The 72,089-nt window shown below is 43.7% G+C and overlaps 2 protein-coding genes and 1 long non-coding RNA gene across 7 annotated transcripts; 1 reads left to right on the forward strand and 2 right to left on the reverse strand.

Moving 5' to 3' along the window:
* Positions 1–10,979: 10,979 nt before the first annotated feature.
* On the reverse strand, positions 10,980–23,977 carry LOC133889530 (probable leucine-rich repeat receptor-like protein kinase At5g63930). Its single transcript, XM_062330018.1, is given in 5 exon segments — positions 10,980–11,620; positions 11,623–12,427; positions 18,525–18,901; positions 19,959–22,943; positions 23,576–23,977. Coding segments are annotated over 4 exon segments (4,620 nt in total). The 5' UTR covers positions 22,870–22,943; positions 23,576–23,977; the 3' UTR covers positions 10,980–11,093.
* Positions 23,978–53,831: 29,854 nt separating this feature from the next.
* Positions 53,832–59,226, reverse strand: LOC133889680 (uncharacterized). 5 transcript variants are annotated; one of them, XM_062330134.1, is made up of 12 exons: positions 58,909–59,226; positions 58,730–58,806; positions 58,258–58,417; positions 57,960–57,984; positions 57,400–57,489; positions 57,120–57,291; positions 56,564–56,637; positions 56,334–56,403; positions 55,506–55,577; positions 54,967–55,100; positions 54,671–54,744; positions 53,832–53,973 (listed from the first exon to the last, which is right to left on the reverse strand). In XM_062330134.1, exons 1-12 carry the CDS (start codon positions 59,078–59,080, stop codon positions 53,891–53,893), a joined length of 1,203 nt encoding a protein of 400 aa, XP_062186118.1. In that variant the 5' UTR covers positions 59,081–59,226; the 3' UTR covers positions 53,832–53,890. The 5 variants fall into 5 exon arrangements, with proteins under 5 accessions (XP_062186118.1, XP_062186117.1, XP_062186120.1 ...); XM_062330133.1 differs by having other exon boundaries at positions 57,400–57,531; XM_062330136.1 differs by having other exon boundaries at positions 57,400–57,531; positions 58,953–58,998.
* LOC133889682 (uncharacterized) lies at positions 53,844–57,068 on the forward strand. Its single transcript, XR_009903919.1, has 3 exons — positions 53,844–53,981; positions 56,551–56,697; positions 56,848–57,068. It is a non-coding gene; the product is annotated as an uncharacterized LOC133889682 (long non-coding RNA).
* Positions 59,227–72,089: the final 12,863 nt, after the last annotated feature.

The following is a 72,089-nucleotide window of genomic DNA, read 5'->3' on the forward strand; positions in this document are numbered from 1 at the left end:
GTGCCCGGGAGCCCGTTACGACACCGAATACCACAGCCTACCATGTCGGACGTAAGTCAGCGGCGACTGCTCGTATGTATACCGATTGGGATTCTTTTATCAACGGGAAAAAATGAGAGAGCGAACTTTTTCTCGCACAACCGAGCACCTCACCAGACAGATTAAACATAGGGGATCCAGAGGAATAATTTGCCATATTGATTGCTTATTAAAATACTAAATGTACGATATTTACAAGGTTGGGTGACAGCGATTTACCACACGGGGCGAAGCCTCCAGACTGCTCGGGCGGGGAGAAGCCCCCGGCCTTATCAACCTGAACCGCGAGCTTGACCGTCTACGGGTAGAAGCGTCGAAGATGCTCGATGTTCCACGGATTCGGGAGTGGCTGCCCTTCCTCCGTCGCCAACCTGAAAGAACCTGCCCGGGGGACTGCAATTACGGTGAAAGGACCTTCCCACACAGGGGACAACTTATTCATTCCTTCGCGCGACTGGATGCGCCGGAGAACTAGGTCCCCCACCTCGAGAGACCGGGCCCGGACGTGACGCAGATGATAACGGCGCAGACTCTGCTGGTACCGAGCCGCCCGGACAGCAGAACGCCGCCGGCGCTCTTCCAGGTAGTCTACGTCGTCGCGCCTTTGATGCTCCTGCTCGCCCTCAGAGTATGCGTGCACTCGAGGGGAGCCTAGAGTAAGCTCGGAGGGGAGGACCGCCTCGGCGCCGTAGACGAGGAAGAAAGGAGTTTCCCCGGTAGCGCGGCTTGGCGTAGTCCGGTTGGCCCATAGCACGGCTGGCAGCTCATCCACCCATCCCTTCCCGTGCTTAGCGAGCACGTCATAGGTCCGGGTCTTGAGGCCCTTTAGTATCTCTGCGTTGGCACGCTCGACCTGCCCGTTACTCCGAGGATGAGCGATGGAAGCGAAGCAAAGTTTGATGCCAAGATCCTCGCAATAGTCCCCGAACAAGGCACTAGTGAACTGGGTGCCGTTGTCGGTGATGATCCGATTGGGGACACCAAAGCGGCTAGTGATACCGCGGACAAACTGGAGCGCCGTGCTTTTGGTTATCTTGATGACTGGGACTGCCTCCGGCCACTTGGTGAATTTGTCGATAGCGACATATAGGTATGCATAGCCCCCGACTGCTCGGGGGAATGGACCCAAAATGTCCAAACCCCAGACCGCGAAAGGCCATGACAGGGGAATGGTATGGAGAGCCTGAGCGGGCTGGTGAATCTGCTTTGCATGGAACTGGCATGCCCTGCAGCGCCGAACCAGCTCGGAAGCATCCTGGAGAGCTGTGGGCCAGTAGAAACCTTGCCGGAAGGCTTTCCCGACCAGCGCGCGGAACGATGAATGGCCACCGCACTCGCCCTCGTGGATCTCAGCGAGAAGATCGCCGCCTTCTACCCGAGAGATGCATTTTAGGAGGACACCTCCTGCGCTACGTCGGTAGAGATCCCCGTCTACTATGGCATAGCGTTTGGACTGCCGAGCAACCCTTTCGGCAGTCGCCTCATCCTCGGGTAGGAACCTTTCTTTCAAGTACCCTCGGATGTCAGACATCCACGAGGCATCTTGAGAACATTCGGTGAGCACAGCGCACTCGCCGGACGGCGGCGCCCTGACGGGGTTTCCCACTGAGGGCACCGCCGGGGTCCCCTGAATTGAGTTCGAGGTTTCCCCTTCATCCTGTTCGGCAGGCAGGACGGAAGGCCGTGCGAGTCTTTCTTCAAAGACTCCGGCAGGGACGTGCGCACGTGATGAGGCCAGGCGAGAGAGCTCGTCGGCCGGAGCGTTGTCGCGGCGAGGGATATGCCGTAATTCGAGGCCATCGAAGCGTTTCTCGAGCTTCCTGACTGCGGCCACGTACGCCGCCATTTGAGGATCCGTGCACTGGTACTCCTTGGAGACCTGGTTGACGACCAGCTGGGAGTCCCCCTTGACCAGGAGGCGACGAATCCCGAGCCCCACCGCAGCCCGGAGGCCGGCGATGAGACCTTCATACTCCGCCATGTTGTTGGATGCGCGGAAATGCAACTGTACGACGTACCGGAGCTCTTCACCCGTTGGGGAGGTGAGAACCACTCCGGCCCCTGCGCCTTTCAGCGAGAGGGAGCCGTCGAAGTGCATGACCCAGTACCCGGGCGCGTCGCGCCCGGGATAGGCAGAAAACTCTTCTGGGTCGACGCAGGGGACGGGCGTCCACTCTGCCAAGAAGTCGGAGAGCGCCTGGCTTTTAATTGCCTGGCGACTAACGAAGTGTAGATCGAACTCCGCCAGCTCTACTGCCCATTTGACAACGCGCCCGGTGCCCTCCCGGTTTCGGAGAATGGGTCCCAGTGGATAAGTGGTAACCACTGAGATTTTGTGCGCCTGGAAGTAGTGGCGCAGCTTCCGGGAGGCGACGAGCACGGCATAGAGCAGCTTCTGAGCCTGAGGATACCTTGTCTTGGCTTCCCGGAGGACCTCGCTGACGAAGTACACCGGTCGCTGTGCCCGGCGGGCCCGGACGGTGGCCCCACCCGGGGGGCTGCTACAGCTCCCAGGGTCGGCGGTATGGTCGGGGTTGGCCGGGCATTCGAGCTCGATTCCTTGGCTAGGAAGAGCAGTGTGCTCGGGCTCGACTCCTCGCTCCGGGGGAGCCACGAGGACAGGTGAGTGATCGGGGGCCTCTGGGAGCTGGGACCCAGCACCCGGCCCTGAACACTCGTCTCGCTCCACCACCAATACTACGCTCACAACCTGAGGAGTGGCCGAAACGTAAAGCAGCAGGGGCTCACCTTGAGAAGGAGCCACCAAAACGGGTGGCGAGGTAAGGTATTTCTTTAAGTCGCGGAAGGCCTGCTCAGCCTCCGGCGTCCAGTCGAAACGACCGGATTTCTTCAGAAGCTTGAAGAGGGGGAGCCCCCGCTCCCCGAGCTTAGAGATGAAGCGCCCGAGGGCGGCCATGCAGCCGGCGAGGCGCTGGACCTCCTTGAGTCGAACCGGGGGTCGCATTTGCTCGATGGCCCGGATCTTCTCCGGATTGACCTCGATTCCTCGGCCAGAGACCAAGAAACCAAGGAGCTTGCCCGCCGGGACCCCGAAGACACATTTCTCCGGGTTGAGCTTGAGGCGGGTAGAGCGGAGACTGTTGAAAGTCTCGGCAAGGTCCTCGAGCAGGGTGGCGCGGTCTCGGGTTTTGACCACGAGATCGTCGATGTAAGCCTCGACGTTGCGGCCAACCTGCGAGTTAAGTGTGATACGAATGGCGCGCTGGAAGGATGATCCAGCGTTGCGCAGGCCGAAAGGCATTGACATGTAGCAATAAGTCCCCACCGGGGTAGTAAAAGCAGTTTTTTCCTCGTCCCCTACGGCCATGCGAATCTGGTGATACCCAGAATTTGCATCTAGGAAGCATAAAAGATCACATCCCGCAGTTGAATCTATGATTTGATCAATGCGAGGTAAGGGGAAAGGATCTTTAGGACAAGCCTTGTTAAGGTCGGTGTAGTCCACGCACATGCGAAGCTTGCCGTTGGCCTTCGGGACGATGACTGGATTTGCTAGCCAGTCGGGGTGGAGAACTTCTCGGATAAATCCGGCGTCGAGGAGCTTGCGGACTTGCTCGCGGATAAACTCCTGGCGTTCTGGCGCCTGCCGCCGGACCTTCTGCTTCACTGGGCGGGCGTCCGGACGCACGGCCAAGTGATGCTCGATCACCTCCCTAGGGATCCCGGGCATATCGGACGGTTGCCAGGCAAACACGTCTACGTTAGCCCGGAGGAAGGCGACGAGCGCGCTTTCCTATTTGCTGCCCAGGTCGCTGCCGATACGGACAACCTGGGTAGCGTCTTCGCCCACCTTGACCTCCTTCGTTGGAACAGTCGTGTCGGCGGCGAGTCGGGGTCTGGATGAAGAGGGTCCCGGGCCCCCTGAAGAGCCATCAGCCTCGGCTTGCGCTGAGACTAGGGCCATGTAGGTTTGTTCGGCGCAGGAGACAGCGCCACCGGAGTCAGCGATCACGGAGATAGAGCCTGCGGGGCCGGGCATCTTAACCGTAAGGTATGCATAATGCACGGCCATCATGAATTTGGCGAGCGCCGGACGCCCGAGGATGGCGTTGTAGGGGAGAGGGAGCTCCGCGACATCGAAGAGGACGCACTCCGTACGAAAGTTGTCCCGGCTCCCGAACGTGACAGGCAACTCAACCTGCCCGAGGGGCAGGGAGTGCCCGGGCGTTACTCCACAGAAGGGGAGCGACGGCTTTAGGCGTCGGGAAGGTACTTGCAGCTTCTCAAAAACCTCTTTGGAAAGGAGGTTGAGGCCGGCACCACCGTCGATCAGCACTCTGCCGACTTTGACATTGCAGACAGTGGGAGATACGACCAGAGGTAGCCGCCCCACAGCTGCAGTACTGACGGGGTGGTCGGCCATGCTGAACGTGATCGGAGCATCCGACCACCTCAGGGGTCTTGCGGCCTCCTCGCTCGGGGTTGCCGAGCATACTTCGCGCCGCATGACCTTGATGCCACGGCGCGAGCAGGGTGTGTAGGCGCCTCCGTCGATGAAGGCAACCGCATGCTCGGGCTCCTGGAAGCCGAGCTCGGCATTGTTGGGAATGACCTCGGTATTGCCTCCCCCGCGAGACTCGTCGCGCTCCCTCTGGCGCTGCTCCACGAGTCCCTTGACCGTACGACACTCTGTGAGGTCGTGCCATCTGGTCAGGTGTATGGGACACCATTTACCTGGCTCGGGCCCCGCGGGAGCGGGGACCCTCGCGGGAATAGGAGCCCGGCCAGGGGCCGGGGCTCTTGCTGGAGCTGACGCCCTAGCCGGCGCTGGGGCCCTCGCGGGCGCAGAGGCCCGAGAAGGAGCCCGAGCAGGGGCCCTGACGGGGCGCCGATCGGCATCCGGCCGACGCTCTTGCCGGCGATCGGGCTCTTGTGGCTCCCCGTGAGCGGGGATTTGGGCTAGCTCAACGGGAGCAGCCTCGCGCTTCCTCCTCTTTTTCTTTTCCCGCTTATCAGAGCGGGAAGAACTTGGTCGATCGGAAGCGGGGCGAGGAGCATGCCATGCCCTGGCCTCCGCAGCTTTGGCGCACTTATCGGCCAGTGCGAAAAGTTCCGCAGGGGTCTCGATCTCGTGCGTACCTAGCTTCTCGAGCATCCGCTCATCACGTACGCCCTGCCGAAAAGCAACAATAACAGCATGGGGGGCCACTCGCGGAATAGTGTTGCGAACCTGGCTGAAACGCTGTATGAATCGACGCAGCGTCTCCCCTTCCTGCTGTTGGACGGCGTGGAGGTCGCACTCCAGCCCGGGACGTGCGAACGTACCCTGAAAGTTGGCCACAAATTGGTGGCACAAGTCGTCCCAGGAGCTGATAGATCCCGGGGGTAAGTTCATAAGCCAGGAGCGGGCGGAACCCCTCAAGGCAACATGAAAATAATTTACCATCACCTTTTCGCTGCCTCCGGCCGCTTGGACGGCCGTCGTGTAGATCTGGAGGAACTCGACGGGGTCGATGGACCCGTCGTACTTCTCCGGCAGCTCGGGGCGGAACTTGGAAGGCCACCTCACCCGACGGAGCTCGGTGGTGAAGGCACGGCAACCGGTGCCGTACCCCGCAGCACGAGCGGGGGTTCTTGGTGGAGAGGAACGGCGAGCCGGGGATCCCCGGTGGTCGTGGACCGGGAGAGAGGAAGCTTGGTCCTCTGCCCCAACCCCCTGCCGGGTCTCCCGCTGGCGCTCGAGAGTGACCCGGGCATCCTCGTGGCCCCTTCGCTCGTCGAGACGCAAACGGAGGTCCCGGGCCTCGGATACGTCCTGGGGGATGGCGCTCCGCCTGGAGGCCCCTCCGCCCGTGCGGGTGTTGCCCGCTGAGGAGCCGACTCTGGCGGCACCGCGCTGAAAAGTGGCGCGAGGGCTCTCGACCTGCACCTGGCGACGAGCGGTGCCGACCAAAGCGGCGATATCTTGCATCCACCGGCCTTCCGGAGTGTTTGGCGTGGCCCGAATGGGAGGGTGCCTGAGGAGGGCTTGCGCTGCAAGCAAGGCGCTCCCTGGGCTGGCCTCACTAAAAGCTAGCCTGCGCCGGGGCGGCGCTCGACGTGATCCAGAGGCGGACCTAGCGGCCGGGGCCCCGACCATCTGCTGGGGGTCGGAGAGCACGCCGGCAGCGGCGGCGCTGATGGGCCCAGCGCCCTGATCCCCTTGGGCGGGAAAAACCTCTTGATCGTGGGGCGGCGTTCCGTTACTGGAAGTGGAGCCGGAACGCTGGAGACGGTGCCCACCGGCCATCTTTTCCTGTGGAGAAAAAAGGGAAACAAACAATCTAGGGATATTCCCCCCTACCTGGCGCGCCAGCTGTCGGAGAGTGAACTCCTGTCGCAGGGATCCCGAGAGACCCCTCTTTAGAGATTCGGCCGGGGGGATGATCCTAGAAAAGCTTGTACGGGAAAAAAGCGGGAACGGAAGTAAATGCGCTGGCTTGCGGGTACACCGGGTTTTTGAACAGGTTCGGGCCGCGCGGGAGCGTAACACCCTACTCCTGTATGAGTGTTATATCTATCCTTGAAGGGGATCCTTCAAGGATATATCTGGTTCTCCAAGGAGAGCTGTTTACAAAGAGCTGGAGGCTCTTATGTTCTAGCTAGCTGGTCTCTTGATCGTCTTGCGATCGGGGGCTGTTGTTTTCTTGTTCTTCGACTGACTCTCCTCTCCTTTTTTTTTTCGGTGTCCTCCATCCTTTCCTTTTATAGATGCGCCGACCTCGACATATCCTGAATGGGAAAGAGGGGACGCGAATGCCCAGGTGCCACGGAGAAAGGCGTAATCATTTCATTTTGGCGAAGTGACAGGGGCGGTGGAGGAAGGCGGCGTGCATTCGACCACCAGCCGCTGCGGAAGCTTCGGGGTGCTCTGAAAAGGGCCCACCGGACAGCCTCAGAGGTGCCCGGTGCGCCCACCCTGTCTTGTTCTCCTGCCAGGGCAGGGTGGCAGGCCGAGCGCTTCGATTCTGGAGACGTTATCCCGAGGCGCGCAGGCGAAAACGGGACGGGACCCGTGCATTTAATGGACCCACGCCCCCCTGCCATTGCATGGCAGGGTCTGACACTGGGGCGTGGGCAGCCGAGAATGTCAGGATGTCAGAATGTCAGGCCACGCGCGCCTATTAAATGCGGCATCGGGCCCTTGACTGGATGACACCCTGACGACGGGGCCCTTCGAGTCTTTGAACGAGCTTGCGCGAACCTTCGGGGGACCGAGCACTCTCTCCCGAGCACTCTGTTTCTACCTATCTTGCAGGGTGGTGATATGTGGTGGACGGCCGGTCTGGCCTCGGGACTTAGGGACCCCTGGTTCTAAATACACCGACAAAGACAAACCGCACTAATTACCAACATTATAAATGGGATTATTTAAACACTATTGTGGACTTGCTACTTATTGAGTTCAATGGTCGCTTTAGTGAAACAAATTCTAATTTGCTTGCTTACATGGCTGCTTTCAATCCTAAGAATTCTTTTGGTGACTTTAAATTGGAGAACTTAATGGGATTAGCTAAGCTTTATCCTGATGATTTTAGTTCAGTTCAATTGAAGGACCTTGCTCATGAGCTTCAGATATACATTAACAATGTACAAGCTGATGAAAGATTTTTGAACTTGAACATCATTACTGAACTTGAAAAATTGATGGTGGATACAAAGAAATACCTTGCTTTTCCTTTAGTCTGGCTTTTAAAGCTTGTACTTGTTTTGCATGTTGCCACCGCATCATTTGAGAGACGCTTTTCAGCAATGTCAATTGTGAAGACGATACTATGAAATAGTATTCATAACAAGTTTATGAATGATTGCATCATTTGTTTTGTCGAGGTAGCCTTTCTAGCTACAATCCCAAACAATGTTATTACAGATTGCTTTCAAAATATGGAATATCGTAAATGTAAAATACTTCTATAAGAGATAAGCACCACTCCACCAGTGCAAAGAATATTTTTACATCTACTTAGTACTACTATTAAATATAAATTATCATGACATGTTGCATTTATGTGTTTTCAGGTTATTCCACATTTCACTTTTGATGTTGCCTTTTGAGCTTTTGAATTATAGTTATATGAGTATCTCTACATTGGTTAACTACATATGCATTGCTTAATGACTGGATGTCTGTATTACTACGCGGGTTCATCTAAATCGGTTGGTCTCTTTAACTTTATTGCTTACCGTTATTAATTTTTTTCTTTTCATATGTATTATTAGTTTATTAGAAGTCATAATTGTTGCTGAGAGTCGATGGTGACAACATTAATCTAAAATTCTGAATCCGCCCTGAGGAGGGCAAAGGTGTGGCGGAAAGTCGATTTCAGCCACGCATCGGAAGAGACGGAGGATACGGGAAAATGACAAAATATTAGTAGAAGAATTACCGCTAAGATGACTAGTTTGTTGAGAAGAAAGAAGAAGTCACACATTGATGCTGCACCGTCACCAAATAAACGTGAGCAGGTTAAACGTCTAGCCACGAAACGTACGAAACCCTTTATGGCTTGCAAGCTGCATGCTGTACAGCAAACGCGAGGCATGGCCCGTCGCGCGCCGTGCGTATGCTCGTACGTCGGAATCCTTGTACCCATACAGCTACAGACCTACAGCATGATACGGTCAAAGCATCAAACGCCGGGTCGGGCTCCCTTGACGGGTTCCACAACGTACGTGTAGCCAGCCAGCCGTACAGACGCGGATCCCGGAATCCGTCCATCGCTATCGCTGCCCGTACTACCACTGGAGATATAATAGAAGGTACGCGTGACTTCATCGCTGATGCGTGAAGCCACTGATGCATAATATCTCAACGACTATGTTACCGAGCCGTGCAATTATACGGAGGAACCGCGTCCACCACCACCACCACGCATACGCATGGTCTTCGAACAGCCGGGCCCGATGAATTCCAAGCAAAGCCACCGGTCAGCGCCGCGCCGCGCCGCACGAAAGCTGAGGCGGGTGAACGGGGCTTCATCTGCTGCGGATGGGACGGAACGAGTGGACTGGATGGCCGAACGGCGCGAGCCGCGGACAGCGTGGAACGTTGCGCGCTTTCATGCGTTTTGTCGTCGTCGGACGAGAGGCCCGTGCAAGACGGATGAGAGTGCGGAATAGTGGCCGCCGACCCGGGGCGGACGGGCGCCTCACATCTACCTGCTGGAGCTGATTCTGGGCACAAACTGCGCCAGGCTGCGACGAATTTGTGAAAACATCGAAGTGTTGTGCTTGCTCCTCCGTCTTTTCCACAGCATCGTCGCTGTTCTGTCCAGCAACTGGGGTCGATACCTGGAAGCTGGAACCTCTTGGATAAGTCACTGTTGCTCTTGGGGTGGCTTTCAGAATCTTCTGAAAACTTGGCTGCAAGCCCCAACATGGACAAATAATAAGTTGCCCAGGAACAAGCCTTTTCCTCTCTTACCTCTACCGCTGAGACAAATTAAGATGTACAAATACTATTCAGTGAATTCCGATCTATTCAGTTTTCTTCCATTTCGGAGAAGATGCCTTGTTCGATCTGGTTTGCAGTTAACTACGCACTCCTTTCCTCCACGCTGCAGCTTTACCGAAAAGAAGAGCTTCTGGTCGTTCAAAGCAAAAAGCAAAGGGAAAGAAGAACTTCTCCATTCTCATACGCAGACTGGTACCAAAAGAATGGCAAAAGCAATGGTACAATAGGACAGAGATGTTGCTTGTTAATTGCTCCAAGACTGCCACTGAAAAGGAGTCGTCCGGTCCGGATAAGAAAAGGTGGCGGTCCTTGGTTTGCTTTCAGCAGAATACTCCACATCAGCTTATCCCGTCAAGGGACAACTAACGCTACACTCGAGCAATCATTCACTTGTAAACTAATAAGACCTCACTGCCTCTGATCCGGCCAATATGAAAGATCTCGCCAGGCGACGAAACCAAACTAGTAATATAGTCTGTGTGTTGCCTGACTTTGTTTTGTCAGTAATACGGTCTTTTGGGGCATGGAACGTGATAAGCTGCAGGCCTGCACTACCATAGATTTGTACATGTCGACTGTAGCCATGTCACGTAGTGCCTCATCAATTACCCCAGCGCATCAATCCGGTCACCGAATCGGAATTTGGAAGGAGCTTGCCGATGCTGCTTTTTCGGCAGTGCCAGGCTGGCAGCTAGCCTTGAAAGGTACCGTCAGGCATCAGCATGTCCCGCTCGAATCTCGATGACGGCATGCTTCTTTCCTTTCGAAGGAAACTAGGAATTCGTCAGGCTCAAGCGTCTCAAAAAAAGAAAAGGCTGGTCGGAGAAAACTGAGTGGTGAATCTAGCACTGTTTATCCAGCTGCCATAGGGCATCTTCTTAAATTCTCTCGGTACACTTTTTAAAAGTTTCATTTTTAATTTTCCACACCTTATAATACTCAGAGTTATCTCTTATTTTTTTCTCATTCGAAAACTAACTCTATAAAATTGCTTTCATATCAATTCTATTTTCATTCCATCCACTTCTCTCTTTTATCTATGTATGACATAATAATAAAAACTAACTGTTATTTATAACTATTAAAGCTGCCCCCTCAACGGAGGGCGTAACCCCGAAGCATCAACCACAGCTAGCTAGCTTAAAAAAACCTGCAGCTAGCTACACGGTCGTTCTGATTGCTTTTTTATTTGGAAAATATCAAGTTACCAGTGGGCTCCATTTCCAAATTTTTGGAATGGAAATTACAAAAATATTATACATTTTCAAAAAATTGCAAAATAATATATGTCAGCACATCAATTGTCAATAGGTCACCTGTACTATTGATTTGGCGACAGGTGGCTTAACGGTCATTGATTTGCTAACATGTACTACTTTCGAATTTTTAAAAAATAAATAATATTTTTGTAATTTTTATTAAATTAATATTACTTTTTAGAAAGCTCTATTTTTTTATGGTGACCTCGTCTTTTTTAGAATCTCTCACCGGCGTCACGAATTCCCTTCAGACTAGACATGTGTATCCCAGGAACAACAATTTCTACGGCTTCCAATCATTTGAACCCAATATTATGCAACATATACACACGGCTGACACGTTACAAAACTGGCTGTTGGTTTCTCACCGCACCAATCTCAAAGTGGGCATCTCGGCGCATCGACGTCTCAACGCATCTCAGGAACCCCTCCAAGCCCTCCGCCGCCGACCCGCCGCGCGGCTCCAACGCGGCCGCCATCGCGCGCGCGATCGCCCCCGCCTTCCCCCTCATCTCCTCGCCCTTCGCCGTCCCCCCCCCCCCCATCACCGTCAGCACGGCCTCGGCCACCGTTTCCCTAGCCACCGCCGAGCTCTCCAGGTTCCCGCGCGCCACCTCCACGCAGACGCCCCACTCGGCCACCAGCTTCGCGGTGAAGAACTGCTCGGCCCCCAGCGGCCACCCGATCAGCGGCACGCCGTGGGAGAGGCTCTCGAGGATGGAGTTCCACCCGCAGTGGGTCAGGAACGCGCTGGTGGACGGGTGCGCCAGGATCCGCAACTGCGGCGCCCACCCGCGCACCAGCATCCCCGTCTTGGCCCGAGCCGTCCGCTCCTCGAAGCCGGCCGGGAGCCACTCGGGCTTGAACCGCCCTTCGCGTCGGATCCCAGAGGCGTCCGGACGGCCCAGAGGAAGGGGCGACCGCTAGTCTCCAGCCCCGGCGCCAGCTCCGTCACCTGGTCCGCGCTGATGTTATTCTGCGAGCCGAAGGATATGTAGATGACCGAGTGCGGCGGGTGCGCGTCGATCCACTGGATGATGCCGGTGTCATCCGTCGAGTCCGACGGAGTCGGCTCTGCGACGATTGACCCGATCGGCCATGGCTGGACGCCGAATCTTCTTTTGAGCATGTCAAAGCCAGCGGGTTCAAGTTCCTGGACGGTGTTAACGAGAAGCGCGTCGGTCTTGCGGCAGAAGGAGATCACCCGCCGGAAGAAGGCCGTCCAGGGGTCCGCCCCGGTCGCGGCGAGCATGTACCTCGGGATATGCGTGCGGTGGAGGACGACGTCGGGGAAGTCGGGCAGCGGGAACTCATCGTCCGCCGTGACGGCATGCGGGAGGTGCTCCCACACGGAGCAGAACACGGCGTGGGACGCGCCCCGCGCGCGCGCGACGTCGGCGGTCCAGCCGAAGAAGGCGTCGGCGATGACGCAGACCGGGGACCGGATGCCGGAGAGGAACTCGTCGAACGCGTGGCGGAGCGACTCGGAGGCGTTGAAGATAATGATGAACTGGTGGACGTGGAGGTCGCAGAGGGACTCGGCGCCGGTGAGCAGGCCGTTGTCCGCGGACGAGAAGGGGAGGGCGTGGAGGCGGCTGAGAGGCGAGGCGGGAGGCTGAGGGGGAGGGACGCCAGGGGGCGCGGCGTGGAGACGAGTGTCACACCCGATTTTACATAGGAAAAGTCAAAATATGATGCAAATTATATACATATATATATTAAGATAAATTTTATCATACATGTAGTAATATTATTAATGATGATAATAATATATCATATAAAAATAATTTTATTAAAATAAATATCAGATTTTTAAACAACAGTGGAAGAATTAAAAAAAACTCTAACAAAAACTTTAAGACATGCTATAAGAAATTGACTAGGTGCAACGCAACTTATGACGCTTTGTCTCTATTGTAGTTTTCAGCTTATTTGATCTTTGTGTAATTCTTCAAGTGAGCAATATTTATTATTAGAAATAGAAAATATGAGTATATATCGTACTCAGTAAGTGTGAAAAAAGTATGACATAAGGGCTTAAGGTAAGAAAGTTTTGACTCAAGTTTACTGTATCTATATCACACTAATATATGATTAAAAAAAGGTACATCACCCTATTTACTATGTATGACACTAAGACTTTACAAGAAATAGATCATCATATTCCATCCGATTACCAATATCACCAGATATTTCATATCCAGCTACTAACTCATCGGATCACCACCACCTGACTACCATAATCAATCATCCAAGATCTCCAACTAATCATGAAAAAAATCTAAGGACGCTCTTGACAGTGAGCATGGCTGGTATATCAGTTTTACACTCTGCAGAGGTTGCACACTTTACTCACGAGTCATGATTTTCGTGTTGCTTCACACTTCCGAGGTGTAGAGTCGGGGTCAATACAAGCCCTTTACAAAGCTCCTCCTAGTCTATATTCGCCCACTAAAGTTTCAACGCTAATAGAGATTACATCCACTGCAGAGACCCCCTCTGGTGCCACTCAACAGCCAATTGGTGCACACAAAATAAGAATGATGTCTAATTAACTAGTCAGATCGTACCCATATAAACCTCATGATTGTGTTATTATGCTGGGTTAGATGCTCCACAAACTGGTCCTTAGATTCCAAAGAGGTACTACCACCAACCCACAATGCATACCACGCACCATCATCATATCACCTCCTGCCAAAGAATCCCTATATTCTATGTTGCTAAAAAGATTACCAGACCGGTTCATATTACATAGACCATTAGACATATTAACATTTAAATCACTCAACTTGATAGTACAACTAAGAAATTCTATCCACGATACACAAGTACAGCACAAGCGATAAGGATAATCATAAAAGAATCTAGTAAACCTTAGTCATAGGATTCATATTAACAAGCATGCAATAAAAATAAAAAGACGCATTTTCGTACAATTGGGTTAGTGTGATAATAACTCTTGCCTTCTCTGAAATGCTGCTTAAAGTCAGTGAAGTTATGATCCTGAATATTCTTGAACGGCTCCAGAACATAATCGTCTATACACGGAGAGAACAACACACTAAGAACAAGCATAAAATAAAGCTAACACAACCAACAAACACTAAAGCTAGCTAGGTTACGATTTTAGAATGATTTAGGCATAAGAATCGTCCAAATCGAAGCTATGATATGAAAGATACGCTAAATAATTTTTTAAACAGCTAAAAACGATAAAAAATATTTTTCTAGAATTAATTTTTAAAAGGCCTAAAACATTTATTTAAAAATTTTCATAATTATTTTTCATCAGAAAACTAAATAATGTTTTTAAGAATTTATTTACATTTTTCTAGAATTAAAAATAATTTTATAAGCAACAAAACATATTAAAAGTATTTATTTTCCTAAAGAAAATAGATAAAACATTATTAGAATTATTCTAGATTTTTAAACTATTTTCCAAAATAAAAATGTTTATTCTAACATTAAAACTATTTTAGAATTAAAACAAAATTTAAAACCTATTACAAACATTTATTTAAATCATACAGTTTCTAGAATTTTTCTATTAAAAGAAAACCTATTTTTGGAATATTCTATTTTGATGAATTATTTTCTAAAGGAAACCCTATTTACTGCACAACGATGACGTCATCGCTGACCGGGATGCTCGCGGCAAGAAAATGCTGACTGGACCGCCACATCGCACAAAATGATGACGTGACGCTTGCTTGGCGCTGACATGGGCTACATAATCTGTCTGGGATTATGAGCCTACATTGCGGTTTCTTATTGGTTCGCAGAGGGGTATCTTGGCACTAATCAACGCCGCACATATAAGATCGGGTTGTTGAGGGAGGGCTCACTGGGCTCCGGCGGATCGAGGCGGCGGCGTGGCTGGCGTGCAGTGGCGTAGAAGCTGGAGATGAGCGGTATGACGCCACGGTGGCCGAGGAGCTCTAACGAGCGGCAGAGAGCTTTTCTGAGGGATATGGATTCCATTTGGGGCACATGTGGGCGGCAGGGCGGCTTGCAGAGGCGTGGCGACAACATCGACGGCGAGAGGTCAGCGAAGGAAAGGTTTCGACGATGGGGAAATGGAGCTGGGGGTCAGGGAAGCCTCGTAGCGCGCCCGCGGTGTTGTAGATGCCGACGGTAAGGCTGGAGCGAAGTCGAGGGTGATGGGCAATGACAGGACGCTTGACTGCCGGAGAGGATGAAGATGACGGCGACAACGAAGCTTCAACTTGGAGGGATGGCGAGACGGGATGTGGAACAGAAGGGTGGGCTCGGACACTGCTTAAATAGAAGGGAGAGGAGGTGGCGACGTGGATATTGTGCGGTGGTGGTTGCAGGCGATGGGGATGACAGACGGGGATCGTGGAGGTGGTGGCGTGGAGAGAAGTTGTCACAACGAGCATGACTGTAAGGCCCGAGAGGAGCGTGCGGAGGAGATTGGCTAGGTGGAGGAAGGCGGGGACATGACCACGTGCGAGGGGAAGGGGTAGAGGACGATGTGCGGTCTCTCCCCTGCTTCCGCCGTCATGGTGATGGCAGGTTGGGTGGGTGGAGACGTGGAGCACGCTCAAATGCGGAGGCAGGCGAGTGATGCAGCAGCTGTTTCTGTCACTGTGAGTCAGACGATGGCTGATGCTGATGCGCTGGTTAGTTGGAGAGGCGCCGTCCATTGGCGCGCAGGACCGGCTCGTTTCCCTACTTCTCTGTGCCCACTAGCACTCCAGCAGCAACGAAAAGGAGCTTCATGCTCTACTGGTCGTCAAGCTCAACAGAATGCCTCGTAGAGGCTCGTTCGTCACAGTTGAAGATGGCATAGATCCATCCATGTCTGCATATGCATTGTCCTGTGACTAAACGGCAAGCAACTTGTGAATTTGTGACTCTTGTTATGGGCGCTGATAACACCGGACAATACTGTTACAATACATCTAACATTGCAAATAAAACATGCGAAGGATGCAGAAACTAGGAATTTTTTTAATAATATTTTTTACAGAATTTTAAAAAATATTGCACAAATTCAAAAAATTACAAAAGTAACCCACTGTCACGAGATGGTTTAGCGAAATCTAATTTTTCGCACAATAAACTAGCGAAAATATGATTTTCGCTATTTCAATGCACAAAAACTAGATTTTTCGCTCATTGAAATATAGAAAATATTTTTGCGAGATTGTACTGCAAAAATGGGTCATATAAACAGTACCCACTAGGAATATAATTTTCTACTTTTTCTTTCTCCATTTGGATAGTGAGGTTGCTGTACTCTAAAATTCAAAAAAAAATCTATATGTCCTATAATTCATGATGAATACATTTTAAAAGGATTAACCGCAATACCCCGTGCAGTTTTCAAAATAAAAAACTTCAAAGATGGCTACCTTTAGAACTTCTAGCAATATTAGGGTCTCAAAGAAATTCCTAAAAATCTGAAGAAAAAAAATCACTAATATTCCTCTCATATGGCGTAATAATTTCTTAAATTATTTCTAACCCTAATTTGCTTGGTAAAAAAGTGAGTTCCTTTGCAATGCTCTATTTATATGTGTATTTATCATTTCATGTGATATTATCTTTTTAATTCAATTTGAATTCAAACATGCATAAATTCATCCAAACTCTTATGAAATACATATAAATATGAATATAGACAATTTGGGGGTGTGATATCAAATAAAAAAATAAAATGTCGATAATCGGAGAAGTACCTACACAAAATTACATCGAATGAAAATATCGGCAATCGGACATCCTTTCTCAATTAAGCAGCAATGCCATCATCATCGCATTATCACGTAGCATTATCACATGGCAAATGATAAAATACTCCAAGAGTTAGTGATGCCAAATTAGTCCGCACAGTATTAAGCAGCAATCTAATCACTCTTCTCTCGAGGCATCTAGAAAGTCACTTGCTACTATATATAGATATAGGCCCATGTATGTATCTATCCTTGGAACACAAGAACCAATCGAGAATGAAGCTTGATCAGGCACAGGTAGCTAGCTACAGCAATTGCCGGGTAGTACAAGACCTTCACGACACCCGTTGTCATGGCTCTTCTCCTCCTGCACCTGCCAATGATGCTCCCCACCATTGCGTCAGCGGCGCGCCTACCAGTCGGAACTATTATCGATCGCCTCCCCTCAGATCCCATAATCATCTATCCCCCGCACCAACAATTGAGAGGGAAGCACCTCCTCCTCTGCCCCAACCCAAGTAGCTGATTTTTTATCTGTTATAGTCAAAGATAAAAAAAAAAGATTGACTTAGGATAAACCTAAATGAACTTATACATGAATCATGTGAAACAAATGATTTCGTCGTAAGCCTGTTCACGAGACCTCCATGCTAATATATAGACATGCTACAGGGAGTTTAAACCGGATACAACTATATCTCTCAATTCTATCTATACAGGAGTTTGTGTTTCATTGGAGATAAGTCGTACTTGGTTAGAGATAAGAAAGCATAATACAAATCAAACTCTTAAACATCCTCCCTCAATCTGGACAGGACAGCGCCATGTTTAGATTGCTCCTTAACCCGTTGAATAGAGGTGTAGGCAGCGACTTCGTAAAAACATTTGCAAGTTGATCACTTGAAGCTATAAACTTGGCCTCCAACTTTTTGTATGTAACCCTTTTCGTTCGATGTAATTTTGTGCAAGTACTTGTTCGATTACCGACATTTCATTTTTTATTTGATGTCACACTCCAAATTGTGCACATTCATATTTATATAAATTCCATAAGAGTTTGGATGAATTTGTACATGTTTAAATTCAAATTGAATTAAAAAATATATCACACAAAATGATAAAAATACATATAAATAGAGCATTGCAAAGAAACTCACTTTTTCACCAAATAACCTAGGGTTGAAAATAATTTTAAAAATTATTATACGAAAAATATTAGTGAATTTTCTAACATTGAGAATTTCTTTGAGCCTTAAAAATATCTAGAAGCTCTAAAAGTAGTTTTTTTTTTGGAGTTTTTTTATTTTGAAAACTGCATGGGGTATTGAGATGAATCCTTTTAAAATGGATTCTTCATGAATTATAAGACCTATAGAAAAAAAATTGTGAATTTTAAAGTATAGTAACCGTCCTGTCCAAATAGACAATGAGGGAAGAAAAAAAAAATGAAATCCTAACTAGTACCATTCATCCTATGGTTGTGCCAAAACACTATTTTTGCACCACGGTACCATAAAAATATTTTATATATTTTAATGAGCAAAAAATCTAGTTTCACGTATTGAAATAACAAAAATCATATTTAACTAGTTCATTGTGCAAAAACTAGATTTCGCTAAACTATCTCACATCAGTGGGTTATTTTTATAATTTTTCGAATTTGTGCAATTTTTTTGAAATTTCCGTACAAAAAGATAATATTAAAAAATTCGCAGAAACTAGCTGAAACACCAGAGACCTAGTGCGATTAGTCGATGAGTGTTTCAGAATTGAACAATGAACATCTCCAGGGTAAGATGAAAAATGTAAAACTCAGAAACAGGCTGAAGTAAAGAGGCAGCTACTGCACCAGGAAGAGCTCTGGTTCAAATGCTCTCTGTTACTCTGAAGGTACTACCTTTGCAACAGAAACCAACATACAAGATGACACTGTATGAACTGTAATTTTATCTCACTAGAAAAATACTGACATAAAAGAATGAATGCAGATTGCTAAAATCCTACTATCAGTAAAAAGGAGAAAAGGGTATCGCCTTGACTAATTGAACACGTATAAATACATCATGAGTTATCCTTCTTCGAAGAATGATCAGAAGCAGGTGAGGATGCAGAACTCACCCTTGCCCTATCTTTAGACTCGCTTAGCATAACTACAACATGCCGCATCGCTGGTCTCTCGGATGGAGACAAACTAGTACATAGCAAGGCGATTTTCATAACCTCGATCATGTGATCGACAACGCTCTGATCTTGTAAATCCAAATTTTTATCAAGGATCCCAGGACCCAAAGAATTGTCCCTGATGTAATTCTTTACCCACGTTACCAGATCACCTCCCAATTCTAATGGTTGCACAGGCGCACGCCCAGTTAGCAGCTCCAACAGCACGACGCCATAGCTATATATGTCACATTTTTCAGTAACCTTCATGGTGTATGCATATTCTGATCAAAAGAGAAGAACTTGGTTAGTACTTCATACTAAACATCTGCAAGTAGTTACTTGCACAAAATGAAAAGGATTTAACCAGTATATGGATGCTTGGCACAAGGGTGAAACAGCAAGTAGAAACGAATAGCACTCAGCTAACAATTCAGGATCTTGAGATAACATTGAAAATCACCAAAACATGGAAACCCTTCTGCACAAGCACACGCACTAAGATTTGAGGAAGCATTGCCTAGTCTATAACATATATTATCCCTCCAAGATTTGGAGCGCTCTCACTTGTTTGGACACGGTATCTACTGTAGCAGTGGACCCTACATATGTATAGATATACAGATACAGATACGTATACATACACGTATATGTACATGTATACGTATATGTATGTACGTATATATGTGTATACATATACATATATTTACACATATAATATAATTTTATTTTCGGAAAATTCCAAAAAAATATCAACAGGAATATTAGTTATATTAATAAATTGACTGAAATAATCTAAAATACAAAGAAAAATATATAAAACTCAAAAAATATGAAACAAAATTTGTTAGTTTCGTATTACTGTTGTCTACATGTTAAAATTATGTGTATACATGAAAGTACTACTGTTTTCCCTATAATTAAGTGAATGTGTTAAATATTGATAAATTCATAAGTAAATATTGAGATATTTTCTTTTGTCATGTTCTGTGAAAAAAAAGGGCGCAGCGTAAGCGCGCCAATCCGCCTAGTTGATTTTATAATTATAAATCTAAATGACAGCATAAGCTCACAAGATTCTTCATCAACCATTTTGGTGGTAAAATCAACATAATAAGATTTGTTAAGTAACTCCCAGTTAATAACCACTCCAACAAACCAAATTCTAGCATACATTTTGAACGTTGGTCCTGAGTAAACTATATATATGGATACACCACATCTAGTAGCCTTAAGTTTGACTGGCAACAGCTTCGAGTAAAGTAGATAAAAGAGATAAAGCAGCAGTAGTCATGGAACAGTAGTTCATAGAACCCGATGTCATTTAAACCTGAGACTTACCAGGGGCTATATAGCCATAAGAACCTGCAATTGCAGACATTGACTTTGAGTATGGCATGTCGATCACCTTTGCCAACCCAAAGTCACCAACATGAGCTTCAAAGTTCTCATCAAGTAATATGTTATTGGATTTGATATCACGGTGGATGATGCGAGGTTTGCAATCGTGATGCAAGTATGAGAGACCTTCAGCAGCCCCAAGTGCTATCATGAAGCGTATCTCCCAATCAAGTGAAGAAGATGATTGCCCATGAAGTAGCTCACCAAGACTGCCTCTTGACATATACTCGTACAGTAGAAGGTTGGAACCCTGGTGATAGATGAAACCATACAGCTTCACAATATTGCGGTGTCTTATCTTTCCAAGAGTCAGGATCTCTGCACGAAAACTGTTGTCCGTGTTGCTCCCTTCCCTATTAGAAGCAAGCTTCTTTACTGCAATTGTCTGTCCAGGCTTCAGGATGGCTCTGTACACTGTTCCACAAGCACCCCTTCCAATAACACAATTCTCATCAAAATTATTTGTAGCAGAAACCAATTCCTGAAATGTATATGCATCCTTAGCAGAAACATGCATGTTAGACCCAGCTGAAAAAAATTGCTTGTCTTGCAAGGGAGCTACTGTCTCTGGTGGTTTTTGCATATGGTACACAATAATAGCAATAAGAATTAGTGAAATCCCTCCAATAACAGCAGCCACAATTGCAATGATCCTGCCCATAGGGGGACTGACAGAATTGGATGACTGGGAAGTAGAAGATGACTGGGATCCACATTTACCAAGTTGTCCACCACATAGTCCTCTATTTCCAATAAAGGAGGTCAAAGACATATTATCAAAAAGCGGTATTGAGGGGAGAGCACCAGTGAGATCATTGTAGGAAACATTGAGCTCAAGCAAACTGGACAGATTTACAAATGTAGCTGGGATTTCACCTGTCAATTTGTTGTTGTTGAGAAACAAATTTTCCAACAATGCAAGGTTACCAAGCTCTGATGGTATGTTGCCAGAGAGGTTATTATAGCTCAAATTCATGGCAATCTGCAAGCTCGAGAGCAAGCCCAGCTCCTTTGGTATTCCACCGGAGAAATGATTGCCACCAATCTGAAGTGCTGTCAAATGTGAAAGTTTACCAAGAATAGGCGGTATCTGTCCAGATAACCTATTATCAGCAAAGGATAGCAGCTCCAGCTGTGGCAGTCCACCAACTTCTTTTGGTAATGAACCTTCAAAGATATTCTGGCTGAGATCAAGGCGTTGCAGCGTTGTACAATTGAAAATTTCCAATGGTATGTTTCCTCCTAGTCTATTAGATGAGATATTGAAGACAACGAGCTTTGACAAATTACCTATTTCTTGGGGCAACTCTGACGTAAAATAATTATTTGTAAGGTCGAGCCTTTGCAGAGATTTGCAATTGCCTATCTGAGGAGGAATAGGGCCACTAAACTTGTTCCGACCCAGCTCAATTGTTGTCAGATTTACTAGATTGCAGATATCAGTGGGGAAGCTTCCTGTTAGACTGTTGTCACCAAGACGAAGCTGCACCAAGGGTTTACAGTTGGTGATCCCATGTGGAATGTTCCCAGTAAGCATGTTAGACCCCAGATTCAGCAAAATAAGGTTTGACTGCCTGCAGAGATCTTTAGGTATCTGCCCTGTAATATTGTTATTTGAGAAATCCACCACCCAGAGTCGGCTATAGATGCCAAACCTTGGAGGTATGTTGCCTGATAGCATATTGTTGAAGAGTTGCAATTGGATTAGTTTTCTCATGTACTGAAATCCAGCTGGAATTGGGCCAGTGAGTGAATTGATCGAGAGATCAAGTTTACTCAAGTTCCTCAATCCACACAACTCTGTAGGAATAGAGCCTGTAAGCTGGTTCTGGAAGAGGTAGAGTAAATACAAGCCTGGTATGTTGCTTAACTCTTTTGGTATCCCTCCAGTTAAGGAATTCTCTGAAAAGTCAATCTCTTGCGCAAGAGAAAGATTTCCAATTTCAGATGGAATTGTACCATTTAATGAGTTCCTGTAAAGGTATAGCTTCTCAAGATACCTGATGTACCCGATTGTTGCAGGTATAGCACCAACTAGATTATTATCGTAGAGGGCAATTGTCTCGAGATTTGTACAATTTCCAATCTCTGGAGGAATAACACCAGAAAGCTGATTCCCCCATAGGATCAAGTCTGTCATGAAACTCAACTTCCCAATCTCTTTCGGCAAAGGACCTCCTAACTTGTTTTGTGCAAGACCAAACACGGTAATGTTTAGGCATTCACCTATCTCAACTGGAATGTTGCCTGATATAAGATTCTGACCCAACCGAACAGTCCTCAGGTTCTTCAGCTTGCCAATAGAACGAGGTATAGAACCAGAGAGATTATTACTGTACCCTACCAAATCCTCAAGTGACGCCATATTGCCAATCTCATCAGGTATTGGGCCATGGAGCTTGTTATTGCACAGATTAAACGTGACCAGCTTAGCTAGGCTCCCGAGCTCAGGGGGGATTGTACCAATGAAATTGTTGTTGTACAAGTTAAGAACCTCCAGCTTCGAGCAATTCCCAATCTCTGAAGGGATGTTACCATAGAACCCATTGAGGGATAGATCAAGATACGTAAGCTCAGACAAACCGCCAATGCTAGGCGCGACATTGCCCGACAGATTCATGCCTTTGAGGTCGAGAGACACCACCGCTGGGCTGGACGTCGACGAGCAGTTCACGCCCTTCCATGCGCACGGCGATGGAGCCCTCTGGTCCCAGCTATCAAGGTGGTGGAGGGTGTCAATCATCTGGCTCTTAAGCGCCAGGAGAAGCCAGCCTTCATGGTTCACCCCCTGTGAGCCAGCGGCCAGTAGAAAGGCCAGCAGCACGCCGAGCTGCAAAGCCCGGTACTCCATCCTTCCTTGAGAAATCAAGACAAGACCTTGCTATAACCTTCTGGACTCCCACATCTCCGTGACTCGTCAACTCCCTGAACAGGGCGCAAAGAACTGTAAGAACATGGCACAAGATAAATGCTTCCGAATTTTAAAGACCCCAGTGGGCAACAGGCAGAACTATCTGAAAGCAAAGGAAGTAGCTTTGCATTGCCATTTCTCAGACAAACTGACACTGACAAGCAACCAAATCAAGTCAAGACAGAGGAGCCACGCCAAAGAATTAAAAACCGGTAGCAAACTAAGGACTAATCAGCTCCTCAAATCAAGAATCTCACACTGCAGAGAAGCACTCAGACTAGCTAGAATCCGGATTCCCCACCAGAAATGCATCTGACGAACGAAACAGGAGCACTCACCAATCGGCAATCGCAACGCTCCAGGAGAAAAGAGGAAACAGGCAGGGCAGGGAACCAACCAAAAGGAAAACGATGAGGGACCGAGACAAGGAAAAGAAAAACAAAACTCCCCTCAAATCACGGGAACTCCCGGGACCCAGTAGCACACCACCGCGCACCTCCTCGAAGCAGATCTGCGAAAGGCGCGCGAGCTTTTCATTCCCCCGAGCTCGCTCCGCGCAGTGCGAGCACCCGATACTTTAACAGCGCAGAGCACCAGGGGGCAAAGTAATAATGCGGACGCGACCGGACAGGCAGACTCAACTCACCGCGATTTCTACTCTCCCGCCACCTCCTCGCGCCGCCGCTCCCGCCGCAGCCGCCGGGTCGGACCCCCGGGCCCGGACGCATCCACAGGCAGGAGGAATGGGCGAGGACGAAGTGCACAGACGGATGCGCGTGGTCGTGGAGGGGAGCGAAGACGACGAGGAGGAAGGAAGGGAAGGAGGCGGAAGGGGAGGGGATGGAAGAGGAAGAAGAAAAGGAGAAGGATTTCGAAAAGGAATTGGAAGCTGGAAATGGCAGGCAAGCACGCTTTCAAGCTCGTTGCGGAAGAGGCCGTAGCAATCGCGGATTCGCGGGCGGTCTCTCTCCCTCTCTTTCTCTCTCACCTCTTTTGCTTTTCCGGGCCTTTGCTTTTCGTCCTAATCCGCCCGGCCCCACTCGGCACTTTTGAGTTCCATGAGGGTTCAAAAAACCGACCGTTACCGACCTCCGCGGTAAACGAAAAACCGCGATAACCGTGGTTGCCGATCAAAAATTCAAAAAAATTCGGAGAAAATTTATTCGGTAAAATTTGAATTTTTGCGAAAAAATCGTGTTTTTGCCCTCTCGGTAACCGCTCGGTTTTGGTCGGTTACCGAGCGGTTTTGCGTCGGTTACCGAGCGATTTTCTCGCATTTTTGATTTTATCGGTTACCGAGCGGTTTGGATCGATAACCGTTCGGTTTTCTCGATTTATCGAGCGGTTTTATCGAATTTCAGCGCAGTTCAACAAAAAACCTAAAAAAGGGCTCAATCTTGTAAAATCAATAACTAATTCATCTGAGCTTCAAATCAAGTGAAACAAATTTTGTTGGCTTCCTTGTAACATGATCTACATGATAAAAATATTTATACTCATAAAAAAGTTCAAAATTTTCTGTGAGAAATTTTATTTGTTAAACCAAGTTAAATGCATAGTTTACTCTTTGCTAATCCAAAAATCATGAAACTAATTTTGTTAGTCTTATTACATGATCTTATATCTTTTAAAAATACATGAACTCATGAATTAGTTATTGTAACATGCATGATTGTGTAAATGTGTTGTGACTAGATTAATTCATAACTGACCCATCACACCTCAAAAATTAGTGAAACCACTTTCATTAGCTTATTTATACTATTATTTACATAGAAAAAATAATAGTAGACATAAAAAAGTTAATTATAATATTGTTTATTAACATATTCACTTTATGCTTCCATGCCCTTCAACTTCCCTCCTCTCTCTACACAGCTCCACTCTCTTTGTGGTCTTTATTTTCTCTCGTTTTTTCTGTACTTAATAGTCTCTGGTTGCGTTCGGATTTTAGCGGGGCAAGTTGGCAGGCAGCAGCACAGTGGTTCGCTGCACTGACGGGGATGAAGGTTCCGGATTCGTTTGAACGTGAGTTCTCCAGTCCCCATCCGATCGATTTGGATGGGCGTTCCGCTGGATGATTGCGAACTGCTAGCAGTGGGCGGCAGCAGTACAACGTGACTGACTGACTGCCTGCCCGGGTTCCCGCCTCGAGAAAGGGGAGGCGCCGGGGAACGGAACGCGTGGCGGCCGGCGGGTTTCGATGGCTTCAGAATTTGACTGTATCGTATACCGAACCGATGGAAACGAGCTGAAACCAATCTCGGCTCAGATTGGTGACTGAGCTAAAATATTTGCTTAGCTCGGATTTATTGATGGCTCGGTTTGGCTAATGAGCTAAGTTTGCTTCACATAGAGGCTGTGTGTTTGCGTGCTCTGGGCTGGACAGCCTGTCGCATTCTCCATAGCTTTCTACATATCAGTTAAATGGACATGAACACGTCTGGCACCATGCTGATGGTCACAATGTGAGCATGAACCATCTTCCTAGGGTTCTTGGCAGCGGAGGACGAGCCCACCTCGTGGCACCTCGCAAGTGCGACCGCCAGGACCATGTTGTCTGGGAGGATACCTTCCGCGAGCATGTCCCTAAACACGGTGAGCGCCTGAGCCGCCTGCCTGGACGTCTTATGCGTCACGCCATGGCCGTGCACGCGACAAGGCTCGCGTCAGGCATTTCGTCGAACAGGTCCCGTGAGTGCCATAGGCGACCAAGTGTGGCGTACACGAAGAGCAGCGCCGTGGGAGGTGGGTGCCTGTGTGGAGGAGGCTCGCCTTGAAGAGGAAGCGATGGATCGCCGAGGCCATTAGGTGGGCCCCGCCCACCGCTGGCGAGAGCGACTTGATGAGATGGAGTGCGGTGGAGGAGAGTGTGAGCAGGTGCATGGGTGATGTCGACGGCTGTAGTGATGCTCTCTCTCAGAAGAGGAACTCTTCAAATCAAACGACAGAATCAATTCAGGATTCCTCTTACATAGGCTTACAGCTGGCCCATCTATGATCTAGGTTGTCTGCGTGTCTACGTGCTCTTGGTTGGGTCGGCTATCGAGCCGCTCACGAGCCAGCTCGAGCGCGTCTGGTTTGGCCACCGAGCTAGGAAGGTATCGAATTTGCTACTTTGGGGATGTCCATGGAAAGTTTATCGAATATGCTCTTTTAAGCTAGTCGTGTGATGGATTTTTTAGGGTCGCGGACAAGGGAAGCCATATGCATATTTGGAGGTGGCGGTGAGTTGAAAACGAGGAGTCGACCATCGCAACCGCGTGGACTGGAGAGGTGGCACTGTGGTAGTACTAAGTAGCGAAAGCTGCTAATCTGAGCTCGCGGGCAGCTGCGATCCACCCAGAAACAACCACGGCCTCGTTTCATCGTGCTCGTGCATGCGGCGGCGCAGTCGCTCGTACGTACCCGACCTCGGGGTGCGCGGACGAGTGGTAGCGGGAGGTACAGAAATCACGCACAAAGATGCCCGCCTCTTACGCGCGTGCGGGTGTGTTCGATGCAGCAATTCTCTGGGGAAGCACCCAAGGACGGTGTGCCGTGTGCCGCCTGGTACTCACGCCGTCACACGGATGGGTGACTTCTTGTCTTCTACTTTACTCAGCTGTGCTTTTCCCTGACCAATGCGAAGGAGTACGCGTGGGTGCAGGGGGGTTCTACCGCCCGGGCTGGACTCCGGAGACGCACACGCACCGCGGGAATCCATGGCCGTTCGCGCGGGGTTGGAGTTTTACGTGCAGTCGTGCACTGGGCCGGCCGGTCGGGGGATCATTGGCCACGCCAAGCTAGCGGTCCCTCAGAGAAGCTTCTGTTCTCTCTGCGCCGCCGTCTGCATGGTCCCGGACTCCAGAGGTAACACAGGTGGAGGACTGGAAGTGGAGAATTTTATCGTATATTTACACTTGTGTACTTACACATATATATTAAAAAAAAAGAAAAAAGGTCTTGGCCGGTCCTTTTGCCTTTTACCTGGTCCGGATCCCTTCTCTTCTCTTCTGGCCAGATCGGACCGGCCCATCTCTCCGACCTCCTTCCTCTCCCCCTCGCCCTTATCCACTCGCGTTCGCCATGTTCTTCTTCTGGCGTGCGCCGCTACCCGCTCCCACACGTCCGCGCCATCCACGCGTGCCCCCCCCCCCCCCTCTTCTCCTCCGCACCAAGCCGGTCTGGCCCAAGCGGCCCACCTCCTTATCCCTATCCGCCCGTCGCTCGGCCGTGCTTGTCCCCTCCCTAAATCCAAACTTCCGATTTGCTCTCTCCGCGAGGGAGCCATAGCTGCCGCTATAAAAGGCCGGGAGGGGGTGCCTGCGGAGAGGGGGGCACACGGAGAGAAAGAGGCCGGATCCGAGAGAAGAGAGAGATCTACCGCCGCCTTAATACACTCTCTATCGTCGCCGTTCTTGCTCGCTTGGAGCACCATGGCCGCCGTCTCTCTTGCTGGTGGGTCACCACAGTAGCCCCTCTCCCATTCCCCTCCTTTTTTGGGCTACAGGGCACCGACCGATGCCTTGCGCCGCGCCATGCTAACAGGTGGTGTCGACCGGCCTTGCAACGCGCTGTGCGGGCAGGTGGTGCCGAACAGCCTTCGCGCTGTGTCCATGCAAACATGTGTTTGTTCCAGTTGTGGCTGCCATGAGGTGTTTGTTGGATTTTTGGTCAGTGGCTCTTTTTCTTTGTGGTGGCGGCGGCCAGCACTTTGTTCCCGGTATTCGTGCAAGTAGGTTGAGTGCTGGCTGGCGTTTTATGGCCGTGTCCGTGCAAGCAGGTTGAGTGCTGGCCGGTGCTTTGTGCCCGTGTACGTGTGATGAGCATGTGCTGGCTGGCCTTCGTGCCACGTCCGTGCAAGCATGTGCTTTGTTCTGTGATCCGACCGGCCCTCGTGTCGTGATCGTGGAGATGGATTTAGTATTTTTGGTTTTGTTTGTGCTTTGGTTGCTTTTTTGCTGTGGAAGGTGGGATGGCCATCGTCGGTCAGGTGAGCAGTGCCATCGATCGGCTGGGTGGGTTGTGCCGTCGGCGTGATGCCTCCTGACTCCTGTCGCCTCTGTGCCGGTGCACCTTGCTTGTGCTCGGCCCGGGTTCTGATGTGTCTTTGTGTCGTGGCTGCTGTGAGGTGCTGTGCTTTAGTTTTGATAGCCCGCTGCTCTTTTGTGATGTGGTGATCCGGCCGGCCTTCGTTGCCATGGTGTTGTGCTTTGATCTTGGTGGCTGGCTGCTCTTTTGTGTTGTGGTGATCCGGTCAGCGCTTTGCGCCATGGCTGTGTGCGCCCGTGTTCGTGGTTGATGATCAGTTTGAGGCCCAACTTTTGTTGTTGTTTCTATCTTATTACTGAGAATATGACCGGCTGGTATCGCTTATCTGGTGGTGCCACTTGTTTACTGGTTAATGATGATGCCGACAGCTAGGCCGTTGTGCTTTTTGCTCTTTTGCCGGCACTTGAATGCTATGACCTTTTGCTATTCCTCCCAAGTGCTTATGGTAATGTGTGATGTACGAAGAGCCGATGTGCTATTGCCGGCTCTTGTTATCGTTCTAGTAGCTAGAAGCCATTACGGTTTGTCTCTATGGTGATGCTTGCTGGCTAGGTGGTGACCATGGCTTCATTTTTTTTTTTTGTGTCGGTTTGGGCATGTTTGGCTGCTGTATGTATGCCATTGCCGCCCTGATGTCCTGATGTTGATTAGTTTGATCATTCCTAGTCACTGTATTTTTGGGCTCCTTTGTGTTGGCCATGGCTTGTATGGTGGATATCTGGTGCTCAAGTCTCTATGGTGGCTTATGTGGGTTTCAGGCTATTAGTGTTTGGGTGATAGCTTTATAGTCATGTTACCCCTTCTTACTGTCATGTGGTTTGTTTCCTCTTGTGCTGATGGGGTAATGTAGAGGCTTGATGCATATTAGGGATGGTGATAGCAATATGTCGCTAAGAAAGATGGTATTGTTGCACTAAGGCCTTTAGATACTCAGTACTTAGCTGTTCTGTTATGATCATAATGGGATGCCTATTGATATATATAGTGCTATTGGCTAGATGTGGCTTTGTTGCTATGAGCCCTTCTATTGCTCATTTATTTACCTGATGTATGTATGGCCATAATGTCTTGGTGTCCTTTTGCCCTGGTGGCCTTTTAACTTTTGCCTTGGTGGCTCTCAGTTGCTGGCTGACATGCTGGTGATTACCCTTTGCCTTTGTGGTATTTTTTTGCCTGTGTGACTGTTGCCTTTGTGGCAGTGTTCGTTGTCTTTCGGATTCGGCCGATGACTTTGTGGAGGACTAAGAGGGGTTGCTTGTGGGATATGTTGAGGTTAGAGGTCTTAGATATGAGTTTAGAAACACTGCAGTTTACCGGGCTCCTATAAGGTTGTAGCTGGTGAACTGGCGTGTAGCTAGACTCTCTCTCTATTTCCTTGTAGTATCTGCCGAGGCCGATGATGAGGGACTACAGATCATGAGGCCTACATGGTCGATGATGATCCGAGATATATAAATAGTACATAAAGCTCACGCTAGACTGTTTGTCTCGCATTTTTCTTTTATTTATTGCCTAACGCTCACTCTACTTTATCTTTGATGCGTGTATCTATAGCTTTGCAGACTCAGAGATGACATAACGACGATCAGCAAAAGCTTAATCGGAGGTTGTTCAGAAAGCCGGACGTAATTAATCGGAGGTCTTGCAAGACCACGAGAACCGGAATCAGCAATCGACAGAAGAAAATTAGTCGGTAGCGTGTGTGTATGTATGTATGTATGAGACATTGTATGAATAAAATTGTACTTTATGATTTTAATAATAAATAAATAAAGTTACGCGCTTTAATTACATTTTATCTCCTGATCTTTCATATATATTGATATACTGACACGTTCACAATACATATATAGTTATATAGTACAGTAGTTTGAATATATAAAATAGCAAATTTCGAATCCACGAAATATGAAGTTCCATAATCATTCCTGGTAAACAATGGAGTACACTCGCAAGGCACTTTCGTCAACTTTACCACGAAAACGAAAGCTCCCTTGCAGCTCTCCGGTGGCCGCATGCGTTCGCGAGAAGGACCAACGGGCCCTCCGGACCGCTTGCTCGTTCAGGAAACTGGGGCAGTTTCTTCTCTCCCTCTATTTACTGATGCTTATTGGCACTTTGACTATTTTATTTGCTTATAAATACCTGTGATACTCGAACTCGAAAAATTCTCTCCAAAAACTACCCCTATAAACATCACCTATTACCTGTTACCATCCACTTAGTACTGGGTGCGGATCCAGACCTTTGGTTGCCTGGGTTATAGCCATATGAAAATCCAATTACAAATTCGGTGCAATCCAATTAGGTAGAGGCTCTAGCCCAAAACAAATCAATCGGGATATATCAAAATTTGCATGTATACCAAAACATCAATTATTTCTGACCGGGTGAAACACAGTTTGCAACATGTCGGAATGTGGCGCGTGAGAATATAATTGATCTAAATATATTTGAATTCTATCTTTTTTTTAAGTGATGTAAAGCATGGTATATCATACATATTCAAATTTGACTTCCGCGAATCGAATACTAATCGGTTGCTACAGTTTAAAGCATACCCGGCCCAACTTCAGCTCTTTTAAAAGTTTAGTCTGCAATCAGGATCAAATATACCAGATTTAATCATGCCCTGCGCTGAATATATTAACACAATATTTTATCTTGGACGATGTTGTTTAAGTCAGCAGATACCACGAACACTATAAATTTCTTTTCTGATCAAGGATTAAGATGTTATGTCAGCAACTCTGACAGGGTTCTCACAAGATCCCAATCTTGAAGCTCTATATATTCTGCAGAAATATTCTTCTCCTTTTTCCACAGAAAATGCAGCGCAGACAGGGGCGGAGCTACGGCTTGTCGCTAGGGTCAGCTGACCCTGACGATTTTGAAAAATTCAATGGAAAATCACTACATATAGTTGTTAATAGCTCTTAATGACCTCGTCCAATACCTCGGTGATCTTCTGGCCTGGCTCCGCTCCTGAGCGCAGAGGAATCAAAACATAGGACTGCACTACCCATCACCGATAACTTCAGCACTTGGTTTTTCCCCCTTCTAGGAAAGGAAGCCGCCTGAACGACGAAAGCACTAGTTCTGAGATAACAAACTTTACTGATCTCGTACACACGATATATGCTTCTTTACTGATCTCGTACACACGATATATGCTTATCCTAAGGGCCTATTTGGATCAGTTTTTCTAAGATTTTGTTTCTCAAAAGCAAGAAGTTAAACCAAACAATCTAGCTCTGAGCTGTGTTTTAGAAAGCTGAAAAATTATCATATCAAGAAATAAACTAAAAAGCTGATAAACTAATTGAGAGAAAATTTTCTAATTTTTAGTGTGCTGAGGAACTAAAAATTTATTAAAAAAACCAATAACAAAAAGGCACAGTCAAAAAACAGAAAAACCAAAAGCTAAAAGGCTTAATCCAAACAAACAGGTCCTAAATTGAGATTAGACAAAAAAACACTTTTCGCCATCTGAATTTTGTAAGGTGAGAAAGTGAGAACGCCTAGACGAGATAATTACTCCGTATTAAGCATCCGTTCCGGCCGGACGGTTTCGATTGATTCCGTTCGTGCGAGAACGTGAGAGCGAGCGGCGCAGAGAAATGACTAGAGGGATAGAGAAAGAGACGGATCAGAGCAATATTCAACTACGGGGAAAGTGGCGGGATGGTGGCGACCGAGCGGGTTGCAGTGGGAAACAGAGCAGGAGGGCAAGGAAATAAAAATGCCGGTATTAGAGTATCTCTAAGAGGTGTTCAATATGACCTTTTATAGCTATTTTTTAGAGATTTTGGTAATAAAATACATCTCTAATAGCCCCCTTATCGTGTTCCAATTTTTAGCAATATCAAAAACTCCCTTCCATCCTAACTATTTTTGGTGAAACAGCTCTCATTCCATATCGCTTGCAAGGCAAGGGAAAAAAGCGTGATCGAATCCGCCGGCGACTACCGGTGCACGTCAACGTCAACTCTGTAAGCTAGATAAAAGCGGTTTCGTTCTCATCTCCTGTGCCATACTGCCATCCTCGAGAACACCGTCTCTGGCAGAGAGTAAGCAAACTGTCTCGATCTCCAGCCCAAATCGAATCCGCTTGCCATGGCTGTCGGGTGGAAAGGGGAGGCGGTGAGGCTACTGCCGATTTCTCTTGTATTCAGGCACCGAAGAAATGGGCGACGATGATCAGAGACCTAGCCGTGAGTAAACTATTAGGTCTGACGACCTGCCTTGCAGTGTTCTGGGAGGACTTAGCGGTAATCGAGAAGACGACGACCATGGCCACGGATCTCACGCCCCAGTTGTTCAGATCAGGGACGCGGCCCACTACCTCCATGACATCCTGGACAAGCTTGAATACGGTTGGCTCAGCGTCCACCTAATTGAGGACTCAGAGGTCAGGCACGCGGTATCGTGTGGCTTGGAGGAACTCGTCGGGCTAAGTGGGAAGGAGATGAGCTGACAGTTAGGGTCCACCCGTCAATGAGATATGAGAGGAAACCGTTGGAATATAGGGATTGTAAGTACCTAGAGTATGTTAGAGAGTATACCAATATAGGAAAGAAATCTTTTAGGTATGACTTCTTATATAAAGATATATAAAATGAGTTTTAGAGACTCTTAAAAATGCTCTTATCAGCATAGAGAAATAAAAAAGAGTTGTTATTCGTAGGAAAAAAATAGATGCACTGAAACCCGGCACGAAGCTACGAAATGGAACTGCTGTGTTTCCAAATCTACCCGTCCAGTTGTGTGAACCGATTCCGCTAGCTACTATTGCAAGGTGCTCAGGAACGAATGCTTAGGCCACTCTCAATACAAACAATATTTTAGTCTTTCATAGCATTTAAACACGAGTATAAATATAAATTCTTATGATAATATATATATATATATATATATATATATATTAATTGTAGAAACTATATTCACCACATTGCATTGTTTTGCCTATGTCTTACCACTAGGATTGTGGGCGCAAGCTTCAATACATTTCTTAGCTATTTCTTAATGTTTGATTTTATGCCCGCCTTATTCATTATGGAAGATACTAGCTTCTTCTCTTTTTTTCTTTTAATTACTTGTCATATCATCTTTTATTCTATATAGAGGGCTATTTAATGACTAAGACACTAGAATTGAGAGTGGCCATAAGGAAAAAGAATATTGTCACATCATTAAGTATTTTTTTTCTCCAATACAAATGGATGCTTAAAAATATTCAACTAACTTGTTAGCCCACATTAAGCATCTGAAGCAAACTTGAACACATCTTTCTCCCTAAGCACTCCATTGTCAATGCATTTTGGGCTAAAGAGTAATTGCTGACTCAATCACATATACACGCCCAAACCTAACTCTTCCTACTTTTTGATGAACATTTTAAAGCTTTTAGATAGCCCTATTTTTTCCTAGAAAAGAACATAAGTATATACAATAAGCACTCCTCGATCATCATCATGGTCGTCATCGCCATCGATAATAACGCTAAAGAAGAGGAGTGGAAGCAAAGCAATAATATCACGTCCTACAGGCTGGCACTTCATGCATCCATCTGCTTAGTCCTGGTAGACAAGTGGCCAAGGACGCCGATCGATATCTTCCCACAGAACACCGATTGAAACCGACGTGTGCATGCGGCATTCCTCCCCTTTATTGTACCTTTTCCTAGGTATAGTTGAGACCTGCCTACGCGAGACGCTTTTGGGGCTCTTTCTCTCTCTGTCACACAAATTTCGCCTACCCACGATCCGATTTGATTCTATTCGTCGGCCTATTCTTAAAATTTATATAGATTTTATTGTTCATAATTCTTTATATCTCATAGAGAAAAGATATGTTGAGGTAATTTATAAATACTAGCTTTTCATCTCTTCTCTTTAAGAGCTATTTACTTACTCCTCTCACTTCTCTATGAAATATAAAAAATTGTGTTAGTTATAATATAAAAACATGTTCTCTTAACTAAGAGATAATAACTATTTCTAATTATTAAAGATGTCCTAGGTAGCTAGAAACGATAATAACCGCTCAGGCCACTGGTTAGGATTACCACTAGTAGCAGCAGCCAGGATTCGGTGTGTTGCTGCGTCAGATCGTGCGTAGAACATGAAATTGACAACAACGGCGGGATCATGTGTCGCATGTGCCCTAGCTAGAGCCATGAGTGGCGAGATCATCAAGATGCTTTTTCTAGAAGAGGCGACTGGAGTCAAACCGACGTATATGGAAACTTAAGCTCTCCTAAAGTGAATATTTTTCTTATGGTATGTACACAAAGAGTTGTCCTTATCAAATGATAGGATAACTTAGCACATTGGAATTGGAAGCAGTGGTGGAGTTTGTACCAAAATTAAGAGGGATCATTCAAAGGACGGTACGAAATCTAATTTATTGTTGATAAAAGAGGGGTTTTCATCATTTCGAGCTAGCTCGATCGAACTCTTTAAGACCCTTTTTAGATAGGTTTTTTTATTTTTTAAAAAGGTAGAAGCTATTTAAATGACTAGCTTTTGGTTTTAATTTTTGTTGTCTTTTAACTGATTGAGAAAGTGGATGTGACTAAAATAAACTACACTAAAAAATAGATTAAAAGAAGTTTTTCTAATATTTAAGTACTAAGAAACTAAAAATTTATTATAAAAATTGACAATTAAAATTTAACAGCTATAACTATTTGCTCACCTAAGCTTTTCCCTAGAAACTCTAAAACCACGTCTTATAAAAAGGTCCTAAGCGTAATTCGGAACCCCTCTTAATTTTCCTTTTCTTTTTGGCAAAGACCACGAGCATTGCTGAAGCCAACTTTAGGTAAGCGGTCGTTAATGGTCCCGTTCAAACCCTAGCTCTGAGGTAGGATAGGATAGGAAGCGACGTCGTTCATTGCATCGGCCCTCTCCGATCAGTTTCTGCTCAGGCTCCACTACTACCTGTCGACGAGAAACTCTGGCAAGTCTGGCCAGGCAGCCGGCAACCTCACCAGTTTTCCTCCGCGATCAAACACGGCATGCGTGCAAAGCTTCGATGCGTCACAGGTCTTGTCGGGACGGGGACGGCGACGGCGATGGCGACGGCTCGGCGAGACGAGAGAGACGGCACGGCCGGGCGCCCGGGCGGGCGATTGGGCAATAGGCATGTAGCTAGTGATCGATCGGCGCATCCACGTACGCGCGCGAGGGGGGGTTGGTCACCAGCGCGGACGAAAGCAACCTCACGGGCACGCGCGCCCAACACCGAGGAGGCGCCAAAGGCAGCGGGCGCGCAACTGGGCTGGACTTATTTTATGAGGCAATAAGTAGTATTCTATTTCCTTCTTTATTTTCTCACTTATGTTTTTTTCTAATCCATATATACATTTTATGATGACTTATACAATATGTTACATTATAAATTAGATCTAACCATTAAATGCATAAGACTATATCTCATAAAATTAATTTCCATGCACTCACGACATTAGCAACAGTGAGAGAGCGAGCTAGCTGAGCAGGCAGCTCCCTTCTCTCGAGATGAGGGAGTATTAGACATGGAAACACATATTTTTATCAAAATTGTTTATCTACGTTAAGATTCATGTAAAGATAGATAAAAATTATAAAAAATATATAAAAAATTAACAAATAAATAAATATCAAATAAGAGAAATAACAGCTGAGATAATACACGTGTCCACCCCCGTGTTGTCTAACACTCCCTCAACTTTCGCCGCAGCACACACGCGCATGCCGCTTTTCCGTTAGTTTAGTACCCTTTAGCGTGCGCGAGTGCGTGATGCGTCGTGGACTCGTGGTGGTGCGTCTGCGTCGTTCGTGGCGTCCTAATTGGTACTACGTGGTAGTAGCTGTAGGCAGGCACTACTCCTAGGTAGACACAGGCAGGCTGCGCGTCCCCAGCGGTGGAGGTTCACGTGGCGGCTGCGAATTGGCGGCCGCTTGAGGGCTTTAGCCGTCACGCGTGTGGTGGATGTGGATTACGGGCTCAGTAGTCTGTAGTCAGCTACTGCTGCTGCTTTGTGGAGTTGATTTTGGGACGTAATTGACTCATGGACCACCTAGATCTGATTTGAGAGAGTTCATATCTGATCCGAATGTTTAGGGATTCATATCAAGTTCATAAATTCGTTTGGATTCTAAAAATCGGTGCTAGGCGGTAACAAAAATACGCGGTTATCGTGAAAACCGGTCAAAATTTACAATTCAGGTTAAATTCAGATCGAATCGATCAAATGATAACCGGTCGAATTCCATCGCTAACCGACCGATTTATCGATTGGTTTTTCTACATTAACCATATTCACGGGTAACCGGTCGAATTTTCCGATTTACCGAGTGTATTTCTCGGCAATCGGTGAAGTTCAACAGAAAACAAAAAAATATCTCAACCTTGTAAAATCAATAACTAATTCATCTGAGTTTCAAATCAAGTGAAACAAAATTTTGATTTCCTTGTAACATGATTTACATGGTAAAAGTATTTATATTCATAAAAAAATTGAATATTTTTTGTGATAAAATATATTTGCTAAACCTAGTTAAATACATAGTTGACTCTTTTCTAATAAAAATCATGAAACCAATTTTTTAATCTTTTCACACGATCCTATATCTTTTAAAAATACACGAACTCATGAAATAGTTATCTTAATATACAAAATTATGCAAATATGTTGTAACTAGATTAATTCATAACTAACCTATCACACCTTCAAAATTAGTGAAACTATTTTTATTAGTTTACTTATACTATTTTTTAGGTAGAAAAAATAACGGTAGATATGAAAAAGTTAATTACAGTATTGTTTCTTAATATATTCACTTTCTGCTTGTGAACTTTGTAAAAATCATGAAGAAATTAATAAAACTCTAAATAAAGTGAAACCAATTTTAAAGATCATCTTAAGATACTCTTAAAAAAAATGTGTTGGCATGTTAAGACTTTTCTTAACATAAGTTAATAAATGAGTTGCACGCTTAAACTTTTTCTTTTTTTCAAACTTCCTCCCTATAGAATATGATGCAAACAATATTATTTATGAATTTTTTTCACAGGTCTTAGAATTGTCTCTGATTTTTTTAAAGATTTTTGTGTGTTTTTTTTACTTTTGTGAATTTAAATTCAAAAACTGGTAGCATTATAAATCGGTGCGGATCGGTAAGCTCGTTAATCACGGTTATTAACCAGTAACATATGAATTTTCATATCCTGTTCATATCGGATGCGAATGTTAGGTAGGTGCGATGGGAAGGCTGATTTTTCGAGTTTTCTTGGTGCATGTTTATGTAGTGGATGGAGCAAGGCGTGTCATGGGCGTGGATAGCTAAAAGCATACTCCCTCTGGTGATAAATAATTATTATTTTAATTAATATATAAGTTAAATTTTTAAAATTTTAACTATTAATAGTTTCTAAATATTTAGTTCAGAAACATAAAAATCACATGTGTAGATTTTTCTTGAAAAAATACTTTTATAATATTATATTTTATTATATATTATAATTATATATTATAACTATATTATACAAGTTACCGACGAGTCACCAAGATTTTAAGGTGCTGGCGTAACCCTCGGCATATGGTTTGATCACTCATTGATCTTCTCTAGGTGCAGCACATAGCAACACTTCTCTCTAGGCCTATAATCATTAATCACTCTTCTAATGATATGCTAATTGCTTTGGATGATCACATTTAGCACTTTGATGGCTTGGATATTTTCTCAAGTGTATATGTGCTTTTCTGAACTCCAGCACCTTCAAATGGCCAAGTGGGTGGGTATTTATAGCCTCAAACACATCAACTAGTCGTTGCTCCAACGACTTAAATTCATTGTATACACCGGATGATCCGGTGTAAATAGCATAATATTCATCGGACTATCTGGCGTGTACATTTTCCAAAACAAGCTGTTGGGACTCCACTCAAAACTTCTTTGAACATCGGATGTTCCGATGTGTTCACCAGATCCATCACTGGACCTTCCAGCGTGTTCAAATGAGCCATCTTGAGTCTTCCTCAGTGCAAAATACGCCGGCGTTGCTTTTCTTTATTACTGGACCATCCAGTACGTTACACTACACCAAACTGGACTTTGACATCTTCTCTGAAACAAATGCTCTCGCGTATACTCCGACGTGAATACTATCGATCGCCGGACCTTTCGACGTGTACCATCCTTGAGCATCAACTCAGAAATGCTCTGGTGTTTATATCTCCACATCGCCGGATCATCCGGCGTGTAAAAACACCTGGCAAGAAAATACTTCAGAATTCACAAGTCCTCTGCACCAGACCTTTCGGTGTAATCATTTTTCCTAGGACTCTCTAATCCACTAAACTTTGTCCTGACCGCGGTGGTTTCTTTACGTATTGAATCCATGAATCATACTAACACATATTCTTGATAAAAATGTTAGTCTCAATAATTATATTATTATTAATCATTAAAATTACAATCATGATCTAATAGAGCTATTTTCACTACAAAGTAGCCATGAGAACGTGAAAGATTGATAGGAGGAGATGAATCAACTTTTTGTTTAGTTATGGGTCCTATGTGTGTGAAAGGGGTCTACACAATATAGAAAAATGTAAAGAATTGTGATATAGCCGAACAATAGTTGACATTTCATACCATTTATCTACATTAAATACAATAGCTACACTTCCAACGAAAATGTTTGTTTTTCATCATTTAAGAATAAAATTTGTATATTTTGTTTGTAAACTATAAATGTAAAAGTATATAAAAGAAATCATATATACTTTCCACATATTAATCTTAAATGTACAACCAAATTGACGATGAATAATGTATAGTTACCATATCCGGGCACCACAGAGTTTCCCATAATTCTCAGGGCATATTATCTTTAAGAAGTGAATCACTGGATGAAAGAAAACTACCTGTAGGCATCCAAGACATCCCGTAACTGAGATGATTTATCTCTAAAAATGAGACAATCGAACAAGAGCAAATAGAAGTCGAGCAATGAAGTCGTCGACTAGGTTTAGATTCATCTAGGGTAGCTACACATCTCTTTGTAACAGACTTAGATGAATACAAGACAAACATGACGTAGGGTCATTATCCTCTCAGAGACCCGAACCTATCTAAAAATCCCTATTACCCTACAATCCATCTACTCAAAATATCCCCTATTTCTTCAACAAGTTCGTTTAATCGGCGGTTCACAAATCATCGACAGCTGGTGTTGTCCGTAGGCATCATGACAATAGGCATTGAAGAGTCTATACAGAACATGCCGTCGACTTCGCCCAATAGAATTGGTTTCTCAAATGATGGGTTCTACGACAACTTTATTCATCCAACTGACAAACCTATGATAGATCCGGTGAAGTTTGATGAAGAACTTTTCAGTGATGATTCTAGCAATGAGGTAAGTCGCTTTATGGATCAATGTGCTAAGGATTACGGCAATGAGTTCGAACCAATCGACTGCCAACACAGTCGTGAATACCATATTCACCACAAGTTAGGATCTTCCCTCGTGATTTTCGATAATATGGATTGTCGAGACACCTATTAGGAGCAATCCGATGAAAAATACATGATGAATCTGCCATCAAGCCTGATCTTCGGTCACTCACATCAGCTAAATATCACTCCTTGTTACCTTCAGGTAGCATGGCAACTTCTGGATGAAATTTTTTGTGTTCGACGTGGTCAACTTTGAGACATCATACAACGTCATTTTGGGAAGACCTACTCTTGCCAAGTTTATGGCAACCACGCATGACACTTACCAATGTGTGAAGGTCCTGAAACCCAAAGGGGTCATTACTATCCTGGGTTGCCCCAAAGTAGGTCTCCGTCCGTTGTGACAAGCAGACTCCCGATATCGCATCTCAACACCAACCAAGCAAGAAACCTAAAAGCTCAAGGATCAAGGTGAACAAGAAGTCTCAGTCGTAACCGCAACCATATAGCCTCGAGATGCAAACCTAGAAACCCGGGGGCTGGGTTTCACAACTAGTTCAATACCCATGTAACAATCCCTATGCTATCTTCGAAGTAATAAGGGTCACTGCTTATCGACTTAATCTAATATGTGTCATTTAGGTTTAAGATTTTAGGTCTACAATAGCTCATGGGTCGTCAATAAGCTCTGTAACTACTAAAAGTACCTTCATAATAATAAAGATCATATTGCATATGAAGTTGACCGAATTATTTTCCTATCTTACTTGTCTTTCTGCGCATCCACATGTCCGACAATGGGATAAGCTGCTTCTTGGGTTCCTCATCTAAAATGTGCACCTAGGGCGGTGAAAAGCTTTTCTCAACCCAAAGGTAATATTGACCCTTTTCTTTTTATTGTGTTTTGCATTTATATTGCCTACCCGGAAAATTCTTCTGGAGAGATAGTAAGAGGCTTAACAAGTACTAGGTGTTGGAATTGAAAATGACATTGTGTACACTCTGGAAGCAAATTCCAACGAGAATGGAAGAATCGTTACGTTATGAACTCGTGTTGCGAAAAGGCTCCTTATTATGTTCCATGAGTGACCGGGGGTTACGACGCTCCCACTTAAGTGAACTTAGACTAGTCATAATAAGCGTTCTGACTTTTTATTAATGCGTCTTAAACTAATTGAAGGAAAAAGTTAGTAATGAGATCACAATATGATGTCGAATGCATCCAACACAAAGTATTCCCGTCAAATGCGAAAAGTGTTTAAATTCCTACAAGTCTAACAATCTATCAAGTTATTTAATACAGACTCCAGGGAAAAGTTTTAAGGTAGGGAACCAACTCTAAAAGTTTTATGTGTAAGTACTAAAAATAAGTTTACACAAGTAAATGTTCATATTTCCTGTAAGGTCGCTCGAATATCTTTGTGTTCTTGTTTTTGTCTTCCTTAAACTAAATGCCTGATACCTATAAGACGGGTACACCAACGGTAAGCCGCAATTTGGGTACCTTTACCTATCACGCGCACCCAGATAAGCCCGAACAAGATCATACGGGAACCAACTTTAGGAAACAAGAGTTTCTACGATCAAAGGGGAAATATGAGCTTTCAATTATTTTCTCTTACACCGGTCGGCTGATTCATAATGGCCTATCTATAGTTTTTATCTTATTATCTTTGATTGTCTATATGAGTTTTTTCCCCAGATAATTAGTCGGGGCTGAATGAATACAACATACCAAGAGCTAACAACATACCAAGAGCCAACAACATACCAAGAGCTAACAACAACATATTGTTCGTGTACCAAAGCGATTTCCTTCATGTGGGGATGATGTTCTAAGTTACGACCTCGCGGGATGTGATAAAGGTTCCTTATCGCGTCCCTCAGTGCCTGGGGGCTACGACGCCTCCCACTTACACCGGACCTAGGGCTGACCCCATTAAGATCCCTAATTAGTGATAAAGTCATCCTACCCTGATCGGAGGAGGAAGCGAGTAACACTAAGCATGTTAGGTTGTCATTATCTTCTCGGTATTGAGTTCCTAAGAAGTCTCAGTGATTTCATTTACATTCTTTTTGTTTTTTACTAACAAAAGAATCTTTCTATTTACAAGCACAGGTTACAGAAGAAATCCTAAGCGAGCTCGCTATTCTCCAACTAGCCACCGCTGTGGTTCAGAGTACTACTTAGAGCTATGACCTTTTGTGCTGCTGGTGTCCCATCATATTTTCTATTTGGGATCGCTTTCGTCGCATGCGGGGGCTGTTGGTAAGAAATACTAGGAGAGCTAGTGCACTACACCAACAAACAAGCTAAGTTTCCAAATATCATCATGATCTTTTACCAGAAAAAGGAGGAAATAATCTCTTCATCACCACGTAGAACTTTCGTTGTGATAGTCCAACTTTCAAACTCGGCCATCGACCAATCTTTTCCTTCCTGTCCTTTTGCAAGGACATGATGATATTTTCGATCTGATCAGAAAATATACTCAGATGAAACACCTTTTTAGTACTCGCTTGAGAACCTAGAGGCGTTCAGAACCCCAAATACATAGTATGAGAACCCAGATAACCTAGCTTGATGCTTCATCCTAATATGGGACTCGAGTCCTACTCGATGATATGGTCGAACGAAAAGTTTATCTTTGTTGACCATATATTTGACTCATCGAATCATCATTTCACGTACTGATGAAGGGCTTGACGATGAATAATAGATATTTACTATATCCATGCACCCTAAGATTTCCTACAATTCTCAAGACATATCTTTATCTCTAAGAAAAAGATCCCTAGATGAATGCAAACTACATGTAGGCACCCAAAACATCTCATTATCAGAAAGATTTATCTCCAAAAATAGAAAAAAGAAATCTAGATAACATACGATAGCCTCATATATATACAAAGCTAAAGGGTCATACGGTGGACACACCCAAACATAGACACAAGCCATGAGAGACAAGTTGAATCAGAACCAACAGCAGGCGAGCAAGAAAATCACAAACTAGATTTAGATGAATACAAGACAAATAATACATAGGGTTATTATACTTTCGGAGGTTCGAACCTATATGAAAACCCCTATATATTTTTCTACAGTCCATCTACTCAAAATATCTTCTATTTTTTTAACAAATTTATTAGATCAGTGATTTACAAATCACCGACACAAATTTCACGAAACACTACTACCCATATATCTTTCAAAGCTAGCCCGTGCAGATGCACAGTTTGATGGGCTAATGTGTCAAACTCACCGGTTTTACTGGGTTTTGCCAGGAAATAGCAAGGTCGAAATAAGTTGTTGGCCAAACTATGATTAACTCTGTGTAATCAGCTAGAAGAAAAGGTTTTGGCCACCTAATATCTTCTGTCACTGTAAGACCGTGGCTAATATCTTCTCAATATGTTATCATATATCTCAGCCCTAAAATAAAGTCATGCTACTATCTCAAAGTGAGGTATGAAAGAACACGTAATACGTACCAACGCATGGTAATATTCAGTTGTTGGTTGGACGGGACCGAGCTGTCAAGCTCATATGCAGATTGGAGTCCTAGTGGCGTCGCCGCGACCACTTGTCTCTCGTAGAGACGTCCCGTTGATACGTGCTACGCCACCGTGGTACTTGAGTCGACAGTCGAGATTTTTCTTAAAAGTAATGTGAATAATATCCCTTTGTAGATCCTGTGAATGCCGAGCTTACATGTATTATCAATATTATTAAAAGAGTGATCCGTGCCCTCTCCTTACTACTGATTCAAAAATAATTGATAGTGATAATACCGATTTAAAAATAATTGACGATGATAATACCAATTCAAAAATAACAGATATTATAATATATCACTACCAGTTCAAAAGATCTAGTCGCACATAAATTGACCCAGCAAGAACCGACAATAATAGTGATTAACTCTATCGATTATTAACATGAACCGATAATGATATTCAAATTATCACTATTGATTCATAACATAAATTGGTAGTAATATTAGCTTATAAAAAACATATTTTTTTATAACTGATAACTATATAGTTATCACTATCGGTTGTGTTTACGAACCGATAATGATATTTAAAAATCCATACATCCTCATGCGCGCGACTGCTCGGCTTCACACGCCCGGTTGCTCGGCTTCTCCTGGTGACTTTAAATGTTACTCACTCTTGTAGTTTCGCTCGCTTGCTCTATCACTCTCGCATGCTCTCTCTCACTCACTCTCGCCTATTACCGCTTTTCACTGTCGCCTCCACCGTCGCGCAATCTATGGATCTGAGGATGCCTCCACCGCCTTCTATGATTTTCGTTCGTGGGTTGAGTATCATCTCGGCCGTGAGTAGCTAGCTAGCTTAGGGTTAGTTGACCTGCGTGTTAGTGTTTTTGCGCACGGTTTAGGATTTTGCGTGTTGTCGTATGTATGATAGCAACTTTTAGGGTAATTAGTGTAATATGAACTCTATTAATATGATAATTAGTAATACTAATCTCATTTAAGTTCATTATTAAAGTTCATTTTTAAAAAAATATTGTATTATTGTCAGTTTGTAGTTAAAATCGGTAGCGGTACTGTATAAATTGAGTAGAGGAAGATTCAGAACGGATAGTGATATCTTTTGATCCGACGGAGATAATATTTTATATAGTTGTGTATCCTGGCGTGCAGTACCCTGGTTAGCAACTGGCGAAGCATGTCATGTCACCTTTTTTGAAAAAGAGGGACTACTTGGTGACAATAAGCTTTGCACTGTCGCCATATACACATTATGTTTATTTTCTCAAGATTGAAGGTAAATCAAGGTAATGTCAGAGAACATGTTTTGACTATTAAGTCAGAGTATGTTTGGTTCTCCGAACCAGATTTAGCAGCGTTGTGTTGTATAAGTATATTGGGGAAGTAGGTTGAGCGGAAATATATTTATTAAAAATAAAAGTATTTTACTGATTGTATTTGTCTGGATAGATTTAACTGAGTTTTTTTATTGAGTCTAAAGTCGTATGAATAGAGACAATAACTGAGATTATAATTGGTTATTTACATAAAAATGATTTTGTGATACTGACAAGTTGATCTAACTGTATGAGTGGATACAGAGCCTATATTCGTCAGACTAGGATGCGGAATGAAGTTTGATTGGATCAAAATGAGACAATATATTTACACCTATCGAACCAAATCGTAATAATAGATGTAGGTAACTAGATCTTATATTGAGATTCTATGTATCTGCGGGGTCACGGGAAACCAAACGTACCCTCAGTGATCTAATTATGTGTGCTGCTTAAGCAATATAGAAATTAATGCAAGCCAATAAGAAAATGAATGCAATCCATAAGAAAAAAAATTCAAGATGATAAGGTGGTTTTTTTGGAACTGATGGATACGTCAAGAAGCACCGACGTGTACTGCAAGAACGCTGAACTGCACGAGACAGATCGCACTCACGTAGGGCTAGTGCCAGCCAGCCACACTCAAAAGCGATGTCTTCCTCACAAATTGTCCAAAAGGCGAGATCCATCCCCTGCAAATTATATAAGATCGGCAAAAGTAACCCAAAACGTATTTGTCTGTCAGCACTCGACACATCACTCCTTTCCTGCAGAATACTCGCGGCACAGTACAAACACAATAAATTAATCCTACAGTTCTAAACTAGTGGCAGAGCAAAAAGCATTACGTAGGCTAAGTAACTATTGAAATGCCTATAAATCGTGCCTACCTTAGGGCTCGTTTAGCACCTGTGTAATAGAATCCGAGGGAGAACCACATCACTAGGTGATGCTTTCTAAGACCGTCAAATTGCTATTGGGCCATGTGTGAGGTGGTCGCCAGAGTACTATGAGTTGTTTCTGAATATTTGTCGGAGGAATCAATTGATCCCCCACTACAATCGTAGTCAAACACGATCTGGTTAGATATTGTATCATGAAACTAATTATTCTTTTAGGTAAAAACTGTTAGTGCAATAGGTAAAAAGATATCCCACTAGACGGGTTCTATGCTATTAAATGTCATTTAGCGGTTAGTTTCCTCGAGACTATAGCTTCACCTCACAAACAGGGTAGGACTTAGTTGACCAACCCTCTGTTTGAGGATAAAACCTAGTTACAGGACATGTACTCACCTAACTAGTTAAATCATATTAAATATAATTTATTAAATTTTTTCTTTCTTTAGACATCTCCTTTCAGTGAGCATATTTGTAGATAGGTGTAAAGTTCGAGTGATTCTTCCTATAGCATTTAACGCTACGGGATAGCCTCACAGATGAATGTAACAATGCTCGACAGACATGATAGGGTTTGCAGGACGACTAGAGCAGGATAGACATGCATACCCCGAAATAATGACCAAGGAGTAGTTGTCTCCGTCAAGAGAGGTCTACTGCATAGTTTGGTATGATCCGTTTGTATGTACTTATTTTTTCTGTATTATATAAAAGGGGAGGATTCGGTTTGTAGAAGTATATTTTGTAACAAGTTCATCTAATATATAAGAAAATACACAAGACGTAGGACTATTATCCCACGAAAGATCTGAATCTGAATAACCCTTATATTCTTGTGTCTATCCGATCAAAAAAAAAACATCAATCAACACGTGCGTCATCTGTCACACCTGAATTCATTATCAGAAATCATCCCGACAAAAACCAAACAAAAAGTTTTTACTATTAGTAATAGTGTAAAACAAGAAGGAAAAGACTACCCGCAAATAAGTAACATGCTCTAAGAAGAGAGGCACTGCACAAATGGTAGAGCTGCATTTCACATTTTAGAAGACAAAAGCAAGCATTCTCAGAATAAACTGAAGTGTGGCACAACACAAGTTTGCATTTCTGAAGTACACAAGGAAGAAAGAAAATACTATACATTCCTCTGTATGTTTCAAATACTAATCTTCCAATGAGATCAAGAACTTGTCACCAAACCCATAAATCCAGAAAAGAAGGCAGCAATAAATGAGTTGTAGCTATTGACAAACTCTACACCATGATCCTTAGGAAAAAGAGAAGGTTGTAAACAAAATTTCTATAAAGTATTTGTGTGTATGCTTCTATCCACTAGGGCACAAGAGCTAGGAATCAAAATTTCTATAAACCACACATTTCTAAATTGAAACAACAAATTTCGAAATTTGAAACCACAGCACCAACAACCGATGGATAATTTATAACCATAGCTGTAATATAGATGTATAACTATAATTTGCATGGAGGAAACACAGGTCAATTGAATAATGTAGAGGTAGCAAAAGATCGTGACCCCATCCCCGACTTGATTGCTTATAACAACGGCAGGTACATATTCATGGCTCATGTGTCATGTGTTCAGATGAGCTAGTGCTTCTGCTACTGCTACAACAATGTAATGCTAGTGGTTCAATTCATGTAATGTTCATCATGGCCGGAGCAAAATTGGAGTAATGCTAGTGGTTCAATTCAAGTTGAGTTATACTAGTTGTTCTACACAGAGTGCAGCTTGCAATTAACTTCGAATATGGAGCAGTATGTACAAATTTTATCTCAACTGGTCATTGCATCCATAATCCACTCCTAATCCAGTACCGAGCAACCAAACCAAAGCATCTCGGTCAATGGTAATAGAGAGAAAGAACCACATATTAAACAAGCTGGTATCCGCAGATCAGGCACTGACAAAACTGCCTGTCTTCCTCGACAGCTTTAGACGAATGATCAGCATAAATTGGCAGCACAAGAAAGCTCGTCGAGGATGTGCTTGCTGGTTGAGGTGACACGATGGACGATGAGGATTGATCTGTCTCGACGTGGAGAACGGCATGTGCTGTCTTCTCGCCTCTGCTTTTATTCTCATCGCCATTTTCTCAGTGATCTTGTCAAATGTCAATATATTGGCCTGTAATGATACTCGACTTTTTTACTTCTTGTTGGGTGTTGTGAGTGGTGGTGATCATTGCGATTGTGGAAATGGTGGTGGCGTTTCAGATGGGACATGCATGTCCCTGGCTTCTTTCAGTCAAGCTGCTGCCTGCTGGTTTGTGCTGCCGCTACTTGCAGCGCCTTCAGAGATCCATCACATACAGGTGACATCTGTAATGAATATCACGCATTTTTAGTAGCATTCTGTAGTAGTGATGCTACTCGAATTATATATGTCTCTTTTGTCCTTAAAAAAATTATATGTCTCTTTTCGAGCGTACTTGATGATATGCACACGTTGTAAATTGTTACGGTCTTGCACTAGCATTCCACAAGCAAACAGTGCAAAAGTTACTATTAGAATAACAGAGAATCTAGATGGAGTGATGATATAATCGGTTGATAGGTCATGACTTGCGAGCAGGTACAATCAAGGTATATACAAATGACATTTTTAAGATTAGATTGGATATTATTGTACTTGGGAATAGAAAATGTACGATCAAGCTATGTCGTTTTGAAGAGGACAGCTTCATGGAGCGTGTTCCGGGAGTAATTGGCGTTTCTGTATGAGCTTAGGTGACCAAACCTAGCTGATTGCTGACAAATCATAGTAACACTACTGCCTTGTACAGATCAGCGGTAGTTAATTAGCTCTCAACTGCTAATTCGCCTGCCCATGTTTGAATACGACAGTTGTTAGAAATTCATGATATCTCAATGTCTGTCCACGTTACATGGTTTTGGCGGCATTCGAATGTTTGGGTGAAAAATGCCAAGAGGAACAGGTCGGTTCGAGAGTTCCTCGCGTTGCTCTGCATGCACGCATCAACCAGTCTGGACTCTGGAGACGCACACATCATGAGGTAGAAACCAGGGAACACTCAGCACGAAGTCTTCACGCGGCATGTGCAGCTGCTTCTGCAGACGCGGACAGTCCAGATCTCTGAACGAGGCTCAACACGGCTTAACGTGTTGGTTCAACAAACCAAGATAAACTAATGGTCGAGATTCAAGCCTCATCGGCTTAGCGATTAATTCGGCCACGGTCCTCAATTTAAAGTGCGCTTGGCAGAGCTCTCAAATCAATTCACATAATAGAAATAATAGAAGCTTTGTTAAATAATAGTTTGCATATTTAAACTTTTAAAGTGATTTCGCGAGAATAATCCTCTAAAATAAACTTAGATACTTAAAGCTGAAAAAATCAACTTATCTTGATTCACAGAACCACTTTCTTAATAAGATTTAGCTTAGAGAAATACTATAAAATCATTTTCAACTATAGAATCATTTTTTATAGATAATCACCCCTCCAAATAATTTAGATGGGCAAACTCTACCTAATAGGCCCATATTCAAATAGCCTACTACCGAATCAAGAGAGGAAGAAAGTAGAACAGCGCTCACAGCGATTAATAACTGAATATTCTGCAGCTGGGAATTGCTACAAGCCTACACACGATGAACATCACAAGCTACTCTGACCCCCTTCTGAATTATTGCGAGAATAAAGTAAAGAATTGTCGTGCTACCAGAATTCAGTGGTTGAAGTGAAGGTTGGTGTCAGGAACAAGGGACTTGTCTCCTTTGACTGCCTCACTCAGATAGCCAAGGACCGTCTTCTGTGTGATTATTGTTAGCCACGGACTACTGTACTAAATCTGTTTTACTGGAAACGCTGATCAAAACTGCTACGCTTGCAGAGCGAACTTCCTTCTGCCTGCTTTTACAGTGGCCGGACGCTAGGCCGGCACATTGCTGGAGTTCAGGGCATTCATGAGTCGGTTATGTTGAATCGCTGCATAAATACCTCAAACCATGGATTCTTTAGAAATTCGTGACACAAGTTCAAGTGCAGTCAGTTACGGCTCTAGACCACTGAGTAGAGTCTCTCTTTTTTTCCTCTTCTCGTTTTTCATGCCTAAAAATTGAGAGAGGGAGAGAGCCTAGGCTCCAGATGCGCTGAAGGATAGGGGAGTTGAGCCCCCTCCCTCCCCACTGTAGATCCAAAAATCCTTTTTCACGCACACATGTTGTTCTACTCACACCGTCTTTCTGACAGGCCTTTTTTATTTTTAGATTTTTTTAAAAAACTTTTTTGAATATTTTTTTCTTAAAATTTTTCTCGTTAATTTTTTCGAAAAATTTATTTAGAAAACTTATTAAAAAACTTATCTTATAACTTGTTTCGATAATTTTTTGAAAAACTTTTAAAAAAGAAAAGTTGTGGAGGAAAAAACTTTCTAAAAATAAAAAGTTATGAATTATAGTGCTGAGACGTGTGCACCAAATAGCACGGTCTCTGTTAGATCCGCCCCCCTGTGCAGCGGTCAGAACATGTAGATCGGTCTTTCTAACTCTTAAGAAAAGTCAAAGAGCCAACTCTATTTTTTTCCCCGAAAATCGAGTCCTCGAGCCAACCCTTCTTTAACTCTGAGGTGGCGTTTGGATGGAATTTAGGAAAGGGAAAAGGAAATAAGGTGGAATAAAAATAGTTGGGTATGGGATAGGTACATAGTATTTAAATCTAATATCTTGTTTGATATGAGATGAGTTTAGAATAGAAAAGTTTAGTTAATATGATGAAAATACCCTTTTAAGATAAAGAGGTAGCTAATAAAAAACAGCATAATAAAGGATATATATGTAATTTTAGATGCTCTCCATCTCTATCCAACCATAACCTACCTTTTACACTGGGTATGAAAATGTGGGAAAAAAACTTCTATATCCCTAACTCAAACATCTATTTTTCCCCTAACCCTATATCCAAACAATGAAAAACTCTCATCCCATCTCCTATTTCTCATTCCCACCTCCTATTTCAAGAATCCAAACGCCACATGAAGGAAAAGAAAAGGGATATCTGCATATCAGCGGAAGCTTCTATTTTTCTGTTTTCTCCAAAATTCAGAATAGACGGCTCTCAGCCTAATGCCATCAGATCGTCGTTGCTTCAAGGCTCAAGCCATCGCGTTTCCACGCCAGCCTGAGCCTCTCCACGCGACTACGACCATGATTCGAGCCCAAGAGCGAACATGTACACATGTTTACGCAAAAGAAACGTATCTGCCTGCCGTGGAACGAATCCATCGACGCATCGCACTCCCCGAGCGTTCCATCGGAGTCGACGACGGCGACGGGAGATCGAGATCGGAGCCGACGGCGACGGGAGATTGGATGGGGTGGGTGGTCCAAGCGAATGGGACAGCGCAGAGGGTAAGCAACAATACCGGCGTGGTGCGTTTCGGGGGCACCCCACCGCACTGATCGGTGACGCCTGGCAGTCATGGGCGGACCCAGCGTAGCCTAGCGACGACACAAACATCCGTTCAAATTCTTGTTTTTAGTAGATTTTAGTGAATTTAGACATTTTTTTACTAAAGTTGTAAATGTCTAGTCACCAGTAGGCTCCTGTTTAAATTTTGGGTGGGTCCGCTCCTGCTGGCAGTTTGAGGTATGTTTGTTTAGCTTTAAATTGTGTGATTTGTTTGTTTTAGTTGTGGATGGTGAAGAATAATCTGTAGATTATAGATTGTAAAAAGCTAAATTATAAAAGCTGGATTGTACAATATATAGAAGATGTTAGAAAATAAATTGCTAGATTGTTATAATCTAGGGACTGAATTATATAATCTAATTTTTACAATCCAATCTATTTCTTTTCACTTGTAAATTAGGATCACAATTTGTAATCTATAAATTAAAATAAATAGACCTCTATTCCTATCAGATTATGGAATTTTACAGTATAACTTAACTCGTAGATGATGAGAATCAGTTTTTATATTATAATTGTTTGTTTTTATTTTAGAGCCTAGAATTCATAATTAGAATAAAAATAAACAGGACTAAGACTGAGTTGATTTTATACGTGTTGCTTCTGCATGTCTTGGAAAAAGGTTTGGGTCTACATTTTCCCTCTTTCTTTCCTTCTCAGGCCATGTTGATCATCGCACGGCGGGGAGCACACAAGTGAAGTCCCATGGAAGCTACTAGTGTTTTCTCCCCTTGAAAAGATTTCCTCCGAACCTCTCTTCGCAATTTTGCCTGGATTATTGGCAAAGACGAAAGAAGACTAGCGAGCATGCAAACCTTCTTGGTATTTGAGCCATGGGCCGTAGCCCATACAGAATGATGGCCTAAAATTGCAGCAAAACATAAAACAGGCCATATGGTCATAGAATTGCAGTGCCACATTTTTGCAGAGACACAAAGATTTCAACCACTACAAACTATGCTAATTCGTGCCATTCTTCACGAAAAAAAAAGAATTATCGTGTCATTCATTTCGTATTGTTTGAATGTATAACTGTAATAAAGAAGAAATAAATACATGCAAACTTTTTAGCGGATATATCTATGCGCCAATGAATCGCAAAGAATAGAAATGATGAATAATTGAGTTAAAAAACGTGGACGTGAAGCGACTCTCCATCATCAGAGCTATAATGTGGCCTACGTGGCACGAACTCATCATTGGCAGGTTGCTTCCTCCTACTGGAGAGATCAACCTCCAAACCTTTTTTGTTTAAAAGGGCTTTAATTTTTGCCACTATCCCGATTTTCATTAGAGGGCATACGAAGACTGATTCTATCTTCAAGCACAGTCGACAAAAGTGCGAGAGCTAGGGATCAAACCCCCGACTCGTTGGTTCGCTCTCCTTGAACTTACAATTGTACAAATGTCAACGTTAGCATCAAGTTTGTTGTCCATGAAAAGCATTAAACCTCAACAAATATTCAAGAAGCACCATCTCCCACCAAACAATCATATTCATAAAATAAGCAACCAATGCAAAGTGAATCATATGATTAGGAAATGCCACATGTAGTTCCTCGAAGATCACCAAATGTAACAAGTAGTTTCTCTCATGATAGTATTTACTCTCACATGAGGTGGAAACATTTTTGGAAGAGAAATGCATGGCAGGCAACAGGAACTGGAGACTTGGAAACTGATTGATCACTTAGAAACTGGACGATATAGAGTATAGACATGACTATTTGCATATCAATCCAGAACTTCATAACTACTATGCAGTGATGCCGATATTCTAAACTCGGAAGGATTTGGTGTCGATTCCAGTAGCAAATGTGTGTCGATTCCAGTAGCAAATGTGGCCATCACAATGGGAAAAAAAAATGCAATAATGAAGCTCTGCAAAAGCCTAGTCTTGAAAAATTGAGGTTGCAAGCAGATGAAGGAAATGAGACGAGAAAACGGTGGTTGCCCAATTTCTACAGACATTTACGGCCTAACAAAGTATCAAGGGAATAAAAGGGTATATGAAGACAACAGGCTGGTCTCCGTAAGCGTAAAGCAGGGGTACTTTCTAATTTCATTTTCATTTTGTTCATGCTTGTGCGTTTCTTCCTTATTGACATAAGCATGAAATGAACACCATACAACCTAAGCCATAGAAGGCTATGCTAAGCAGAGCAAAAAAAAAAAGAAAGAAAAAAAAAAGAAAAAAGAAATATCAGGCCAAAATGCTCTGCAATACGGTAAAATGGAACGAGATCCAGCTTTTTGCATAGAACCCCCTGTAATCCTCTGCACTGTTTCCCCCTTCCCCTCCGGCGACGGCCACAGCCGCGCTCGTCGCGGCGGGTGGACTCCGGCTCTCCCCTCTCTCTTCCCCGCCGGATCTCCTTCCGTCTCTCCGCCGCCGCTGTGTCCCTCCTCCCACGCCTCTCACCCTGTCCACCTCGTCACTCGCTGGGCCTACGCGGCCTCGTTCTCCAATTTCGGCGCTGGTGGCTGGCGTGCCTTCAGGTGGCGAAGCGGTGGTCCGGCTCCGAGCCAAGAAAAGATCCTCTTCAGCCGTACGCTGCCACCGAGGAGGGAGGAGAAGTGGAGGCCAGAAACTCCTTGTCCACGGTTGCGGCGGCCGCCGATGCGGATGGTTGTCCGCCAGTGCACTCTCGATCGAGGAGTACTTCGTCAGGGCAGCCGTGAGCTATCAGCATCGTCGTAGACTTTGACTTCAAATCAAGGGAAAAATGCAAAAACTCCGATTTTGATTTTCCCTGAGAAGTTATTTTGTTAAAAAAAATTACATCAAAAGTTTAACTTTATTGCAAAAAACTCCTAAAAATTAAAAAAAAAATTCTAAAAAAATAGAGACAATTCTAAAACCTTCTATGATTTTTTTTTTCAAAAATAATATCCTTTGCATCATATCTTATAAAGAGAAAGTTTAGAAAAAAAGAAAAATATGCAGCCCAAAAATAACCGTTGGCTGTACACTACAAGTAGGACACCAATGCACTGGAGAGTGGAGATGGAGTCAATGGAAGGGAAAGGCCATGGTTGACGCTGGAGCGGCTTTAGGCTCGCACAGCCGCACAGGCATGCCCATAGATTTGCAGTGCAGAATTTTCACAGATACACAAAATACATGAATTTCCATTCTTTTCGTATGGTTTGACTGTATAACTGTAAAAATTAAAGAATGAAAATTACATGTGGACTTTTTCAGCCGGATATATATCTTCTGTGCACGAATGAATCGTCGAGTTAGAAAAATGTGGACGTGAAGCGTTCTCTACCATCAGGACTATACTGTGGACCTACGTGGCACGAGCTCCGCATCATTGGCAGGTTGCTTCCTCAACACGACCGGAGATATCAATCTCCAAACTGCAAAGGTACGGACGTCAGTTTTAGCATCATGTTAGGCTGTGTTTGTTTGCTGCTTCTGAAACTGCTTCTGCTACTGGCAGAAGTCAGAAGCCAGAATAAACGAGGTTCTGGAGAAGTGGCTTCTGGAGAAGTCAGAAGCCTGTTTCTGAGAAAAATGAACTAAAGCTGAGAAGCTCGCTGAGATGTGCTTCTCTGAGAAGCTATGTGCTGAGAAGCCAAAAATTTATTGTAGAAGCCAACAACCTATTTCCAAAAGCAGCTTTTCAGAAAAGCCAAAAACACTGCTTTTCAGAGAAGCTTAAAAGCAGAAGCTCAAACAAACACGGCCTTAGTTGTCCATAAAAAGCATCAAATATCAATAATAAGCAATGATTGCGAAGTGCTTTTTTTTAGCGAAAACAATGAATGCAAAGTGTAGCAGATGTCACAAGTAGTTTCTCCAAGATTATCAAACAAAAGAAGTACAGTTTCGAAAACAAAAACATTCTTCCGTATATCCTCTTACATGAGGAAGGGTGTGGATGACTCCAAGTTCGAATACTATTCTACACGAATTTAGATGCATATTTCTTTTTATTTATAATGTCATCTAGTTACTCTTAGATCGGTTAAGTTTTTTTTAACTCTTAGATGAGGAAGAAAGAAAAAATTGAAAACAGAACCGCATGACAAGCAACAGGAATTGGCGACTTACTGTATATGCTAGCCGCGAACCACTCGTTGATGATCTTCACCCATGTACTGGCCCATCCAACATCTATGCTCCACCTGATTACGAAATGTAGGATTTGAGACTGTGAAAGGGTGTTACTGAATGCATCTTCTACTCTAGCAAGGATTAGGTGGCTACTGACTATCATGCAGTGTGCCACTGATGACAAGAATGGCATTCTGTTGAAATTCCAGAAATGATTATGCATGCAATCACTTCAAATCATATGGATTGTTGCCTAAGCAGCTATCTATTTGCACTATGTTAGGATGTCTTACTTTCTTGTTGGATGGTTCAGCTCCCAGCTAATGAACAACATTGCAAAATACATAGCTCCCATTGCAAACACAAAGTGGAATATCTCGTAGCTGTAGGGGGTGTCCTCTTCCAATTGGACTTCATCATTCCGAAACTGAAACATTATTGTTATTTTGGAGAAATCGCTGATAGGCAATAATAATTAACGAAGATATGTAATATAAAGGAAAATAAGAATACACAGAAGGAACTGTGGTTTAACAAAAAAATGTGCATTATCATTTACATGCCCTGTGAGAGGGCTTGATTATTTATCATTAACTACTTATTGTTATTGTGATGCTTCCAAGTTTATTTACTAACACTATCCTTGAAGATGAATTTATTTTACAGTCTTACGGATGAAAGGATGTGTGCAACTACTGATAGTCCCCGTTAAAAAACTGGATGACATAGAGAGGACCATTTGCATATCAATTCAGAACTCCTTAACTGCTATGTGGTATCAGGAAACTGAAATGGCACATATCATAGAGAAAAGTTGAGATTCTTAACTTACCTGGAAGGATTTGGTGTCAATTCCAGTAGAAAATGTGGCCAGCACAATGGAACAAATTGCAATAATGAAGCTCTGCAAAATCACAAAGTAGTCATAACACTGAGATTGCATTTACTAGCTCGAACCTTGAACTGCTTGCACTAAGATGAGAAATGAGTATGTTTCCCAGCTGGGCTGCAAGCAGACAAAGGAAACGAGAAAGAAAAATGGTGTGCTCAAATTGCAACAGACATTTACAACCTAGGAAGGGAATATGAAGGCATTTGAAGAAAACAGGTTGGTTTCTGCAAGCTTGGGGAAACACTAATGTGAATCAGACCTGAGAGACTAGACTGAATCCTAGAAAAACCAAGAGCCAAAGCAGACGGTGTCTTTATCCTAAATGGTGAATAGTTAGGATGTATCTGATGATAGCCTTGTGCATTTGAAACCCTTGCACATCTTTCAGTGTTTTCCTATTCAAGCATGTGGCTTTTCTTTTTTATTTGACACAAGCAAATCCTTTGAAATAAATGGCAAATCTCCTGACCATTTTTCCGATAACAGAAGGCCTAGACAACTAGGATGACTGGGATGAACTAGACAACTGGTCAGACTCAACCACAAGCAACAGGAACATGGTAGACTGATAATTTTGATGGCACGATAACTAAAAAGAATTCTGAACTTTTACCTACCACAACAGTAGCCCAATCACAAGCAACAGGAACATGGTATGACTGGGATGAACTAGACAACTAGTCAAACTCAACCACAAGCAACAGGAACATGGTAGACTGATAATGTCCATGGCACGACAACTGAAAAGAACTCTGAACTTTTACTTACCACAATAGTAGCCCAATCACCATCTTTGGCAATTTTCATTTGAGAGTGGCATTTCCCGGTTTGCGGTTCACTGCGGTGTGCAAACATGAAATGAACATCACACGAACTAAACCAGAAAGCTATGCTACGCGGAGCAGTAAAATGAAAAGAAATATTATTCTGAAATGCTCTGCAGTGTGGAAGTGGGAACTTATCCAGGTGATGTTAACTATGACAGGATAAGATAGTACCTGTGGAGTGCAGACCAACAAAGAAAGACGAGATATGAGCCCATGATCCCAGAAGATAGAAGACCCTCGTTAACCTTCTCGGCAAACAAAGATAAATTCAAATCATACAGCTTATATATCTCAAGCAATGTCAGGTACAAATGCACCATCAAACATTTTCATATCACGATATCCTTCAAACACTTCATTTGCAGCACTAAGAGACTAGCACACTTTTACTTGTTAGTTGATTTAAGTGGTCAGATGCACTAAGAGACTATCTTGATATAAGTGCTCGTATGCAGGAGTTGAAATATCAGGGTTGTATTTTGATGCTCCTACCCAGAAGCTTACACTGGTTTCTTCAATTCGACAAGAGATGCTTCAGACACCATTTTCACCTAGTCTGAAGCGCTATAAATGGCATCTGCACTTGTTGCAAGTTCTAGTATTTCAGGGTGGTCAGAGAATCAAACAGCGACCATCCCCAGCTGCCCCACTCCGGCCTTCTCTGGTGGTGCATTACTTATTCTTCAACTAAGGAAGTTAAGGCCTGGGGCTGTAGCATCCTTGTTACCTTTGAATGCAGTGACATTGCCATCATTATCTTCACCAAGATTGCTGTCCATGTAATCGTAAAGATGTTGAACGCGCAAGATGAGCTTGGAACATACAAAACATACAGTACAGCAATTCCAGAAAATGAAGCAATGAAGGAGATGGTTGACAAGAATAACCCAAACAAGCCACTGAAAATCAAACAAGGTTATCAGTGTCATGACAGATCTAGTTTGAAGACCTAAAGTAATCAGAAGTTTTAGACCACAAGGTCCTCAACTAACTAAATCATTTGTTACCATTGATTTGATCCAGGATCTGGCATCCAACGTTTATTGCACCATGATATGAAGTGGAGCATGCTTATGAGCTGGAGAAGGAGAAATATCCTGGAGGGATGATGAAGCAGAAGTAACATGTTAATTACTGACCTGCAATTCAAGTATTCGACTCAAGTTCAACAGTAGAAACTTGGAAAACAGTGCACAAGTGTTTCAGAGGGACACAGATCCTCTGCATTAATGATGATTAATCAGGTACTGTAGCTTTACTGTAGCGAGTGATCCAATTCATCCACCTCTAAATCAAGGGCTGTGGAGTGCTCCTAATGCACTCCACTGTAGCTCTCTGCAGTTGCCAGTGGCAACTGCAGAGGATCCGTTTCCGTTTCAGAGTGCAGCCAGGCTGAGCTCGGGTGTAGCTACATCCCTTTTGAAAAGTGCACAAAAAGTACACTTCTAAAATTTGTAGAAAATACATACATATAAGTCATGGACAGCTAAGAAAAGAAAAAAAGTAGTGCACTAAGGCCAGGAAACATCTCAAATCACAGCACAGTTAGGAGGATTATTTAAATTACCCGGCACCCAGTCGGGCGATTTCACCTGCAGAGGAAATGGAATAGTTCACTTTCAGCGCTAAATTTAAGAATGTTTACACTTGGGGAAAATTTATTAGAATTACTGCATATTGAATTCAATTTTCAGAAAAAAAAAATAGTAGGGTGAAGTATTTAACCATTTTTTTGCAATCTATAATTGCTGCACATTCACTAATGCCATCATATCTTGCACTATCTGTACCAACTACATTGTGGCAGACCATCCAGTGACCTGAGCACCTTATGGATGATCATCAGGTGGGAGAAAAAAACTAACCATAAAGTTGGACGAAGGTGTTCGGGATGATAAATGGGATGCCAATCGACACGACATACACAAGAGACTTCAGAATCCAACATCCAGAATGCCATGAATTACGAACTTCGTGGAGCTTGCGGCTCCCAAATGTTGTGGCAAACATCACACAGAAAAATATCTGGAGTTTGTGTAAGGAAGTGAACAAAAGTAACGCAGCACCTTCAATGATATCAAATGTTTAGTCTCAGAACAAAGGTCTCAATTTAGGGGCAACCTATGAACTTGATTCCTCGGTCATGATTATCCTTTTACTTTGGTTCAGAACTGTGAAACACACACTTGAAAACAGTCTAGCTGAAGGTCTAGCAAGAGATGCATTTGCAGTGCACAAACCTATACCCTGAGCACCTGATGTGAATTCCCTCGAGGAGAAACGAACAGACGCATGAGATATAACGAGTACACCCTCTGCTGCTGAAATCAAGGATACGAAGCAGCCCAAGCTCACCCGAAGCACCCCTCCAGACTGGAAGCACTTAGAGTCGCCTGCCCCGCAAACCGGCACATCTGAGGATCAGAAGAAAACAACACGTTGAGCACAAAATGTGGCCTCGAGCTGCATAATGCAGATACGAGAGCCGGATTTGGAAGGGACGAAGAGGAACCCACGGTGCAGGCCGCGGAGCGCCCTGGCCCCGTAGTCCCTGACGAACCAGGCCAGCAGGTTGGTGGCGAAGAAGATGAACCCGTACGCGTACCGCGCCCTCAGCGACTGCCGCCTCCTCGCCTCGTACGCGCCGCCGTCTCCGCACAGCTCCGCGCCTCCTGCCTTGGTCGTCATATCCCGGGTCCTGCCGTCGCCGTTGCTCCCGAGCGAAACGCTTCCTCCGGTCGGTTCAGCGCGGAGCAACCGGATTGGTCGCCGCAAGAATGCCGTACAGAATTCGGACGCGGAAGGGAAGGGGAGACGAGTAACTCACGGGCGCGCGGCGCGCGGCGCTGCTCCTGCTCGGCAGAGGTGCTCCACGGCGGTGCGGGGCGGCCGCGGGTGGGTGCTGTGCTGCCTCGTTCGCTTTGCGCCTTAAACCCGGGCACGGCGGGGACAGGTGAGTGGTGCCGCGCTGGGCCCGGCAGAGTTTGGACCGCCCGATGCGACGCTCCGACGGCTGTCCGCGACGGCCGTGGGGCCCGCAGCAACCGAGGACCGGTGCCTTCCGCAGTTCCGCTCCTAGAAGCTGCGACGCGAGAGCTGCTGCTTTTCACGCGTACCGTCCAGGCGACCGTTGGGGGTCGCGCCCCTCGCGTTTAAAGCCGAACGGCGGAGCTATGAAGCGCTGTAAGAGTATCTCCAACCGGCTCGGTTTCCTGCTCGCTATCGCTACTTATAGCGATCGATAAAAAAACTGGACTCTAACCGGCTCTCTACTTCCCTCGCTCGCTATCTGGGGCTCACCATCTTCTCCATTCGCTCGCTGCTTTTGGCGAACGGCAACGCACTCGCCATCTCTCGAAATGGACTATGACATGTGGACCGCCTCGCTCCAGAGAGCGTTCAGCTCACAACGCCACTGTAGATTTTGATTGCAGCACAAATCAAAACAATGGCCTTTTGTTGCTTAAAAATTCTAAAAAATTTTGTACGTGTTTCATAATCCATGGGTAACTTATTTTAATTAGATTCATCTAAAAAATTTATGTAGAATTTAAAATAAAATTCTAAAAAAAATTACTTTTATAACTTGTAACAATTGTTAGAGCCTCAAATAAATTCCCAAAAATCTGGATCACTAATATTCTTCTTATATTATGGATTAATTTTTAAAATTATTTCTAGTCCTAGATTATATGGTGAAAAAGTAAGTTCCTTTGTAATACCCTATTTATATGTATTTTTATTATTTTATATGATATTATTCTTTTAATTCAATTTGAATTCGAACAAAACTCAAATATATATAAAATTTAGCCATTACAAATATAGTTGTTGCAAATATTTTTTATTTATAGGATACAAATAAAATATAGTTAAGTGGAGTTTAGAGAGCGAGATTTAAAGAGTCGGTTGGAGCGCGTAGAGAAATAGAGAGAATCTTTTAGAGAGGATCTCTATATAAAGATATAAAGAGTAAAATTTAGAGAGTCGGTTGGAGATGCTCTAAGGTAGTATTTAGTTGGAGAGCGAGGTGGTATGAGATGATTTTATTCATGTATTTAGAGATAGGATGGGATGGCCCGTAATCAAATGTTTGTTTGATAGGTGGAATGGAATAGTACTATTTTAGTACTCGGGCTCACCGTCAACGTCACAATCGAAGTGGAATGACTGTGTTTGGCTTTTTTTGGAACGACTCTGTCCTGAATCTTTAAAAAATATTCCCTGATTCAAAATCATACCATCCTATTGAATTCCAACCAAACAATTAAAAACAAAATAAATACACTTCATCTTATTTCATCTCACAAACCAAACACTACTGAAAATCTACGGAGAGGGGACGCTCGTTTCCCCACGAAATCACGGTTCCACGCCACAGACCCCTGCCCTGCCGTGTGATCTGGGCCTGGTAAAAGTTCCGAGGGCTAGCGCGAGGAGGTTCGCTTGCCCGGACGAAGACCCAAACGCCTGCTCCGTCTCCACCCAGGCCGCATTCTTGCTTCGTCCGTTCGGGCAAGTTTCATCGGGTTTGGTGAGGAAAAAGAGGAGTGCTCCCAGCTTTCGGGCTTCTGGAGATTTGAAACGGGGGAGGCCTTTCCGTGACCAGGCGCAAAATGACACGGTTATTAGGTTCGTGCGCCGAGCGCTTTTGCTGTTCCTGAAGCGCTATTAAGCAGCTATCTGCTTGTCTTTTCTTGGTTCGTCTTTGGGCAAACTTGCTGCCATTGTGAAATACAGCTCAAAGTTCTGACGACACGAGAGTGAAGTGGGAACAGTTTCGTGCATGAATTGCCAAATAAGTTGCACAAGCGTGCAGTACAGTATACACGGCATTTCAGTTACATGTGCGTGAGCAGGAGTAACAACCTGACGATGGACACCACTAGCAATTCAATTCAAGTTGAAATAGAAACGTGTTTTTACTTGTTATAAAAGTCACCTGAGAAAAAAAAAACATCATGTTGGACCGAGAATGACGACCAAGGAGATCAATAGGCGTCTCACAAATTTTTTTTTACACTTTTCCTATTTTATCACCTAATGCATCTCAAAATTAAGAGCGAAAGCAAAAATCGAAAAGAAACGAGTTGTTATGAAAATCTCTAAGGAAAAATATGACTCTTATAAATGTAAATGAACTTTAGGTTCTATTAAAAATCATTCTACAAGTCATTGCCACAAAATATAACAACTAGAACAAAGAACTCTAAGACTCAAAGAAAATATCACTGAAAGAACAGATTCTTCAAGTTAATAATTTAGAGGCAAAAAAAAATCAAGAACAATTTTAAATGTGAATTTTATGCATCTAGTAACATGAGAAACAACTTTACAAGTGGAAAAAATTAGCTCATCAGCCAAAATAAAAATCACAACCCCAAAAAGAAAAACTCGTAATAATATAAGAGAGATAATAGAAAGAAATTAGAAGTAGATGAACACAAGCATAGGATAAAACATAAACTTCATTGCTTGCAAATATCAGACATATTTTCGGCGAATTACATAGAATTTTGCTTAAAAAACCTACACCTAATACATAGGCTAAACTATCATCTCTCTCTAAAAACTCAGCACTCAAACTCAAATGACTGGCTAAAGCTAGCTTCACAGTCCTACCCTTCCATTTATAAGCCTAAAGGAGTAGTTTAGACCTTAAGTTTCTTTATTCCCAAAATACTCCTATCTTTTAATGGCATCCCACCTACCATTAGAATATTTTAGTCTATTTTTCGCTCCATTCATCCAACACCTGTGACTTTTTCATGACTTAGCTTTGCCTCGATGTAAGCTTCGCGATGATACCACTTACACTCCATCTATCTATGTTTTTGAGACCAAACCACAAAACCGCCTTGCATACTTCTCAAAACATGACTCACTGCCACTTGGTTAAGTCTTAAGCAAGCATCCTGATATCAACACGTGTACTACATCTTATGATCTTGACCGCTGACAAGTCTCTCCCGCTTTCGATCTCTCAGACCGCGTGTCACTTGCACCGGCATCCCCTTCGCTTGACTTTGTCAACACACCGTCTTCATCCAACTTCACATGCTTTGCTTGACTTTCACATGCACAGCTAGGATCACCTTTGACTTCTCCCAGTCTCCTTCATCATCTGGCACCAAGTACTCTGCTTGGCCCCAATCATCCCGTCATCGACCGTCAAGTTGCGCTCATCACTTGCACAACACAAGACAAGTGAACATACACCTCCAACACTCTTATGGATTAGTCAAAATCAAAATTCTCTATTGAAGAACTCATACTAGACAAATCGTGAATGTTGGATGATCTGGTGTTCACGCCTTTTAAGCACCGGACCATCTGGCATGTTCAACTTCTTAGATCAACCATTTTGCATCATCTCTAGAAATATTAGTCCGATTTATTCTCTGGTGTTCACTGTGCTCATCATTGGACTATCCGACGAGTTCAACCTTGCTAGAAACCATTTTTCAAACTCTCTATAACAAATGGTCTGGCGAAACATTCGACATGCACTTCTGCCCTACATCAGACCATTCGGCGAGTTGATCATCTAGGCTCCTTCTCCTAGAATGCTCTGACGTGCATAGTACCCTCATTACCAGAATATCCGACGTGTAGAATTTACGCCAAACACATTCTGCAACTTCTCTGGAAAAAATACTCCTACGTGTACTTCTTATGAATGTCGAACAATTTGTCGAGTACTTCAACTTTCGCTTCTGAGTTAAAATGCCCCGGCATGAAACTCTTCTAAACGCGGACCATCCGACAAGTTGAATTTTCCGAGCATTGGATCATCCAGTGAGTGCAATTTTCCTGGCTTGAAGACAAAACACTCCAACTTTATTTCTTTCTGTAACATTGGTTAGTCATGATCATCACTGTAATACATAGACATACTCATGTAATCTCAAAATCATCAAACTAAATCAATCAACTTTATCGATCACTCATCATAAATAAAACAAGATACATTCCAACTTGATTTCTCACATCACTATCAGCGTACGGTTCAGGAGATCTGACTAATTACTCTTCGGTTTGGATGAAAAAACATTAGCCTCATGGTTGACCAAAATTAGTGGTGCCACATCATTGTTGACGTTATCTTCACAGACGAACCGCAACGGAACTTCTTTAAAAAAAACTCGATAGAGAGATTTAACCAATAACAGGCAACTGTTCAAAACTCATTCAAGGGTTTACAATTTGTTTATGTCAAGTACCCAACTACGCAATTTACTAATCATCATTCCACGGCTTTCATCATCTGGATATGCGATTAAGCACCTTGCTTCCTGCACGCGTGATAGCTTCTAGTTGATCAAAAGCTGAAAAGCCTTGAGCTTCTCTCGAAACCATAGCCAATTCACCATGCATCCCACCTACATTGTCCTTCAGCTTCTCGTCTCCATCCTGATCATCGCCGCCTCCACGTGCACTGCAACGGACACCGTCTCCCGCAGCAGTCCACTCGTCGGCGGGGACAAGCTCGTCTCCAACAACGGCAAGTTTGCGCTGGGATTCTTCCCAACAATCGGCAACAAGTCGTCCTCCTCCCGCAGCAGTGCCCCGAAATGGTACTTGGGCATATGGTTGAACACGGTCTCAAAGCTGACCCCGGCGTGGGTGGCCAACCGAGAGAACATGCTAGCCGACGATGCCTCATCAGCGCTCATGATCGCCGACGACGGCAACCTTTCCATCTTCAACCGGGCCAACCGGTCCGTACTCTGGTCAAGCCGGGCGAACACCACGTCGAACAACACTGTCGCCATGCTACTGAATAGTGGAAACCTCACCCTCTCCGACGCGTCGAACACGAGCATCATCTTCTGGGAGAGCTTCAATCACATGACGGACACTTTCCTCCCGGCGTGAAGATGGGCAGGAACAAGGTGACCGGAGTGACCCAACGTATCATGTCCAACAAGAACTTGCTTGATCTAGCTCCCGGCGTCTACTCCGCAAGTGCATCTGCAAACTTCACTGATTATGAGATCTTCCTTTCATGGAACTCTACTGCTGCATATTGGTCATCTGGGCTGTGGAACGGACATTTTTTCAGCAAGATGCCGGAGACATTACGTGCTGATCTTTTCACCGTCGACTTCATTAGCAATGACCAGGAAGAGTACTTCTCATATCAGTTGAAGAATGATACATGGATCACAAGGTACGTGCTTGATGTCTCTGGGCAAGCAAAGCACATGACGTGGTCTGCCGTTTCAGAGGACTGGATGACCTTCAACGCGCAACCAAGATCTCAGTGTGACGTGTATGCTGTGTGTGAACCATTTACAGTCTCTAGAGTGGACATGCTCCCATTCTGCAACTGCATGAAGGGTTTCTCCGTCAGGTCACCTGAAGACTGGGAGCTAGGAGATTTAACAGGCGGATGCAGTAGAAACATTCCTTTAAATTGTGGCAGCAATCAAAGCTTAAGTGGTCTGAAGGACCAGTTCTATGCGATGACTGATGTTAGGTACCCTGATAATGCCAAACATATTGAAATTGCCGGTGCTGAAGTATGTGCATATTCCTACAATGGTAGATGCAGTGTTTTGAACTCTGAATTGCTTAACGTTGCGCAAAAGTACAATGGAAGTACCAGTGGAGGAATTTTTTACCTCCGACTTGCCGCGGAAGAGTTGGAAAGTTCAAAACACAAGAGCGTAATGATAATTGGGTTGGTGATTGCTGCAACCAGTTTAACTATTTTGTTTTCGTTTGCAATTTTTATGATGTTTATCAGGAGAAAGAAAAGGCACCGTTCAGCTATTGAATCAAGCAAAATCAGAGGAGGAATAGTAGCTTTTAGGTACAAGGATTTGCAGCATGCAACAAAAAACTTCTCCGAAAAATTAGGAGGTGGTGGTTTTGGTTCTACGTTTAAGGGTGTTTTACATGGCTCAACTTTAATCGCAGTTAAAAGGCTTGATAGCGCATGTCAAGGAGAGAAGGAATTCAGGGCAGAAGTGCGTTCAATAGGAATGATCCAACATATTAACTTGGTTATTTTAATTGGTTTCTATTGTGAAGGCAGTAAAAGGTTGCTTGTCTATGAGTACATGCCCAACCGTTCTCTTGATGCCCATATGTTTCAGAGCAGTGGCACATCCTTGAGTTGGAGTACATGGTATAAAATAGCACTCAGTATTGCTAGAGGATTGGCCTATTTGCATGAGAATTGCCTAGACTGCATCATACACTGTGATATTAAGCCGCAAAATATTCTTTTGGATGAATCATTTGTTCCTAAGATTGCAGATTTTGGGATGGCAAAGTTAGTGGCAAGGGATTTTAGTCGAGCCTTAACAACGATGAGAGGGACCATAGGATACCTTGTTCCTGAATGGATCAGTGGAGTGGCTATTTCGTCAAAAGTAGATCTTTACAGCTACGGAATGGTACTCTTTGAAATCATATTTGGAAGGAGAAATTCAAGAGAAGAATATACCAGTGATGCGACCTATTTCCCAATAGAAGTTGCAACTAAGCTCATTGAGGGGAATGTGCAGTGCTTGGTTGATAATAACCTACAGGATGGCATCAACTTGGAAGAGGTTGAAAGAGCCTATCGTGTCGCTTGTTGGTGTATTCAGGATGATGAGTCCAGTAGGCCGACAATGGGGCAAGTAGTCCAGATTCTTGAGTGTCTGTTAGAAGTCAACATGCCTCCCATTCCGAAGGTACTTCAAGCAATTTCAGGAGGCGCAAAACTCCATAAACACATAAATACGTGTGTTCTTGAATTGTACAAGTAAATTTCTCAAAACTGTATCATGATTACACTGATCGAATGTCTTATGAACTTTTCAACATCCTTGTGTAGATTTATCTCATACTTTGTAATGTGCAGCCCTTTTATCCTTAATACCTTGTAATGTGTAGTACTATGTGTAAATGAAAAAGAACGAAGCAGCATATTAAAGGAAAAAAATTGTGAAATGAAACCAAGTTAGAAAATTTTCAGTTAGTTGAATGGCAAATAACGAGAGAATCCCTGATATCTGTCCTAGATGGATCCCAATACCAAATACAAATCGTGAGCTTCTATCTCAACAGAATGTGAGCTCTTAACTTGGGGTTCAGTGATCTTGTGAGCAAACAGCCATATCTTCTAGCTCTTCTTAGAAAAGGGCATGTTTCCTAGACTTCATATCAGATTACACACCCTGAAATCTTATGTAATGGTTCTTTCTCCAATCAAACTGTGAGATGCGAAAATAGAGGGAGTTGCAGTAGATGGCTAACACTGCAGAATCCCTCAACTTTAATTCATTGGTGGAATGGGAAACTTGGCAAGTTGTTCACAATTTTTTATCCTCACTTTGCTGCATCTTATGATTGTAAGATGCTGAAATCTGCTGCCTCAGTTTCATCCCATTTCTCCCAAGAGTACATGTTTGTGAATTTCAATGCCTCCAACGTAGAAAACCCTCTGCTGGTGCTGGATCTACAATCACTGCAGGTAGTGCCATCATAGCTAAAAACATTCGTCTCACGTGGTTTATGCTGGTGAGTGAATTGATCAAAAGATGTCTGAGACAAGGTAATTATTGACCAAGAGAGGGTTCTTTACAATTTTGATCAATGCGTGACCAGTGCAGTATCAACTTACGCAATTAACGTCTTCCACAGTAATTTATGCAATTGTAACATTCTCTATCCATGTGAGCACAGCTCTCCCTTAAGCTTATCCAAGTTGACCGATTCTGAATATATCACGCTTTTAACATATTACCTTCACTGAATGTTTGTTTACAATATTGACGCTTACAATGTGAAATGAAACAATGAAACATGAAGGAGCATCACATGGTTTTGTTTCCAAACATGTTACATTTATTCTTTTATCCCCTATTCTTCATCCTCTAAGATTTAATCCCGAGGTTCTTGGGGGTACAATCATCTCTCCCCACCCACCTCATGGGAAGGATGGCACTACCACCAGTTCAATTTCTTTGCTTCGAAGCGTCTCCATTCAAAATCCTCTAGTTGTTGCATACATGGTATATTAAGTCTACGGTGGACAATCTTGTGAGAAAAAACTGGCCGCTTAACAGATTATGTCCCCTGTGTGATCAAGCACAAGAATCCACGGTTCACCTTGGCCTACAATGTGTTTTCTCGAGAGAGGTATGTGAGCATGTAACAAATTGATCCCATAGACATGAATTCAAACGTATGCTTCAGCGAGACCATGCCTCAGTTCATGATTGATGGGAGGAGACAATGGCTTCCATTGCGAAGCTCGATCGAAAGGTCACTACCCCTATTTTTATCAACACCTGTTGGAATATTTGGAATGAAAGAAACCGATGTATTTTCCAAAACAAGGGCCTGCAGCCGTTGCTGATTTCTCATCTGGAAAAGAATGATGCTGTGTCCAAGATGAGAACAAACATGGCACCAAGTTAGTTTATTATCTATAGCTTCTCAGTTGCTCTATCCCTGTTGTTGTTCTTTTTTTCTTTTCTTTCATAATTGTTTTTTTATTCTTCTCATGTACTTGCTGACCACCGTCGAGTGCTACTTTTCAGTTCAGTCTTCTTGTAATATTCTTTTCTCCTAAAAAAGATATATTAAGTCTACTAGCTAGGGGTGAAAACAAGGGGCCTGGTGCATGTGCCCCCTCCCTCTCCACCCACACACATCTAGTTAGGAATCGTCGCCGCATCTTGAAGAATTCCTTTTCGAGGCTTTGAAGATGCATCTAATGGAGTGACACAACAGATAATCGACGAAAAGACACAAAGGAAATTGACTAACCTTGATATTTCTTCCCACAATATCACTATGTCATCCTCCTTCTCAAAGGAATTGGACGAGAAAGGCTGAGAGGTGGTGGCATGCTTATTTGCCAGAGCCTGAAGCTCGACAAAGTAGGGTTAGTGAAAGTGCATCTAGGCCTTCTAGTGGGTTTTGGTGTTTGAATGACAAAACAATTAAAGGACTAATAAGTTTGTTGAACTTGAATAGGTTTTTACTTGCAAATGATAAAGTCAAGCTTATGTCGTATGAAGTATGCAAAAGTAAATACATGACGATCAAAGATTAAAAAGGGCAAAAGAGACAAGAATGCAAGTGCAATTGTATGATCCCATTGATTATTTGCTTGCATAATCAAAGAAAAATTGAAAGTGCATAAAGATTGATCAAGATTGCAACACTAAGATGAAATGTGATCAATGGCTTAGTATTTCAAGAGCTTTGCAAGGAAGATTTAGTTGAGAATTTGCTTGGTCACAAAATTGATATCTTGATCAAGAAAGAAGACAAGTGATCAAAGGCTTAGTTGATCAAGAAAAGTTTATATAGAAGCTTGCTTGGTCACAACATCAATATGAAGAAATATATTGAAATAAAGATTTAAGTTGAAGAAATAGAATACATGAGTGCATATTGATGATGAAGAGATATGTGATCAAGAGCAATGGTAAATTAAAGGGAATTGTAATGATAGGTTGCTTGGTCACATGAATGGTATTTTTAATAAAGAAAGAAGAAAGTTGATCAAGGACTTAGCAATTCAGGGAAAGTAAACATGGAGACTTGTTTGATCACAAGATTGATATAAAAGCAAATATTCAAGCAAGTATCATGTTATTGAATAAATGTAATTCAATGAATGCATATTATTGATGTGAGGCTATGTCTGACTCAAGATGGTTATTGTGAGGGGTGGAAAATTACTTGGCTACGAATGACCATATGAGTGGAGAAGGGCAAGGAAGGTACTTGGTGTGGAGGGACCCATGCGATGGAGAAGGAGCAAGTATTGACCTAACACCGAGGGTCCAATCAAGGCTATAAGCAGTCATATATTGTCAAGCATCAAATCATTGTTGAATCATAAGGTTTGAGGTGACTTGAGGATGTCTAAGTTGATTCTTGACCATATGTATTTAAGAATTTCAAGTTACAAGCTCAAAGAGGATGTGCTCAATAAGAAGAGACAAGAAAATGTTGCACCCTCATGAAGTGAAATTGAAAAAAAAAAAGTGGAAAGTTGAAGTTGACCAAGCTCAAGAGGTTGAAATAGGTTTAATATTTGACCTTGAGTATAGGTATGCCGCTCTATCAAGAGGGCTGCGACATAGAATAGTTTGATAAGTCTTGGTGCTCAAACTAACCAAACCCAAGTCCTAACTTGAGAGAAACACATACCAAAACACTTGCACCTGGTGTTATTAGAGCTTGTTTTTAGTTGGGATGGATAGCCCTTCAAATAAGCTTTCTGTAGAGTCTAAAATCATCAAAAGCGGAGTTCGTAGCAAAAAGTTATAGCTTTTTTACTATGGTGACCTGGATTATTTTGTTAACCTGCGGAGTGTCCACATTTTTGTAGAGTATCCGCACTTTTTTGTGGATAGTCCATATTTTTATGGATGGTCCACAAATTTTAGGTCTAATGACTAGTTTTTTAAAACAACAGCTAGTTGTGTTAAAGTCCGGAGTGTCCGTAATTTTTTTGCGTAGACTCCGCACCTTTCTGACTGTAACAGCTAGTTCTTGTGTATGGGGTATTTATACCCCTCCCCTTTATTTGGAGGTGATGCTAGTGCTGGTATTTCTCACGTCCACAACTAAGGCAAAGGCTTGTAGAGCTCTTCCCAACTGCTCTTTGTGAGGTGTGTACGTGATTTGTGAGAAATACTAAGAGTTGGGTTGAGAGATTGGTGTTTGAGAGCACAAAAGAAGAAATCTATCATTTAGCACTTGTGGGCTTCATCAAGCAATCCATGAAGCATTTGTTACTCTTGGAGGTGAAGCCTTTTACACAGCTAGGCGTCGCCCAGGGAGCTCCCGTGTTTGTGGTGAGCCGCAGGGAAGTTTGTGAAGGTCTATCTCGCCTTCACAAGAGAAGAGATCAAGCTAGTGGATCAAGAAAAGTGATTGAAAGAGATTTGGCTCCTTGGTGCTTCCTCAACGTAGACGTAGGATTCACGATTGTGAATTCGAACTTTGAGAAATAAATATTTGTGTCTCCACTTCGGTGTGTTTATTTTTAAGTTCTTGTTTTGATTTGTGTTTTGTACTAGATCTACTTGGTTGTGTGTACTTGTGAGTGTAGATGCTTTGTGGATCTGCTAGTAAACATCTACATACACATATCTACTTGTTTGGTTTGAGCTAGAACTCATTAGACGTAGTTTACATTCAAGCTGCCTCTATTTTTGCGGAAGGTCTGTAAAAGTGCGGAGAGTCCACAAAATTTGTGGAGACTCCTCTTTTAACTAATCTACTGCAAGTTTGTTTGAATTGCAAGGAAACACCTATTCACCTCCCCCCCCCCTTTCTAGGTGACATCTCGACCCTTTTAATTGGTATCAGAGTCGAGGCTATTAATTTTTGGCTTAATCGCCTTGAGAGAAGATGTCGATTATCGGTGATGTATCTTTAGAACCTCTTTTGTTAGATGGTTCAAATTACTCTTTGTAGTCCGCTCGTGTGCTTAGTATTTTTCGGACCATGGGTCATCAATTCGAGCAGATTGTAGATGTGAGCATTTCTACTCCTAATGTTGATTTGTTCAACTTATCCAAAGAGGAAGATAAATACCTACATCTCAATACTTAAGCTACTAATGTTTTAATTCATGCTTTGAGTGAAGATGTGTTTGACTCCATAGTGCTCGAAGATGGTAATATGCTTGAGAATGCTAATCTCATTTGCACAACTCTTAAAGAAAGATATGACAAGTCCAAAAGTGATGATGCAGTGCTCTCCGATGGTGAAGATGACTTTGCCACATTCACTTTCTCACCAACATATGATTATTACCAATGAACTTACTTATGGTACTTCTACGTCATCTAGTTCTTGTGAACTAACATTTTGAAGCAAGAAGAAGGTTATGATCACCACTGGCCAAGTGAAGAATCAACCTCACCTAGATGCTCACTTTCCTTTGCCGAAGCCCACATGTGCTATATGGCAAGAAACAAGAAGTGGCTAGCCAAGGAGGTGGAAAGTGAGAGTGAAGATGAGAGTGAGGATGATAGTGATGATAAGATTAAAGATGAAGACCTTGAATTTGATCACTTGAGCAAGAAGGACAAGCTAAAAGTGATGAAGTTCTTGAGGATCATCAAGAGATAAAAGGAAGACTATGAAAAGAAAAAAGAGTGCATCATTATCAAGATTAAAGAGTTGAAGACTTTGAGCAAAGAGCATAAAGAGCTTAAGTGCTCTCATGCATCCTTAGTCAATAGGTATGAAAAAAATATCAATTGAGCATACTTATGCTACTAACTCTATTTCTTGTGTAGCTCAATTGGAGAAAAAAAATTATGAACTAAAGACTCAACTTGAAGAGCTCACTAGCAAGCATGTGGTTTGCAAAAAAATCATGTTAAGCTTGTGTGCTCTCATGAAAATCTTGTAGACTCATATGTCGTGCTAGAAATAGCTCATGAAATTATGGTAACAGCGGTAAAATCATATCAACCTTACATGCATAAGTGCACATGCTCAGTAGTTCATATTGTATTGTCTTGTACTAACCTTTGTTGTTCTCAAGTAAATATTTCTCCGAGCACATGTGACTTGGATCACATAGGTAAAAATAAGAAGCACAAGGATCATAGACTTGAAGCAAAATGCAACAAGAAAAATAAGTCCAACAATATCAAAATGAAAGGGCAAGAACAAAAGAAGAACAAGACACTCATCACTTGCTTCAAGTGCAAGA

Source organism: Phragmites australis, chromosome 13, assembly GCF_958298935.1.
Source record: "Phragmites australis chromosome 13, lpPhrAust1.1, whole genome shotgun sequence".
In the NCBI taxonomy this organism is placed as follows: Eukaryota; Viridiplantae; Streptophyta; class Magnoliopsida; order Poales; family Poaceae; genus Phragmites; species Phragmites australis.

Coding starts and splice junctions, on each gene's coding strand:
- LOC133889680 (XM_062330133.1), bottom strand. CDS start 59,080: ATGACGACCAAGGCAGGAGGCGCGGAGCTGTGCGGAGACGGCGGCGCG. Junction 57,532..57,959: donor ATCGCCCGACTGGGTGCCGG/GTAATTTAAATA, acceptor CTTGAATTGCAG/GTCAGTAATTAACATGTTAC. Junction 54,745..54,966: donor CTGAACCATCCAACAAGAAA/GTAAGACATCCT, acceptor TTTCGTAATCAG/GTGGAGCATAGATGTTGGAT.